Source organism: Arachis stenosperma, chromosome 6 (assembly GCF_014773155.1).
Source record: "Arachis stenosperma cultivar V10309 chromosome 6, arast.V10309.gnm1.PFL2, whole genome shotgun sequence".
In the NCBI taxonomy this organism is placed as follows: domain Eukaryota; kingdom Viridiplantae; phylum Streptophyta; class Magnoliopsida; order Fabales; family Fabaceae; genus Arachis; species Arachis stenosperma.
The window spans coordinates 87,238,100-87,310,188 of NC_080382.1; the positions used below are offsets into that span (position 1 = coordinate 87,238,100).

Genomic DNA, 72,089 nt, shown 5'->3' on the forward strand with positions numbered 1-72,089 from the left:
ACCTCAAGGGATGCACTTTCCTCCACAAAACTATTGGGAGCAAATCAACACCTCCCTAGGACAACTAAGGGTGGAGCACCAAGAACATTCCATCCTCCTCCATGAAATTAGAGAAGATCAAAAAATCATGAGAGAGGAGCAACAAAGACAAGGAAGAGACATTGAGGAGCTCAAGCACTCCATAAGATCTTCAAGAGGAAGAACAAGCCATCATCACTAAGGTGGACCCGTTCTTTAATTTCCTTGTTCTTTATTTTTCTGTTTTTCGAAAAATCATGCTTATGTTTATCTATGCTTGTGTCTTGTGATCATTAGTGTCTTAGTGTCTATGCCTTAAAGTTATGAATGTCCTATGAATCCATCACCTTTCTTAAATGAAAAATGTTCTTAATTGAAAAAAGAGAAGAATTGCATGAATTTTAAATTTTATAACAGATTAATTATTTTGATGTAGTGGCAATACTTTTGTTTTCTGAATGTATGCTTAAACAGTGCATATGTCTTTTGAATTTGTTGTTCATGAATGTTGGCTCTTGAAAGAATGATGAAAAAAGAGACATGTTACTGAGGATTTGAAAAATCATAAAAGTGATTCTTGAAGCAAGAAAAAGCAGTGAATACAAAAAAAAAAGAAGCGAAAAAAAAGAGAAAAAAAAACCGAAAAAAAAGGGAGAAAGAGAAAAAGAAAGAAAAAGAAAGAAAGAAAGTTGTGATCCAAGGCAAAAAGAGTGTGTTTAAGAACCCTGGACACCTCTAATTGGGGACTCTAGCAAAGCTGAGTCACAATCTGAAAAGGTTCACCAAATTATGTGTCTGTGGCATGTATGTATCTGGTGGTAATATTGGAAGACAGAGTGCTTTGGGCCACGGCCAAGACTCATAAAGTAGCTGTGTTCAAGAATCATCATACTTAACTAGGAGAATCAATAACACTATTTGGATTCTGAGTTCCTATAGAAGCCAATCATTCTGAATTCCAAAGGATAGAGTGAGATGCCAAAACTATTCAGAGGCAAAAAGCTAAAAGCCCCGCTCATCTGATTAATACTGATCTTTATAGATATTTTTGGAATTCATTGCATATTCTCTTCTTTTTATTCTATGTTGATTTTCAGTTGCTTGGGGACAAGCAACAATTTAAGTTTGGTGTTGTGATGAGCGGATAATTTATACGCTTTTTGGCATTGTTTTTAGTATGTTTTTAGTATATTTTAGTTATTTTTTATTATATTTTTATTAGTTTTTAGTTAAAATTCACTTTTCTGGACTTTACTATGAGTTTGTGTATTTTTCTGTGATTTCAGGTATTTTCTGGCTGAAATTGAGGGTCCTGAGCAAAAATCTGATTCAGAGACTGAAAAGGACTGCAGATGCTGTTGGATTCTAACCTCCCTGCACTCGAAGTAGATTTTCTGGAGCTAAAAAAGCCCAATTCGCGTGCTCTCAACGGCGTTGGAAAGTATACATCCTGGGCTTTCCAGCAATGTATAATAGTCCATACTTTGCTCGAGATTTGATGGCCCAAACCGGCATTCCGAATCAGCTCAAAACTGCCCGGCGTTAAACGCCAGAACTGGCACAAGAATGGGAGTTAAACGCCCAAACTGGCACAAAAGCTGGCGTTTAACTCCAAGAAGAGTCTCTACACGAAAACGCTTCAATGCTCAGCCCAAGCACACACCAAGTGGGCCCGGAAGTGGATTTTTCTGTCATTTACTCATTTCTGTAAACCTTAGGCTACTAGTTCTTTATAAATAAGACCTTTTGCTATTGTATTTTCATCTTGGGATCAGAGATCATCTTTAGATCTTTGAATCTTTTGATCCTTGATCATTTTGAGTCTGTTGATCATGTATTGGGAAGCTGGCCATTCGGCCATGCCTAGACCTTGTTCTTATGTATTTTCAACGGTGGAGTTTCTACACACCATAGATTAAGGTGTGGAGCTCTGCTGTACCTCGAGTATTAATGCAATTACTATTGTTCTTCTATTCAATTCAGCTTGTTCTTATTCCAAGATATTCATTCGTACTCAAGAACTTGATGAATGTGATGATTATGTGACGCTCATCATCATTCTCACTTATGGACGCGTGCCTGACAACCACTCCCGTTCTACAAGCAAACAAGGCTTGAATGTTTATCTCTTGGATTCTTTAATCGGAATCTTCGTGGTATAAGCTAGAATTGATGGCGGCATTCAAGAGAATCCGGAAGGTCTAAACCTTGTCTGTGGTATTTTGAGTAGGATTCAATGATTGAATGACTGTGACGAGCTTCAAACTCCTGAAGGCTGGGCGTTAGTGACAGACGCAAAAGAATCAATAGATTCTATTCCAACCTGATTGAGTACCGACAGATGATTAGCCGTGCCGTGACAGGGTGCGTTGAAAATTTTCACTGAGAGGACGGGACTGCAGCCACTGACAACGGTGATGCCCAACATACAGCTTGCCATGGAAAGGAGTAAGAAGGATTGGATGAAGACAGTAGGAAAGTAGAGAGACGGAAGGGATAAAGCATCTCCATTCGCTTATCTGAAATTCTCACCAATGAAATACATAAGTATCTCTATCCTTGTTTTATGTTTTGTTCATAAATCATTCATAACCATTTGAATCTGCCTGACTAAGATTTACAAGGTGACCATAGCTTGCTTCATACCAACAATCTCCGTGGGATCGACCCTTACTCGTGTAAGGTTTATTACTTGGACGACCCAGTGCACTTGCTGGTTAGTTGTGCGAAGTTGTGTTTATACCATGGTATTGAGCACCAAGTTTTTGGAACTATTACCGGGGACTGTTGAGTTGTGAAAAGAATGAATCACAATTTCGTGCACCAGTGACTTTGGCCTTGGAGTGTGACACTCAACTTTCAGGATGGGATTTTATGTCATTTCATTCTTCTTTGGCATTCTCCCTGTCCTTTAGCATTGATCGCAATTCTTTACAAACTCTCTTCCATCCTTGAAAAGTGTGGACCAATAAAAACCGTATTGAAGAACCTTCATTGCAGTCCTTTCTACTCCACCAAAATGCCCACCATACTCTAAACCATGACAGTGACAGAGAATCTCTTGAGTCTCTTCCAATGAAACACACCTCCGGATTATGTCATTTGAACACCTTTTAAACAAGTAAGGATCATCCTAAAGGAAGTACCTAGCATCATGATATAGCTTCTTGATTTGTTGCTTGGTAAATTCCTTTGGAACTATCCTCCCAGCTTTATAATTGATCATGTTTGTAAACCAAGGTGCCTTGTGACTTGAAAAGTGTTTCTCATCAGGGAACTCTTCATGCAGAGGAGCTGGGAGAAATTGAGTTTCCAATGGTTCAAGTCTAGAGAGGTAATTCGTTACTTGATTTCAGAACCCTTCTGATCCTGAATTTCAATGTGAAACTCTAGAAGGAAAAGCACATACCTAATCAATCTCAGTTTAGAATCCTACTTAGTCAAAAGGTACTTAAGAATAGAGTGATCAGTATAGACAATAACCTTTGAACCAATTAAATAGGATCTAAATTTGTCAAATACAAAGACTACAGCTAATAGCTCTTTCTCTGAGGTGGTATAATTCTTTTGAGCATCATTAAGAATCCTGCTTGCATAGTATATGACATGCAAAAGGTTGTCTTGTCTTTGCCTCCCCCACAAAACAGCCCCTATTGCAAAGTCACTTGCATCACATATTAGTTAAAATGGTGAGGTCCAATTTGGAGGAGTAATCATGGGTGCAAAGACAAGCTTAGCTTTGAGAGTTTCAAAGTCATGCAAGAATTCATTATCAAAGTTAAAGGGTACATCAGCAACCAAGAGGTTGCTTAATGGTTTAGCTATTTTAGAGAAATCTTTGATAAATCTTCTATAGAAGCCTGCATGACCTAGGAAACTTCTTATACTTTTCACATTCACAGGGCGTGGTAACTTTTCAATTATCTCCATCTTGGCCTTGTCAACTTCTATACCATTGCTTGAGATACAATGCCCAAGAACTATACCTTCATTTACCATGAAATGACACCTTTTTCAATTCAAAACAAGGTTAGTTTTTTGGCACCTTCTCAAGACCAAGGCTAGATGCTATAAGTAAGGCTCAAAGGAATCACCAAAATTAGAGAAGTCATCCATAAAAATCTTAATAAAATTTTTAATCATATCAGAAAAAATTGAAAGCATACCCCTTTGAAAAGTAGCCGGAGCATTGCACAATCCAAATGGCATTCAGCGGTAAGCGAATACTCCAAATGGGCAAGTGAACACTGTCTTCTCTTAGTCTTAAGGGTCCATTACAATTTGATTATAGGCAGAATAGCCATCCAAGAAGCAATAGGATGCATGTCCAGCAAATCTTTCAGGCATTTAATCAATAAAGGGAAGTGGGAAGTGATATTTTCTTATGGCAATGTTGAGCCTCCTATAGTGAATGCACATCCTCCACCCTGTTACGGTTCTTGTAGGAATAAGATCATTCTTCTCATTAGCTACCACTGTCACTCCTCCTTTTTTGGGAACAACTTGCACCGGACTTACCTAAGGGCTTGGGTAAATAATGTTCGCTTCCCATCTGGTTAAGCCGCCTTTGTGGTTGCACCATTGGTTTAGAGTCTTCTTCAAGCAAGATTTTGTGCATGCACATGGCTAGATGTACCCCTTTTAGATCACCAATGATCCAACCAAGAGCTGTTTTGTGGTCCTTCAGCACCTTGAGTAACTCCTCTTCCTCACAAGTTCTCAAAGAAGATCTTATGGTCACTGGGTAAGATTCTTTCTCTCCCAAAAAAGGCATATTTAACAGAAGGAGGTAGGGGCTTTAAAATAAGCTTCGGTAGCCCCTTCTCCTTAGTAGAAACGTGAATGGCTTCCTTGGATGGTGCACAATCATCAATCTCAGCCACACCATCCTTAACAGGGGGCTCTAGTGAATCATTGAGTACCTCCTTTTCTGGTTCTTCATTCACCAAAGGATCGATTAAATCAATTTTCATGCAATCTTGCGAATCACTCAGATGTTGCATGACTTTGAACATATTGAGTACAATTTGTTCATCATTAACTCTGAATGTCAATTTTTCTTTTTGCACATCAATCAAAGCCCTCCTAGTAACAAAGAAAGGTCTTTCAAAGATAATGGAAGCATTGACATCTTTCTCCATGTTCATGATAACAAAGTCAACGAGAAATATGAAGGTTTCCACCTTTACTAGCAAGTTCTAAACAACACCAAGTGGGAATTTAATAGAATGGTCAACAAGTTGTAGAGAAATTCTAGTGAATTTTACCTCATCAATTTGGAGCTTTTTCATCAAATAAAGTTGAATTAAGTTGATGCTGGCCCCAATATCACATATCTTTCAATGGTAACTTTTCCAATGGTACAAGGAATCAAGAAGTTCCCAGGATTTTTTAATTTTTGGGGTAAATTTTTCTGAATTATTGCACTACACTCCTTGGTAAGCACCACTATCTCATCCTCCTTCCAGTTCCTCTTCTTTGCCAATAATTCCTTCATGAACTTCGCATAAAGGGGCAATTACCCTAAAGCGTCTGCAAAAGGAATATTAATTTGTAATTTTATGAAAACCTCTATGAACTTTGAGAATTGATTGTCCTTGGCTTCCTTTTCCAACCTTTGAGGATATGGAATCCTAGGCTTGTATTATGGCACTTGAACTTTTTCTTTGGGTTGCTCTTTTGAAGCTTGAATTGGTGGTTCTAGAGGGGTTGTGGTCATGTGATCCTCTTGAGGATTGACTTCCTCTTGTTTGTTAGTGGCATCCTCCTTGACTTCTTTTTCCAATACCTTTTTACTTCTCAAACTAATAGCTTTGCACTTTTCTTTGGGATTCAAAATTATGTCATTAGGAAGGCCATTTGTGAAATTCTGAGCAACTTATTTTGCTAATTGTCCTAATTGAATTTCAAGTTTCTGATGGAGGCATGGGTTTCATGTATGAAGTTGGAGGTTTACTGGGAAAGTTTTTCTACGACAATTTCCATGGGGGGAAGGCTTTTGAGGAATTTGGGATGGTTGTGTTATCTATAATAGTTGTGCTGATTGTGAGGATTGGTAGTTGTAAGGATGGTTGTTGAGTTGATGATGAGGGTTAAAGTTATTTTGGTGGTGGTTGTTGTTGAAATTGTTTTGTCTCTATCCTTGATTACCCTATCCAAAATTAGGGTGATTTCTGCATCCGGGATTGTAAGTCTTCGAAAAATGATTATTTTGAGGTGGCCTAGAAGAATTCTCCATATAATACACTTGCTCTAGAGGACATTGGCCATACTCAAAGCAATCAAATTGAGGTATTCCACCACTCATGTCATAAGAAGCATCTTGTGTATTCACGGCTGAGACTTGAATCCCTCCTAGTTCTTGAGTAATGGCATTGATTTGTTGCACATGACCTTGTTCTGTGATAGAATGGTGTCAAGTGCATCCAACTCCATTACTCCCTTTCTCGTTGTTCTTTTAGAAGATTATAGATACTGATTATTGGCCACCATTTTAATTAATTCCAATGCTTCATCAGTGGCCTTTCCCATGTGTAAAAAACGTTCCGCTGAATTAACCAATAAGATCCTTAAAGCTAGTGTAATTCCATCATAGAAAATCTGGAGTTGCACTCGGTCAAAGAACATGTCTGGAGGGCATTTTTGCAACATCTCCTTGTACTTCTCTCAGGCTTCATAAAGAGACCCTCCTTCTCTCAACTTTGTCAACCTTTTATGTTGGAAGAATTTGGTTAAAACCTTACACACCAAATCCTTCCCAGTTACTATACTCTCCTTGGGTTATGTTTCAAGCCACTGCTTGGCTCGGTCTCTCATAGAAAATGGGAACAACAAAAGCCGGCAGACATCAGCAGGGACCCCATTAGTCTTGACCATGTCACAGATTAGGAGGAAGTTAGAGATGTGTTGGTTGGGATCCTCTTAAGTACTTCTACCAAATTGGCAATTTTGCTGAACCAAAGTGATGAGTTGAGACTCTAACTCAAAGTTATTAGCATTCACAGTAAGAGTAGCAATACTACTGCCACAATACCCAGAATTTAGAGTAGTGAAGGAGCCAATAATCCTTCTAACTGGTTGAGCATTAAGGGCATTGTGGACAACAACATTATTATTGTTCTCTACCATGTCAAATTCAATTTTTTCTTCAATTTCCACTTCACTGTCTCATTCAATCCTCTGTTCTCTACCTTGATTTCTTTGTCGCCAAAAAGTCCTTTCAATTTCAAGATTGTAGTGAAGAGGCTATTTATGTTTATTTCTCTGCACAAATAGATGAAAAACAAAGAACAGGTGGAATTCTCTACGTCAAAGAGAGGGGAATTCCAAGTGAGATAACTAACAAAAATTAAATAAATGGAAATAAAAGAGTCTAATCTAGGTAATCAATTAATGGGTAGTTGTTAATCACAATTAATACCTGGCAACGACTCCAAAAACTTGATGCAGATTTTTCAAAACCACAAAGGATCGGCAAGTGCACCAAGTCATACCAAGTAATACCATAGGAGTGGGTTATTGTTTCCACGAGAATTAATGGATTAAACAAGCAATGGTCAATTAATTCTAGTTAGACAAGCACAAACTTAGGGTTTCAATAGCAAAGATAATGAAAATAAAAAATGTAAATAAGAGCAAACTTTAGATTTTTCTCCTCATGATCCTCAATTAATGCTTGAATTCAACGGCTTATGTTGAGCCTTGAGTTAATCACTTAAGTGTTGAAGAATTGGAGAGCTATGGTGAATGAATTGAGGCCGTTGGGAGTGAACATGTCTCACATTACACGCATCATGACTCACGAATAACGTGGGCTTCAAAATTGATCCCATTTGTTCTTTTTCCATTCACGTCATACGTGAAGCATCTCACGTTATATGTGAGCATTCTTTTAGTGGATTTGGCCTTGATTGACCCTCTGTTTGCTTCCAGGCATCCCACAGCTGAATTTCCATGCCCCATGTTTAGGTGAAATCGTGCGTACGCATGCCAGATACGTACGCATGATGCTCCTTGTGGCGCTAGTCGTGCGTATGCATGCTTGATGGGTATGCATGACAACCTTTGATTGCTCCTAATTTGCTCTTTGTTTGCTCTAGGTGTTGGACGGCTGCACTCACACGTCCCACATCCAGCCTTGAAATGGAGTCATGCATATGCATGGGAGATACGCACACGTGGTAGGGCAAACTTCTCTTCACGTTGCATGGCTATGTTCCTGCATGCAACAGCTAGTGTTATTGTGCGCACGCATACTAGATGCGTACGCATGATGTGCCACATTTTACCAGTTGTGCGTACGCATATCAGATGTGTACGTATAACGCCCTTTTATCTTTTCAATGTGCTATGCCTAGGGTGCCACGTTGTTTCCAATTTGCTCCCTGTTTGATCCTAGCCATGGCATGCCTTGTCTTTCACGTCCCATGGCCCATATGTATCCTCAATTGTTTGTCTAGAAAATTCTTTGTTTGGCTTAGAGAGCTCTCTGTTCACGATGACTCCTAGTCTCTATTTCTTTTTTAATCTTTGTCAATTCTCTTTCAATTTCTCTTGTAACAAATGAATTCAATTAACTCAGAGTATTACTCATTTAACCATCAAATTATTGTTTATCTAACAAGAATTCTTAGTTTATTGAATGAAATTTTAAAGAAAAAACACTAAAGATGCAAATGCATAATAAAACTAACAATGAATTGTAAAAAGATTTTTGGAGGATACTACAAGATCAAATTTTGCGAATTTCTTGCCTAATGTGCATCCCAGCTACTCAAGACATTCAATACGATAATTCATTTGTGACATGAGATCTAATAGGGGAGTCCGCAGCCGGTTAGATCTAAACAAAGTCTTTGACAGTTGATGTTAGACTATCTTCCTATGTGCATCATACATCTTAAAATATTTAACAATAATTGGTAGATTCATATCCTAATGTAGCCTCTGAAGACCGAAATTCATAGATGCTAGAGTGATGCATTTGACAATAAGACTACTTTTCTTGTACTACTTATAAGCCTTGATTGACTCGTTATTAACACTTCCATTCTCTTTAGGAATTATGGGCATCACGAGAAGCTTATTAATTATATCAATAAGTTGTTTTCTGTATGATAATAATTCTCAAGTTGTGATAGCAGTTGTCATAATTGGCTCCAGTTAATTGGTCACTTTAAAGTATGCCACATGCTGATAGAACAAACATGTTATTCACAAGTCCAAAATACGAAGATAAAAATTGAAAGTACTCGTATTCACATATATAAATAACATTGTGTATCATAAATGTTATTATAACAAATTAAGAAATCTTTATTTCTTATATGAACAGCTAACATATTCAAAATTATGAACGAATATTTTAGTTGTCAAATCATTATTCGTGCATATTACAAAGAGATGATTAAGTTGTATCATATACAATTTTAATCTCAAATAATTACTTAGTTATCGGATCATAATACTAAATTATATTTTATATCCTTAACTTGTCTAGGTTTAAATAAAAGTCAATTCTTTATATGCATCGTATATATTCATAAACTAATATTTTATCTTTGAGTACAAATTCTTTGATTGTCACATCGTTTATTATAAATAAAATATAAAACTTATTTACTTTTTCATTTTAAACCAAATTATAATATGGTTCATAACATACCAATAATTTTAATTGTGCCTTATGAATTTTTAATCATGATACTAGCATCCCATACCATAAATAAAAAATCACATGCATTAAAAAATATGACAAATTTTAATTAATCATATCAATTCATAAATTTTAATAGTTAAGAATAAAATCTAAACATAAAATGCAAAAGTTTTTATAGCAGTGTATAATTATAATGTGTTCATAATACGTAATGAAAGTAATAAAATAATTTTAATAATTTATTTTGTTTTAAAATTTTACTAGTAATATAGATTAAATACAAATATGTGAATATGGTAGTAAAAATAATTTTCTTCTTCAATCACAAGAAGGTACCATGCGCATCCAAACTATGGCTAATCCTTCCTACTAACTCATTAACCAATAAACTTCTGATGTAAGATAAAAAAATCTCTTGTAACAACTTGCACCATAAATTTTTTTCCAAAAATTAGACTCTCGTATATTTGTATATGCAGAGCTAAAGGAACAATTGTGATTATTTATTATTAACATACATAAATATAGTATGAGGTTGTCACTAATTTTAAATTTGATTTTTATTTTAAATTTAGTATCTTATTTAAAACATGAATCTCATCTTATTTTAAATTAAAATATTATGAATCAAATCACGGTTAATTTTTTAGTTATAGAGACCCAGAATGTGTTATGCTCAATTTTATGAATATGAAAATGATTTTTTTTAAAATTAAAATTCATAAATCGGTGACTTAGATATGTTTAGAATACTAAACCAAGGGTCCGATTTGTGGTCAAGAAGAAAATGAAACCTCAGATTTGCAGGTGAAAATATAAATTTTTTTCATGTAAAGCAAATTAAATTAGAGTGTCTGATTTGCATGTTTAAACATTTTTCAACACTAAAACACAAATTTGGCCCTCGTATTTGTAAATTAAAAAGAAAATAAAAACTACAAATCTGAGGGTCAGATTCGTGGTATCTATACAAAAACGAAATACACAATTTTTTCACATTATTAAAAAATACTGTAACGACCCACATTTTTAAAAATATAAATATAAATAAGTAATGTGAGTCGTATAAATTGGAGTTCCTTATTTTTAGGGATTATTTTATTATAAATAGTTAAATTAATTTTATAACTATTTGAATTCAATCAAATTTGTATTCTTATATATACTTTTGTTATGATAAAATATTTTACATAATTAAAACTATAATTCTAGTTATTTATAAGTAATAAAAATTATATGTATATTTTAATTTGAGTAATTAATATTTTTAATTTAAAAATAAAGTTTAGTTAATAATATTATTATTAAGCTCAATATTTGTTGATATCAGTAAATATCGGTACTTTTCGATGAACTTAGCTTTGTTAACGCTTCATCGTATATCTTTTATCTTTATGTTACTAATATTATTTGTTCGGTTGTCGGGTTCCTGACAGATCGGGTGGATAAGTGAAGGGGTGAGGACGTCTTAATCTGGGTCGCACTGTAGGAGGGTTACCGGATAGCCGAGCACTTGTCTTGGAGAGATGCTGAGGGGGGTGCCACCTGCAAAGACACTCCGACGCTCAAGTCAGTAATGTGCAGGCGGGCAGAGTGATAAGTGAGAGAATGTGACGTACCTCGGGGGAAGAGCCAATCTTCCCCTTTTATACATGTCAGTAATGGGCCCCACGTGAGGTCAGGCCCAATTCTCCAAGGACGCTGCCATGCAGTCGTGTGTGAGCCGTACAGGACGCGTGTCCGGGTCGGTCGGAGTGCAGGCATCCGGGTCGGGTAGAACTCGGGCCAGGTCGACCCGTGTGGACCTTGGACCGGGCCATAACAGTGCCCCCACGCGCCAATGGTGGTCATGGGAGCTACCAATGGCGTGTAGTTTTGCATGTCGTCTGGTCGGCCGCTCGTGGGGAGGAGGCGCTCTCAACGCGCGTGTCCTTTGGTTTGCGTAGGCAACCGTTTCGTCGCTCCGTTTCTCGTGCCGAGCATTGAATGCTCATGATGGGGTGGAAAAACCCCGTTTGAAAAGACTATTCTGCCCCCAGGTGTTTTCGCGCTTTGGGGGAGCAGTTTTTAAACAGTTGGTTTTGTGCTACTTCCCATTTCTCTTCTTTTTCTTCCCTGTGGCGAGATTTCAGAGCATTATTGTGGTGCCTTCGTTCATCTATCCTGCATTTTCCCAGACTTGCAACTCCATCTCCTTTTCATCAATTCAGGTAATTTTCTGATCAACCTCCCTTTTATGCATTATTTCTGTATGCTTGTTATTTGGTTTTTTGATGTTACTGCGTAGCCTTTTAGTTGCGAGTAGATGTGTTAGGGGGGAAAGTACCATTCCAGGGTAGGCTTTTTTCTCGTTCTCTTAGCCATTCAGTCTTGTCTAGCGTTAGTCGAGAAGTCGTGAGGGTGATGTTTGTGTTCGGCCTGAGCAACCGATCTCTTAGACTAACTGGATGGTACCCCCATGTAGGTATGGCTCGCACGGTCTCCCGGGCATCCGTCAACCCTGCGGCGTACGACCAGTATGCTTGGGTCGTCTCTGATGTAAGGGATTCACCCAATCAAATGGGCGAGGAGGAGCTCACCGAGTTCCGACAAGCCGGGTATTTGTGCGGCGGGACCGACGAGGAGGCCAATTACGACGTTTTCGTCCCGGCTCCTCACGAGCGATTGTACGAAATCAACTTCCAACCCCGCCAGGTCGCCGACTGGATTTGGTTCTACAAATCCATGTTTACTCAAGTCGGAGTTCGCATTCCTTTCTCAGCCTTTCAAATGGCGCTCTTAAACCGAATTTCCGTGTCACCGTCGCAGTTGCATCCGAACAGTTGGGCTTCGATCCGCTGTTTCGAGATGGTTTGTGAATATCTCGAACTGCCGGTGTCCGTGGATGTCTTCCTCTTCTTCTTTACCCTCACAAACCCTTCCAAGGAGGGAAAACATAAAAAAGGGTTCATGTCCTTCCGTGCTGCCCAGGGTCGGAAGATCTTCGGTTTGTTTGAAGATTCCTACCATGGGTTTAAGGACAAGTATTTTAAGGTCCGCCCTGCCAAAGGTCGTCACCCCTTTTGGCTGTCTTTGGAGGGGGTACGGCTCATCCCGACTTATTGGAGCTTCGGGGCAGGGTCCAATAGTTTTATTAAGGTAAATTATAAAAGCATGTCGGCAGTAAATAAGCAGATTGCCGAGGTGCTAAACGCAGTTTTTGGGAGGAACCCGGTAAATCCCCATCTCCTCATGGGTGACAGGGAGTCCGGCCGTAATTATATTTGTGAGGAGCTTTTCACTTTGCCCTTTGTCTTTTTTCCTTTTATTGATATTGTGTGGCGACTAACCGACCTTCTTTGTTTTCCTGCAGTGGATATGTCTGCGTCGGTGACGGGCCTTGCCGACTTGTTTCAAACCTTTCTTGCCGGTGGTGATGACGAGGAGGGTGACGAGCAGCCTACCCCCGAGGGACCTGATGCTCCTCCGGAGGGCCAGGATGCTCCCGAGCAGAGGGCCGCAAACGACGGGATCGGAACCTCGGCTCAGGGCGCCACGGTAGAAGGTGGCAAGGCGGTCCACGTTTCCCCTATCCGTGAGGTGACCGGGATTGGGGGTTCGGTGCCCACTCCGGATGATGAGGAGGAGGTGGTTGAAGTCTCCAGCCTGAAGAGAAAGAGGAAGAAAGTCTCTACGGCGTCGTCAAGCCCTGAAGGGGTCCTCACCGTCATGGAGAGGAATTTTGACGCGAGCAACTTCATAGATACCCAATTGATCCCTGGCACTGAAGAGTACTTCCACGAGTCATCCCTTGCCGGGCAGGCGAGGTGGATGTACCGAACACTCCTGCGGAGCGCCGTAATAGCCCGGAAGGCCGAGTTTGAGCTGTCCGGGATGGAGTCCCTCCGCAGGAGGTTGGAGGCCAGTGGGAAGGCCAATAATGAGTTGAAGAGTGAAGTTGAAACTCTTCGGGAGCAGCTGACTCAGTCTTCAGAGAAATTAGATGCCGCTGAGAAGAAGGTTACTGCTGCCGAGCAGAAAGCCACTGCCGCCGAACAGAAGGCCACAACCGCTGAGAAAAAGCAAAAAGAATCGGACGCGACGGTTGAACGGTTGGTCGAGCGTGAGATGGCATTGGAGAAACAGGTTGGTGAGGCGCAGAAGCGTGCGGCCAAGGTCGAGAAGGAGAAGCAGGCCGTAGAGGCCGAACTGGCAACGTGGAAGGCTAAGTACAAAGACGTCGTCAAACAGGGTAAAGGCGCGATTTTGGGTACTGAGGAAGCCTTGAAGGCTCAAATTAAAATTGTTGCCCCTGAGTTCGATACGTCGGCAATTGGTGTTTTCAAAATTATTAAGGATGGCCAAGTTGTCGATGCTCCCAAGAAATGAACTCTTTGTTTCGTTGTTTCTTGTTTAGCCGTTTTGTTTTGGCTTGTAAACACTTGATTTTAGCCGTTTTGGCCTATGAACAATTTAGTCTTAGCCATTTTAATTTTGGCTCGTGAACAATGACCTTTTAGTCGCTTGCTCGTGTTGTCGCGATAAAGTTTTTCTTACTTGTCTGGTGGACGAAATTGTGATTCAAATTCTTGTATCATTTGTGATCAATGTTCTAATTATGGCTCTGGTGGAATTCACAACTCCGTTCAACTAACCAGCAAGTGTACTGGGTCGTCCAAGTAATAACCTTACGTGAGTAAGGGTCGAATCCACAGAGATTGTTGGTATGAAGCAAGCTATGGTCACCTTGCAAATCTCAGTTAGGCAGATTAAATCTGTTTATGGTGAGTTCGAATATTAATAATAAAATAAATAATAAAAGGATAGAAATACTTATGCAGATTCATTGGTAGGAATTTCAGATAAGCGGAATGGAGGTGCTGTAGAGCTCTCGGACGCCTGCCTTCCTATTGCTTCAATTCAATCCTGAGTTTACTCCTTTCCATGGCAAGCCTTGTATAGGGGTTCACTATCAGCTGTGGCTACTTTCATTCCTCTCGGGGAAATAACCTGCACGGCTGTCACTCGCACAGCTAACCAGTCTGGAGGCATCACCCATGGTTGATAGCTACATCCCATCCTCGCAGTGAAAGCTAATGCACGCACTCTGTCACAGTACGGCCAATCACCGGTTGGTTCCCGCTCCTACTGGAATAGAATCCCTCTTTTGCGTTTGTCACTAACGCCCAGCAGGTTAAAGTTTGAAGCACGTCACAGTCATTCATGAACGGAATCCTACTCGGAACACCACAGACAAGGTGAGACTTTCCGGATTCCCAGGATCCTACTCGGAACACCACAGACAAGGTTGGACTTTCCGGATCCAGATGAATGCCGCCATCTATCTAGCTTATACCACGAAGATTCTGTTGGGGAATCTAAGGGATACACATTCAAGCTTCTTTGCATGTAGAACGTAAGTGGTTGTCAATCACGCGCGTTCATGAGTGAGAATGATGATGAGAGTTATTAGCTCATCACATTCATCATGTTCTTGAGTACGAATGAATATCTTGGAATAAGAATAAGATAGAGAATTGAATAAAAGAAAATAGAACTTCATTAATCTTTGAGGTACAGCAGAGCTCCACACCCTTAATCTATGGTGTGCAGAAACTCCACCATTAAAAATACATAAGCAAGAGGTCCAGGCATGGCCGAATGGCCAGCCCCCTAAACGTGATCACAGGATAGAAAATACCATCCAGGATGTCTAATACAATAGTAAGAGGTCCTATATATACTAGACTAGCTACTAGGGTTTACATGAGTAAGTAATTGATGCATAAATCCACTTCCGGGGCCCACTTGGTGTATGCTTGGGCTGAGCTTGATCTATCCACGAGATGAGGCTTCTCTTGGAGTTGAATTTCGAGTTATGATGTGCTTTGGGCGTTCAACTCCGGATTATGACGTCTTTCTGGCGTTTAACTCCAGAAAGGAGTGTGTACTTGGCGTTCAACGCCAAGTTGCGTCGTCATTCTTCGAATAAAGCATGGACTATTATATATTGCTGGAAAGCCCTGGATGTCTACTTTCCAACGCCGTTGAGAGCGCGCCATTTAGAGTTCTGTAGCTCCAGAAAATCCATTTCGAGTGCAGGGAGGTCAGAATCCAACAGCATCAGCAGTCCTTTTGTCAGCCTTTTTCAGAGTTTTGCTCAAATCCCTCAATTTCAGTCAGAATTTACCTGAAATCACAGAAAAACACACAAACTCATAGTAAAGTCCAGAAATGTGAATTTAACATAAAAACTAATAAAAACATCCCTAAAAGTAGCTCAAACTTACTAAAAACTATATAAAAACAATGCCAAAAAGCGTATAAATTATCCGCTCATCACAACACCAAACTTAAATTGTTGCTTGTCCCCAAGCAACTGAAAATCAAATAGGATAAAAAGAAGAGAATATACTATAAAGTCCAAAATATCAATGAATATTAATTTAATTACATGAGCGGGACTTGTAGCTTTTTGCTTCTGAACAGTTTTGGCATCTCACTTTTTCCTTTGAAGTTCAGAGTGATTGGCATCTTTAGGAACTTAGAATTTCAGATAGTGTTATTGACTTTCCTAGTTAAGCATGTTGATTCTTGAACACAGCTACTTTTGAGTCTTGGCCGTGGCCCTAAGCACTTTGTCTTCCAGTATTACCACCGGATACATAAATGCCACAGACACATAACTGGGTGAACCTTTTCAGATTGTGACTCAGCTTTGCTAGAGTCCCCAGTTAGTGGTGTCCAGAGCTCTTAAGCACACTCTTTTGCCTTGGATCACGACTTTAACCACTCAGTCTCAAGCTTTTCACTTGGACCTTCATGACACAAGCACATGGTTAGGGACAGCTTGTTTTAGCCGCTTAGGCCTGGATTTAATTTCCTTGGGCCCTCCTATCCATTGATGCTCAAAGCCTTGGATCCTTTTTACCCTTGCCTTTTGGTTTTAAGGGCTATTGGCTTTTTCTATTGCTCCTTCTTTTTCTATATACTCTTTTTAGATCTCTTTTTTTTTTTTTTTTTTCACTGCTTTTTCTTGCTTCAAGAATCAATTCCATGAATTTTTCAGATCATCAATAACATCTCTCTTTGTTCATCATTCTTTCAAGAACCAACAATTTTAACACTCATAAACAACAAGATCCAAAGACATATGCACTGTTCATTCATTCATTCAGAAAACAAAAGCATTGTCACCACATCAAAATAATTAAACTAAATTCAATAATAATTTCGAAAATTATGTACTTCTTGTTCTTTTGAATTAAAACATTTTTCTTTTAAGAGAGGTGAAGGACTAATGGATTTTATTCATAGCTTTAAGGCATGGTTACATACTAATGATCATGAAATAAAGACACAAAACATAGATAAACATAATAATTAAAAACCGAAAACAGAAAGAAATAAAGAACAAGGAATGAATCCACCTCTAGTGGCGTCTTCTTCTTGAAGGACCAATGATGTTCTTCAACTCTTCTATGTCCCTTCCTTGCCTTTGTTGCTCCTCCCTCATTGCTCTTTGATCTTCTCTTATTTCTTGAAGAGTGAGGGCGTGTTCATGGTGTTCCACCCTTAGTTGTTCCACATTATGGCTCAAATCTTCCAAGGAGGTGCTAAATTGCTCCCAATAGTTGTTGGGAGGAAAGTGCATTTGAGGCATTTGTTGATGGTGAACCTCCTCTTGTTCTCCTTGAGGGCCGTGAGGAACTTCCCTTGTTTGCTCCATCCTTTTCTTGGTGATGGGCTTGTCTTCTTCTATGGAGGCATCTCCATCTATGATAACTCCGGCTGAATAACATAGATGGCATATGAGGTGAGGGAATGCTAGCCGTGCCATGTATGAAGGCTTGTCAGCTATTTTGTAGAGTTCATTGGCTATGACTTCATGAACCTCTACTTCTTCACCAATCATGATGCTATGAACCATGATGGCCCGATCCACAGTAACTTCAGATCGGTTGCTTGTGGGGATGATGGATCTTTGAATGAACTCCAACCATCCTCTAGCTACAGGCTTGAGGTCCAGTCTTCTTAGTTGGACTGGCTTGCCTTTGGAGTCAACTCTCCATTGGGCGCCTTCCACACAAATGTCCCTAAGGACTTGGTCCAACCTTTGATCAAAGTTGACCCTTCTAGTGTAGGGGTGTTCATCACCTTGCATCATAGGCAAATGAAACGCCAACCTTACATTCTCCGGACTAAAATCCAAGTATTTCCCCCTAACCATGGTGATATAGTTTTTCGGACTTGGGTTCATACCTTGGTTATGGTTTCTAGTGATCCATGCATTGGCATAGAACTCTTGAACCATTAAAATTCCAACTTGTTGTATGGGGTTGGCTATGACTTCCCAACCTCTTCTTTGAATTTCAAGTCGGATTTCCGGATACTCATTCTTCTTGAGTTTGAAAGGGACCTCATGGATCACTTTCTTCTTTGCCACAACATCATAGAAGTGGTCTTGATGGCTCTTGGAGATGAATCTCTCCTTCTCCCATGACTCGGAAGTGGAAGCTTTGCCTTCCCTTTTCCTTTTCTTGAGGAAACTCCGGCCTTGGGTGCCATTGATGGTGAATGAAAAATAAAAAGCTTAGGCTTTTTACCATACCAAACTTAAAATTTGCTTGTCCCCAAGCAAAAAGAAAAGAAGAGTAGAAGAGGAAGAAGAAAATATGGAGAGAGGGAGAAGAGAGGGTTCGGTTATGTGGGAGAATGTGGGTTTGTGTTGTGTGAAAATGGAAAAGAAAAGAAGGGTATTTATAGGGAGGGGGGAGGGTATAGGTTCGGCCATGTTGGGTGGGAAAGGGTGTTAAATTGAATTTGAAAGTAGTGGGGGTAGGTGGGGTGTATGGGGAAGAGGGTTGATGTGAATGGTGAATGGGGAAGTTGGGAAGAGGAATTGAGGTGATTGGTGAAGGGTGTTGGGAAGTGTGACATTGAGAATGAGATTTGGATTAGGAGAGTGTGAATAGGATTAAAAGAAATGTGGTAGGTGGGGATCCTGTGGGGTCCACAGATCCTGTAGTGGGGATCCTGTGGGGTCCACAGATCCTGAGGTGAAAACAAATACCATTCCTTCACCATATAGGCATGTAACATGCTTTGATGTATCATCCTGGCGTTCAAACGCCCATTGATGCTAGTTCTGGGCGTTAAACGCCCATGTTATGCACGTTTCTGGCGTTGAACGCCAGTTTCATGCTTGTTTCTGGCGTTCAGCGCCAGATTGTCCTCTGTGTGCGCATCCTGGCGTTAAACGCCAGGTTGTTGCTTGTTTTGGGCGTTCAACGCCAGAAAGATGCTCTGTTCTGGCGTTGAACGCCAGAAAGATGCTCCTTCTGGGCGTTGAACGCCAGCCTGTGCGCCTCCAGGGTGAAAAATTTTTTTCTTCTGTTTTTGACTCTGTTTTTAATTTTTTTGATTTTTTCGTGACTCCTCATGATCATGTACCTAATAAAACACAAAAATAACAAAGAAACAAAATAAAATAAAATTAGATAAATAAAATTGGGTTGCCTCCCAACAAGCGCTTCTTTAATGTCAATAGCTTGACAGTGGTTCTCATGGAACCACAAGGTGATCAGGTCAATTTAAGTGTGGTATTCCCAACACCAAACTTAGAGTTTGGATATGGGGTTTGAACACCAAACTTAGAGTTTGGTTGTGGCCTCTCAACACCAAACTTAGAGTTTGACTGTGGAGGCTTTTCTTGACTCTGAACTGAGAGGAGCTCTTCATGCTTACTCTCTTTGTCATAGAGCGATGGCCATGTGCTTGAAACACAAGGTAGTCCCCATTCAATTGAAGGACTAACTCACCTCTGTTGACATCTATCACAGCTCCTGCTGTGGCTAGGAAAGGTCTTCCTAGGATGATGCATTCATCATCTTCCTTCCTAGTATCTAGGATTATGAAATCAGTAGGGATGTAAAGGCCTTCAACCTTTACTAGCACGTCCTCTACTAATCCATAAGCTTGTCTTATGGACTTATCTGCCAATTGTAATGAGAACAAGGCAGGTTGTACCTCAATGATCCCCATCTTCTCCATTACAGAGAGTGGCATAAGATTTATCCCTGACCCCAGGTCACATAGAGCTTTTTCAAAGCTCATGGTGCCAATGGTACAAGGTATTAAGAACTTGCCAGGATCTTGTTTCTTTTGAGGTAGAGTTTTCTGAATCCAAGTATCTAGTTCACTAATGAGCAAGGGAGGTTTACTTTCCCAAGTCTCATTACCAAACAGTTTGGCATTCAGCTTCATGATAGCTCCTAAATATAGAGCAGCTTGCTCTCCAATCACGTCTTCATCCTCTTCAGAGGATGAATATTCTTCAGAGCTCATGAATGGCAGAAGGAGATTTAATGGGATCTCTATGGTCTCTAGATGAGCCTCAGATTCCTCTGGATCCTTAATAGGAAACTCCTTCATGCTTGAAGGACGTCCCAGGAGGTCTTTCTCCTTAGGATTTTCGTCCTCCTCCTCCCTAGTGCATTCGGTCACTTTGATTAAATCAATGGCCTTGCACTCTCCTTTTGGATTCTCTTCTGTATTGCTTGGGAGAATACTGGGAGGAGTTTCAATAACTTTCTTACTCAGCTGGCCCACTTGTGCTTCCAGATTTCTAATGGAAGATCTGGTTTCATTCATGAAACTGAAAGTGGCCATTGACAGATCAGAGACTATGTTGGCTAAATTAGAACTGTTTTGTTCAGAGTTCTCTGTCTGTTGCTGAGAAGATGATGGATATGGCTTACTATTATTCAGCCTTGCACGTCCACCATTGTTAAACCTTGATGGGGTTTTTGTTGATCCTTCCAGGAGAAATTTGGATGATTTCTCCATGATGAGTTATAGGTGTTTCCATAAGGTTCACCTAAGTAATTAACTTCTGCCATGGCAGGGTTTTCAGGATCATAAGCTTCTTCAGAAGCTACCTCTCTAGTACTATTGGATGCATGTTGCAATCCATTCAGATTCTGAGAGATCATGTTGACCTGTTGAGTCAACATTTTGTTCTGAGCCAATATGGCATTCAGAGCATCAATTTCAAGAACTCCTTTCTTCTGAGGTATCCCATTGTTCACGGAATTCCTCTCAGAGGTGTACATAAACTGGTTGTTTGCAACCATGTCAATGAGTTCTTGAGCCTCTTCAGGCGTTTTCTTCAGGTGAATAGATCCACCTGCAGAATGATCCAGTGACATTTTCGAAAATTCAGAGAGACCATAATAGAATATATCTAATATGGTCCATTCTGAAAACATGTCAGATGGACATCTCTTGGTCAGCTGCTTGTATCTTTCCCAAGCTTCATAGAGGGATTCACCATCTTTTTGTTTGAAGGTTTGAACATCCACTCTCAGCTTGGTCAGCTTTTGAGGAGGAAAGAACTTGTCTAAGAATGCAGTGACAAGCTTATCCCATGAGTCCAGGCTATCCTTGGGTTGTGAATCCAACCATACTCTAGCTCTGTCTCTTACAGCAAAAGGGAAAAGCAAGAGTCTGTAGACTTCAGGATTAACTCCATTTGTCTTTACAGTGTCACAGATCTGCAAGAACTCAGTTAAAAACTGATAGGGATCTTCAGATGGAAGTCCATAAAACTTGCAGTTTTGTTGCATTAATGCAACTAGTTGAGGCTTAAGCTCAAAGTTATTGGCTCCAATGGCAGGAATGGAGATGCTTCTTCCATCAAACTTGGATGTTGGCTTTGTGAAGTCACCAAGCATTCTCCTTGCATTATCATTATTATTTTCGGCCATCTCTTCCTCTTGTTCGAAATTTTCTAAAAGGTTGCTTCTGGATTGTTGTAATTTAGCTTCTTTTAATTTTCTCTTCAGAGTCCTTTCAGGTTCTGGATCAACTTCAACAAGAGTGCCTTTGCCCCTGTTCCTGCTCATATGAAAGAAAAGGGAACACAAAAAAGAAAGAAGGAATCCTCTATGTCACAGTATAGAGATTCCTTTATGTTAGTAGAAAAAGAAAGGGGTAGAAGAAGAGGAATGGAGGTTCGGTTTTTAGAAGAAGAGAGGTGAAGAGAAGTGTTAGTAATTAATTAATTAAATAGAATAAGAAAGGGGAAGGGAGAATTCGAAAATAATTTTGAAAAAGTAGTTAGTGATTTTCGAAAATTAGAAGTAAAATGTAATTAAAATTAAAACATGAAACAATTAATTAATTAAAAAGAATTTTTGAAAAAGAAAGAGATATTTTCGAAAATAGGAAAGAGAAGTAGTTAGGTGGTTTTGAAAAAGATAAGAAACAAACAAAAAGTTAGTTAGTTGATTGAAAAAGATTTGAAATCAAAATTTAAAAAGATAAGAAGATAGTAAGTTGGATAAGATATTTTAAAATCAAATTTTTTTTAAAAAAAAAAAAAAAAAAAAAAAAGATAAAACTTTTGAAAAAGATAACATAAAAGATAAAAAGATTTAATTCAAAAATTTAAAAATTATTTACTTCACTAACAAGAAACTACAAGATAAGATTCTAGAACTTAAAGATTGAACCTTTCTTAACAAGAAAGTAACAAACTTCAAATTTTTGAACCAATCACATTAATTATTAGTGAATTTTCGAAAATTACATATAAAGATAAGAAAAAGATTTTGAAAATATTTGAAAAAAAAGATTTTTGAAATTTTCGAAAATTATAAAAAAAATGAAAAAGATATGATTTTTGAAAAAGATTTTGAAAAGATAAGATTTTTAAAATTGAAATTTTGACTTGACTTGTAAGAAACAACTAATTTTAAAAATTTTTGACCAAGTCAACCCAAAATTTCGAAATTGTGGAGGGAAATAAGGAAAAGATATTTTTGATTTTTGAATTTTTAAAGAAAAACACAAAAATGACCCAAAACATGAAAATTTTGGATCAAGACACAAGATGCATGCAAGAATGCTATGAATGTCAAGATGAACACCAAGAACACTTTGAAGATCATGATGAACATCAAGAACATAATTTTGAAAAATTTTGATGCAAAGAAAACATGCAAGACACCAAACTTAGAAATTTTTAATGCATGGAAAATATGAATGCAAAAATGCACATGAAAAACAACAAACAACACAAAACAAGAAATCATCAAGATCAAACAAGAGGACTTATCAAGAACAACTTGAAGATCATGAAGAACACTATGAATGCATGAATTTTCGAAAAATATGCAAGAAAAAATTTTAAAAGCATGCAATTGACACCAAACTTAAAAATTGACTCAAGACTCAAACAAAAAACACAAAATATTTTTGATTTTTATAATTTTGTGATTTTTTGTATTTTTATTAATTTTTTTCGAAAATAATGTTTTGAAAAACGAAAAATAAAAAGAAAAATTTTGAAAAAGATTTTTGAAAAGAAAATTACCTAATCTGAGCAACAAGATGAACCGTCAGTTGTCCATACTCGAACAATCCCCGGCAACGGCGCCAAAAACTTGGTGGACGAAATTGTGATTCAAATTCTTGTATCATTTGTGATCAATGTTCTAATTATGGCTCTGGTGGAATTCACAACTCCGTTCAACTAACCAGCAAGTGTACTGGGTCGTCCAAGTAATAACCTTACGTGAGTAAGGGTCGAATCCACAGAGATTGTTGGTATGAAGCAAGCTATGGTCACCTTGCAAATCTCAGTTAGGCAGATTAAATCTGTTTATGGTGAGTTCGAATATTAATAATAAATAAATAATAAAAGGATAGAAATACTTATGCAGATTCATTGGTAGGAATTTCAGATAAGCGGAATGGAGGTGCTGTAGAGCTCTCGGACGCCTGCCTTCCTATTGCTTCAATTCAATCCTGAGTTTACTCCTTTCCATGGCAAGCCTTGTATAGGGGTTCACTATCAGCTGTGGCTACTTTCATTCCTCTCGGGGAAATAACCTGCACGGCTGTCACTCGCACAGCTAACCAGTCTGGAGGCATCACCCATGGTTGATAGCTACATCCCATCCTTGCAGTGAAAGCTAATGCACGCACTCTGTCACAGTACGGCCAATCACCGGTTGGTTCCCGCTCCTACTGGAATAGAATCCCTCTTTTGCGTTTGTCACTAACGCCCAGCAGGTTAAAGTTTGAAGCACGTCACAGTCATTCATGAACGGAATCCTACTCGGAACACCACAGACAAGGTGAGACTTTCCGGATTCCCAGGATCCTACTCGGAACACCACAGACAAGGTTGGACTTTCCGGATCCAGATGAATGCCGCCATCTATCTAGCTTATACCACGAAGATTCTATTGGGGAATCTAAGGGATACACATTCAAGCTTCTTTGCATGTAGAACGTAAGTGGTTGTCAATCACGCGCGTTCATGAGTGAGAATGATGATGAGAGTTATTAGCTCATCACATTCATCATGTTCTTGAGTACGAATGAATATCTTGGAATAAGAATAAGATAGAGAATTGAATAAAAGAAAATAGAACTTCATTAATCTTTGAGGTACAGCAGAGCTCCACACCCTTAATCTATGGTGTGCAGAAACTCCACCGTTAAAAATACATAAGCAAGAGGTCCAGGCATGGCCGAATGGCCAGCCCCTAAACGTGATCACAGGATAGAAAATACCATCCAGGATGTCTAATACAATAGTAAGAGGTCCTATATATACTAGACTAGCTACTAGGGTTTACATGAGTAAGTAATTGATGCATAAATCCACTTCCGGGGCCCACTTGGTGTATGCTTGGGCTGAGCTTGATCTATCCACGAGATGAGGCTTCTCTTGGAGTTGAATTTCGAGTTATGATGTGCTTTGGGCGTTCAACTCCGGATTATGACGTCTTTCTGGCGTTTAACTCCAGAAAGGAGTGTGTACTTGGCGTTCAACGCCAAGTTGCGTCGTCATTCTTCGAATAAAGTATGGACTATTATATATTGCTGGAAAGCCCTGGATGTCTACTTTCCAACGCCGTTGAGAGCGCGCCATTTAGAGTTCTGTAGCTCCAGAAAATCCATTTCGAGTGCAGGGAGGTCAGAATCCAACAGCATCAGCAGTCCTTTTGTCAGCCTTTTTCAGAGTTTTGCTCAAATCCCTCAATTTCAGTCAGAATTTACCTGAAATCACAGAAAAACACACAAACTCATAGTAAAGTCCAGAAATGTGAATTTAACATAAAAACTAATGAAAACATCCCTAAAAGTAGCTCAAACTTACTAAAAACTATATAAAAACAATGCCAAAAAGCGTATAAATTATCCGCTCATCATTGTCCGATTGGGTTATCGCTTCTAGTAACCGTTTTTGGTTCATAGTTGTTTATACCGGCGGCCCGTGGGCTCTCGCGTAGTTGTTCGTTATAATGGTAGTTGATGACCTCCCGGGGTGATCAGTCCCGGGTTAGGCGTTGTCGTTAGTCATGACAAGACGATTTATCTGAAAAACGGAGATAAAAGAATGGAGAATTTGCACAAGTATGTCTTATTCAGCAGTCGTATAAAGGACACATAAATCGCTATGAGAATTTCAAAAGATAAATGAGCAAAACGACTACTTAGCTAGCCTGGTCGGTGCGCCGGCCCTTCCTCTAGGAGTAGAATCTTCTTAGGTTGTCCGCATTCCAAGTTCTCGGGACTTCCTTGCCGTCGAGTCTTTCTAGTTTGAATGCTCCTTTTCCCATCACTTTCTTGAGTCTATATGGGCTTTCCCAGTTGGCCGCCAGCTTGCCTTCTCCGGGGGTCGGCAGGCCGATATCATTTCGCCTCAGGACGAGGTCGTTTGGCTCGAATTCCCTCTTGAGCACTTTGGTGTTGTAGCGGAGCGCCACTCTTTGTTTTAGCGCCGTTTCTGTCAAGTGGGCCATTTCTCGGGCTTCCTCTATCAGGTCCTTTTCTACGGCTTCCTCCACCCCTTTCAAAAGAAGTCGTGGGCTTGGTTCTCCGATTTCTACGGGTATTACCGCGTCCACCCCATACGTTAACCGGAAAGGAGTTTCCTTGGTGGAGGACTGCTCAGTTGTTCGGTAAGACCAGAGGACCGACGCTAGCTCGTCGGCCCAAGCACCCTTCTTATTGTCCAACCTCTTTTTCAACCCTGAGAGGATAACCTTGTTGGCGGACTCCACTTGTCCGTTCGTCTGAGGGTGTTCTACCGAAGAGAACCTTTGCCTTATACCCAGGCCGCTGAGAAACTCTGTGAATTTCTTGTCGGTAAACTGCGTGCCATTGTCCGAGATGACGACTTCTGGTATCCCGAATCTTGTTATCACCTGCCTCCACATGAATTTTCTGCAATTGGCCGAGGATATGCTAGCCAGTGGTTCGGCTTCTATCCATTTGGTATAGTAATCAATCGCTACTATGAGATATTTGACCTGCCCCGGGCCGACCGGGAAGGGCCCTAAGAGGTCGACTCCCCACTGAGAGAACGGCCGGGAGGTCGTTAGCAGGCTTAACTCGGAGGCCGGTGCCTTGGCAAAGTTGGCGTTCTGTTGGCACTTAATGCATTTTTTGACAAACTCTTTGGAGTCTGCCATCATCGACGGCCAGTAGTACCCAGCTCGGATTAACTTCCTTGCTAGGGCTTTGCCTCCGATGTGGTGCCCACAGCAGCCCTCATGGACTTCCCTGAGGACGTAGTCCGTTTGGTCGGGGTGCAGGCACTTCAGTAGGGGTTGGCTGAGCCCTTTTCTGAACAGCTGTCCTTGGATGACGGCGTATTTGGCCGCTTCCCTCCTTAATTTCACCGCATCCTTTTCGTCACCAGGGACTTGGCCGTGTTCTAGGTAGTTGGTGATGGGGTCTAGCCATGAAGAACTTAGGGTTGTTATGTGTAGTGCAATTGTAGGTTCCCTTGTCATGCCTTGGATGAGAGACCGGTTTCCCTCCCCTGGCTTCGTGCTGGCTAATTTTGATAGGAGGTCTGCTCGTGTGTTCCTTTCTCTGGGTACATGCTGGACCGTGACCTCGTCGAACTTTTGGCTCAAGCTTTTGACCTTTTCCAAGTACTTCTGCAACAAGGGGTCCTTGGCTTGATAGCTGCCGTTTACTTGGGAAGTGACGACTTGGGAATCGCTGCATACTTCCAGCCTTTTTGCGCCGACCTCTGTTGCTAGGGTCAAGCCTCCTATGAGGGCTTCGTATTCTGCTTGGTTGTTCGAGATGGGAAACTCGAATCTGACCGACTGTTCGTATACGACCCCGTTTGGACTTTCTAGGATGATCCCGGCTCCTCCGAAGGTCTGGTTGGAGGCTCCGTCCACATGGAGCTTCCACCGTGTACCCATGTCTTCGCCTGGGTCTCCTGTTACTTCAACCAAAAAATCCGCCATGGCCTGCGCCTTGATGGCTTGCCGGGGCTCGTACCGTATGTCATATTGAGAGAGTTCGATGGACCAAGTCATCATTCTTCCCGCCAGGTCGGGTTTTTGGAGAACTTGCCGGATCCCTTGGTCCGTTCTGAGGACCACTTAGTGACTCTGGAAATACTGTTTTAACCTTCTCGAGGAAGTTAGGAGTGCTAAGGCTAGCTTTTCCAACTTGCTATATCTTAACTCTGCTCCTTGTAGGGCCCTGCTTATGAAGTAGACTGGTTGTTGGGTCCTCCCGTCCTCCCGCACTAGTACTGCGGCCAGGGCTTCGCTTGTTATAGCGAGGTACAGGTACAGTGGTTCCCCGTCCCTTGGCTTCCCGAGAACGGGAGGTGCCGCTAGGATTTCTTTGAAGTGTTGAAAGGCTTCTTCGCACGCGGGTGTCCATTCAAACGCCATCCCTTTCTTCATGAGGTTGAAGAATGGCAGGGCCTTTGTCGCCGAGGCCCCGAGAAACCGGGAAAGTGATGTCAATCGCCCTGCCAACCTCTGGACTTCCTTGACACAGCCCGGGCTCTTCATCTGAAGTATTGCCTGGCATTTCTCCGGGTTGGCTTCTACCCCTTTCTGAGTTATCATAAATCCCAGGAACTTGCCGGCTTCCATGGCGAAGGCGCACTTGAGGGGGTTCAGCCTCATACCATGTTGACGGAGGGACGCAAACACACTTGCCAGGTCGTTTAGGAGGTCGTCAGGTCGTGTTGTTTTTGCCAGGATGTCGTCCACGTAAACTTCGACCGTTTTCCCTATGAGGTCGTGGAATATCCTGTTCATCAGCCTTTGATATGTCGCCCCTGCATTTTTCAAGCCAAACGGCATTACCTTGTAGCAGAAAGTTCCTCCTGGCGTTATGAACGCCGTTTTGTCTTCGTCTGGTCGGTGCATCGGTATCTGATTGTAACCGGAGTAGGCGTCCATGAAACTCAGATATCGGTACCCCGCCGCGGCGTCGACGAGTGCATCTATGTTGGGGAGGGGGAAGCAATCTTTGGGGCATGCTTTGTTAAGGTCAGAGTAGTCCACGCACATTCTCCATCTGCCATTGTGTTTTTTCACCAATACCACATTTGAGAGCCACGTCGAGTAGTCCACTTCTCGTATGAAGCCTGCTTCTAGGAGGCCGGCCGTTTGCTTGGCTACCTCCTCTGTTCTTTCTGCCGACATCTTTCTCCTTCGTTGAGCCACTGGGCGTGCTTCCGGCTTGACGGCTAGGTGATGTGAGATGATTTGTGGATCAATGCCCGGCATGTCGGCTGGCGTCCATGCGAACAGGTCTTTGTTGGCCCTTATCATTTCAATCAAAGGCTCTTTCAACTCATGTGGGAGGTTCTTGTTAACGAATGTGAACTTTTCCCCTTCGTCACCGATGCTAAATTTCTCCAGGTCCCCTTCTGGTTCCGGCCTCGGGTTGTCCTCTACTCTGGCATCGAGGTCGGCTAGGAATACGCCAGATGCTTCCTTGGACTTCTTTCTGAGGGAAAGGCTGGCGTTGTCACAAGCGACCGCCGTCTCGAGGTCTCCTCTTATGGTCCCTATGGATCCATCATCGGTGACAAACTTCATAACTAGTAGCATGGTGTTGATTATGGCTTCAAAATCATTGATTGTTTTTCTTCCCAAGATGATGTTGTAGGCTGTGGAGTCTCGGAGGATCACGAATTTGGCCATCGCCGATCTTCGGCCTTGCATCTGTCCTACCGAGATCGGTAGGGAAATGACTCCGTCCGGTTTGATGAAGTGGTTGCCTAACCCGATAACCCCGTGCTGGTGGGTCGTCAGGTCGGTATCCTTCAGCCCCAGTGCGTCGAACACATTGCGGAACATGATGTTTGAATCAGCCCCAGTGTCGACAAGGATCCGTTTGACGAGGCCGGTTCCCACTCTGGCCGTTATGACCATGGGAGGGTTTTCCGGGGCGTCGCTGAACCATTGATCTTCTGGGCCGAAAGAAATGGACGGAGGTTTTTTGGTACTCTGCACAGGTGGAGATGAGATCGCCAGAACCTTGGCGTCTTTCTTGTGTGCCGACCGGGATTTTGGTGCAGCGTTTTTTGCCGTTACCACGTTTATTACCGTGAGGCCATGGTCTCTATCTTCGGGCTCCGGTCGCCGTTTGGCCGAGCGTGTCTTGTCTTCCTCGTCCTGATCACGATAACGCCTTCTCGGCTCCCTGATGAGATGGGAGAACGCTGCTAGCTTTCCTTCCCTTATCACCTGTTCTAATGCATCCTTCAGGTCGAAACAGTCCTGTGTTTGATGGCCATATCCCTTATGGTAGTCACAATAAAGGTTCTTGTTTCCACCCGTGCGATCCTTTAGTGGTCGGGGCTTCGGAAGAATTCCCTTCTCAGCTATTTGTTGATAGACTTCCACAATGGGGAGGGTGAGTGGAGTGTAGTTAGTAAACTTCCCGACTCGAGGGAACGGCCTAGGAGCTTTGTTTGATGCTTCCTCCCTAACCTTTTCTTTTGCTCTCTCCCCGTCGCCACCGGACTGCCGAGCCTGGCCGTAACCGGACTGCCGCTTATTGGCAGCCACGACTCGGCTGACCTCCTCGTCGTTTATGTACTCTTTGGCCACCGTTTGGATTTCTTGCATCGTCCAAACCGGCTTCGTGGTAAGGTGTTTTCGGAAGTTCTCATTGAGGAGGCCGTTCATCAGGCAGAGACTGGCTACCGAGTCGGTTAAGCCGTCGATTTCCAAGCATTCGTCGTTGAACCGATCTAAGTACCTCCTGGTCGGCTCTCCCTGTCTCTGGGTTACCCCGAGAAGGTTGATAGGATGCTTGGCCTTTGCTATTCGCGTTGTGAATTGAGCCAGGAATGCGCGGCTGATGTCTGCGAAATTGTAGATGGAACCTTGAGGGAGGCCGTTAAACCATCTGATCGCTGGTCCTGCTAGGGTCACCGGGAAGGCGCGGCATCTTACTTCGTCGCCTACTCCCTCTAGATTCATCCTGGTCTCAAAGGCCGTGAGGTGTTCAAGAGGGTCTTGAGTTCCGTCGTACCTCATGTCCGTTGGCTTGTCGAAGTGTTTCGGCAGCCGGACCTCGAGGATAGATCGGTGGAACGGGGTGGCGCCCATTATCACAGGTTGTCGCGTTCTTCCGTCTTCGCGACCTCTTGTCGCCCGATGGGTCGGTCTGCCGCGGGAGTAGATGATCGTGTCGTTTCGTCTCCTCATTATGGGTGACTCCTCCCGTGAGCTCTCCGCTTCCGTCCGCAGGCGGCTTCGGCGAGAGTCTTCCTCCTCGCTCCAGGGAGACGGGGTGTAGCTCGGATCGGTAGATCGTCCGTCCCGCTCCCGGTCGGCAAGCTGTCGCTCCAGGTTCTGGACTCTGTGGCGTAGCTCTTGCATTATTATGGCGCTATCGCCGCCCGTTCCTCCGAATGGGCGTGTCCTCGTGTGTCGATGGGGGGACCTTCGCCGCCCCCCTTGCGAGGCGACGGAGGCTGCCCCCTCCGCTCCGGCAGCCCGGCCTTGGTCGCCGGGACCCAGTACAACTTCCATTTAGACGTCCCCACAGACGGCGCCAATGTTCGGTTGTCGGGTTCCTGACAGATCGGGTGGATAAGTGAAGGGGTGAGGACGTCTTAATCTGGGTCGCACTGTAGGAGGGTTACCGGATAGCCGAGCACTTGTCTTGGAGAGATGCTGAGGGGGGTGCCACCTGCAAAGACACTCCGACGCTCAAGTCAGTAATGTGCAGGCGGGCAGAGTGATAAGTGAGAGGATGTGACGTACCTCGGGGGAAGAGCCAATCTTCCCCTTTTATACATGTCAGTAATGGGCCCCACGTGAGGTCAGGCCCAATTCTCCAAGGACGCTGCCATGCAGCCGTGTGTGAGCCGTACAGGACGCGTGTCCGGGTCGGTCGGAGTGCAGGCATCCGGGTCGGGTAGAACTCGGGCCAGGTCGACCCGTGTGGACCTTGGGCCGGGCCATAACATTATTTATATTAGTAACTCATATTATATATATTATTACTTGTATTTTAATATATCCTATTTTCATAATTATCAGTTTAAGATATTTATAACTTGAATCGCTGACTCAACAGCTCCAAATCGTGACACATGCCACCTCCCTTGCTACCACATCATCATCACTTTATTCTTTTATTTCCATTCAGCCGAACCAAAAGGGAAAACGAAGGGAGAGACTGTGAGTGAGAGAAGAGAGATTCTATGGAAGTCATGAACCTTCGGTGTTTGATTTTTTGAGATCTGTAACTCTAATAAAATATCTAATCTGATAAGAGTGTTCGCATCCTCCTCTTCTACACATTGACATCACTTTTGTTCGGTAGAAGTTGATAGTGACATAGCTCCCCTTCCCTTTGTGTTCAGTCAATTAGAGTTCTATGAAGTACAGACGATTTCTGACGTTTGTTTCTTCAGCAGCTCGATCAAAAAATTTTTTCGGAGTTTTCGTTGTTTTAATTTCATACGGAGGTAGGTTTGATAATTTTATAATAATTAAATATGAATTTGATAAGTGAATGTTAGTTTGATTGATTATTGTTGAGTTTGATTGAGTTTTATGTTGAATTTGGTTGAATTATTGTTATTTTTTAGATTATGGTTTGGCTTTGGTGGTTTCAGATCAAAACCGAACTATTTTGAGTGAATTTTTGGACGAATTTATCTGAAAATACTGAAAAATATTAATGCGTTCTGATGGTCGAAAGATTAAATTAAAAGTTATGAAAAGTCGGTAATTATAAAGCTCAAAAATGAACTTAAAAATCAAGCAGAAAACTTGAAGAATTTTGGGAATAGGATTCGGACCTTTGGTAAAGCTATAATCATGAAAACAAAATTTATATTTGAGATTGAAATGGTAATTTAATAAAAACTTGATGTTAGTTTTATAATTATCTACGTTTTGGGGTATTTTAGTTAATAATTAACAAGTTCAGGAATAAAATAGGTATTTTATAAAGAATGCAATATTATTTTGGCAATTATATTATATGTAAGAATATTTTAATAACATATAAAATATGTTAGGGTAAAAATATAAATATTTTAGAAAGCTCAAAGATGCAAAATAATTTATAAAAGATTAATGATAAAGGTCAAGTTAATAAGTTTTGGGTAATAAAAAAAATCATTATTATCATTATTAATTTATTTAAGATTATTATCAATGTATTTTTTAAACATATTATACATTAATATTTTATTTAAAACATATTATGTTATTTATGATACACTAAAAAGATAAGTAGAAAACTGCCCTAAAAGTTTTAGAAAGACAAATCTAAATTAAGAATCTTTAATTCTCTTTCTATAAGACACTTAGGGAAAGGTGAGGGAATAATGCAAAGATAATTTATATTGTGGAATGATAAGAAAGAAAAGAAAGAAAGAATGAAAAAAAAATGTGATAAGTAGAGTTATGGTAATGAGTCCACCGAGATTTACTTTCCAGAGATATATCGGTCAATCCAGGGGATGGTCACACCTGTAAGATAGAGTTTGCTTACAGAGGTTATCAATACATACATTGGCTAGAGAGAGCCTCACCTGTAACACCAAGGATGTTTACAGAGGTTATTATGTTTACGTACATCGGCTCAAGAGAGTTGGACTTGTAAGACAGAGGTTTCTTACAGAGGTTATGGCACTGGAAGCCAACACTACAAGGAATTTGGCTATTTGTGGCAGTTTTTATGTCAATTTGTGGAGGTTTATAACCCCCACCAAATGATTTTTGGGAGTTTTCAAAATCCCCAAAATTTGAGGTGCCACGAGCTCTTTTGTGGAGGTTTTTTAAAACCCTCATAATTTATTCAGTGGAGGTTTTGTGTGTGTTTAGTGGGAGTTTTATATTGATCTTTTATGTCGGTTTTAAATCACTTTTGTGGTAGATTAAAACCCCCACAAATAAATTTCCAATTTAACAAATATTAGCTATTTTGTGGGATTTTTAAACTTCCACAAACCTTTTGATTATTTATTTATTTTTAATTTCAAAACATTCATTAATTCCATCTCATTTACACTCTACTCAAATTAAAAATTTATTTTTTAATATTACAATTTAAAAACTAAATCTTTTATAGCTCCATAATTTCTCAATAACACCAAAACAACAATAATTTCTCAATATAAGACAATATAAGTATATAACTCTATATATATAAAAGTTCTCAATGTCAATAGTTCTAAACATAATTACATATGGTATAGTTCTACATAACTATTACTGTTTTTCTTCAAAAAATTAAAACAAAACAACAACTTTAATGTTTCAATATCATCTAACTACATAAAAGTCTCAAATATTTGTTCTCTAATGTCCATTGCTAGCACCAATGATCTCCTAGCAACAAATCTTATCTGCACTAAATCTGCAACAACCTCATGATGGTTGCTCTGAATCTAAAAGCAACGAAATTATGGCTATAAAACTGCTACATGATGAGGAATGCTTTGCAGTTGTGAATATTTAGAAATAAAAGTGCCAACAAGACCCAAAAAAGCACCGCATCCGCATAGAATGTTAAGTAAGTTTTTAAGCACAAGTACATGTAACTATAGATTTGCAAAAGTTCACTTGGGAGAAAGCAATAGTGGCGTCTCTTGAGGAGGTTTATACCAAGAGAGGCTAAAGAGAGACAATTAAATAAACAAGAGAGAGTTTAATCAACGAAGGAGATTTTATTTTTTCATGACATTTAGCAGTAATACATACAAAAATTAACATGGATTCAGAAAAGCTTGAGCAGTAATGGTACATACCTTCGTTATTGTCGGGGAATTCCTCCTAGATGGGTGAATAATAAATCGCCTACTAAGTTTTTACTGTAGAAAATGTATGAAACAGATTAGCTCAAGTAGAATCTATATTGAATGTTAATATAAAAAATGTATCCTTTGGATATCAAAATAAACTCAAAGTGAAGAAAGTTTATCAATTTACATGCTAAAGACTCATTTGCTCCTACTTCTGGTGACGTGGATACTCTAGCATAGTCTTCTGCAGAAAATGGTTTCCTGTACTTCTGTTGCTCACTTGGCAATAGCAAGTGATTTCTGGTTTGATAAAACACCTGTTAAACAAAAGATTATTTGGCAAAGCAAGTCTTTGGAGAAAGCAATAGCAAAAGATGACACCTATCTATGAGACACTAATAAACCAACATAACTTAAAACTTCTTGTAACTGATTGCTTTCTCAACAGAACAATAAGCAGTTTCAAAAAAGTTGTCCTATCTGAGTACAGGTATCGGTTAACTAACTCACCGGTGCCAGGATCAGATAAAACTTTTCTCTCTCATCTACAAACTTCAATGGATTTTTTTATACGTTTGCCCCTTGGCATGACTGCATATCAACAAACACTAAACTGTTAAGCATACAAAATAATTAGTCATTATACTAATAATTAAACATAAAACTATCAAGCACATAATAAATAAAAAGCTTAAAATGTTACCTTTGATAAAGAGTTTATATAACATGACAGTGTTAGAAACATGCGTCCTATCTGAGTTTCCGCTTGCTGCTCATTTGTGCAGACACAATCCGTCAGGATATGAAGCTAGATTAAGGGAGAGAAGAAGGATTAAACACAAGCCAAACCTTTATTTTATTTTCCATTTTCTGGTGTGAGACTGATTTGTTGGTGTATTCCAGACCGAGCAGCATCCATTGTAGATAGGATGAAAGGCCTTATTACTTCTTTCACATGCTCCTCAGTAGCAACATGAGATCTGATGCAGGAGAAATTGAGTTAGACTGTCTAAGATGCAGGTACTATATCAAAAGAATAAACTGAAGGAGAAATACAAAGAATGATTAGATTTAGCTAATAAATTTAGTTTTTTATATAGCATAGCATATTGAGGAGATCAGTGGAATCATGTTATTTGGATTATCTTCCAACTCAAATACAAGAATTTAATTAAAAATTTGATAAGATTATAAAAACTAATACAGTAATTAAACACTTTATTTATTGTAGGAACATAAAACTAGCTACCTTACTATAATTGGTGTAGTAACTTCTCCAGTTTTATTGGCTTGCTACCTCATATCCTGTATTTTATTGCAAAGAGAATCAAATCAAAATTGACATAGGATGGACAAGACAATATATAAGAATTAACATTACTGTAACTACTGCTAATTGGTCATATATTCAACCTTACCTGCCTGATTTTCACATATTTTTAATTAAGAATGGTTAGATGAGAAATTTTTAATTTTTAAATTTAAAAAACTCTTTAATAAGTCTAAAAGTATACAAATTTCTCATCAAAATTTTAATTATAAATTCAGTCAATCCAAAAGTTAAACCATAGATTAAAACACAAATCACATATAAGTTCTAATAGATGCCAAAGTCTAGAATTAAAGCTTAATAATCACTAATAATATATAAGTCTAAAATTAAAGCATACTCTAAATTTATAAAAGAGAATATGTTAAATGAACATGTCTCAGTTGTTGTTGCATGAGAAAGTCCATTCAATACTATCTTTAAAAACAAAAATTACTTGAAATGAAGCCAACAAAGTGAACGCAATATTTCCCTTTTGAATTGCATCAACTCTCCACGTAGCAAAGCTCTTTCCATCTCGAAGACGATCAACTTTATATACAATTGGCACTGGAAGAAGAATGTTCATACTAAGTATGTTTGTTTACAATTATAAAGTAAAGTAAACAATCAATTTATTTTAGCAGTGCAATAATCTACATGTATGCATTGAGTTTATCTTGGTACAGAAGCATAGAGAGTTTGAAAATTGAAATTACCTACTGCTATTATTGCTTAGATAGCTTATGCTTAATGAGTTATTTACCTATTTTTATTCAAAGCTGAGTACCTACTAATTGATCTAGTCTCAGCAAAAGACATTCAGACAAAGGATAAACAGTTCAATAAATATATATATCTCATCTTAAGAGAAGTAAAATGAATCAAAAAGAGAAGTTTGTGAGTAAACGTGCTTACTTTGTAAGTCCCCTGGAAGAATAATGACAAGCTAGTAGGATTTGGTTACAAGCTCGTTCACTTTGGAAGTGGTGAGAAGCTTGAGTTAAGGATTGTAATTCTTGCATTTTCCACAATTTAGTTCACAAAATCCACAAAAGAGGTGCAGAAATAGCAATCTGGAATAATTGAAATCATAGAAGCAAGTGAGAAAGTATCCGTATGAAGCTGAACTAGGCACAAATTGGAGTTAATAGAGATCTCAAATTCAATTCACCTCTCTCACAGACACGGAGATTGTCTGAACAAATTCGGATCGGAAGTGAGTGAGAAAATTTAAGTCCCAAACTAAACAAGAGCAAATTAGGAAAAAATTCTCACCGCAATGACTTGGAACGACATAAGACTCAGTTCTACAAGATCTGATAGCTTCGAACGCAGCTTCAATCGAAGCTTCCAGAGACTCCCGCTCGCTCGGCTTCCAGATCTCCTCAGCCAGTCCCACCGAGTCCGCACTGAAACCGCTCTCTAAGTGCTTCAAGCCATCGGAGCAAAAGCAAAACTAGCGGAAGAACCCATCGTGGAAGACGACGAAGAAGCAGAAGATCTAAGGAGAGCTTCACGAATTGAGAGGCTCCACGATCACCTCGTTCTCTATTCATAACTCCACCGGTGATGCGTTGACGAAGGAGACAATGACGGCAACAACGGCAAGGAGAAGAATGGCGGTGGCGGTGGCGGTGGCGGTGGCGCTGACATTGAGATTCTAGGGTTTTAGAATCTTGAAGCCCTGTTTTGATTTTTTTTTTGTATGGGTGAGTTTTGTTTAGATTGGATTTTTTTGTAATTTGATTGGATTGGGAGTATTATAAAAATGGGAGTTTTTGTTAATTATTTAAGGAGGTTTTATAATTTGCCACAAATAAAATATATTATGGAGGTTTTTAGTAACTCCCATTAAAAAACTACCACAAACAAATAAAAGTTTTGTAGTGCAAACCTAGACAAAAATTACTGAGTTAAGTCGAAATATAATTCAATAAATAACAGAGAAAAAAGAATTAAAAGAATGTATTAACTAAAGGAATCTCTGCCACAAGAGAGCAGATGACAAAGATAAAGAAAAAGCCTTAAAAGACTGTCTACCACCGGATATGAGAATGATTGAAAAGTCACGAGAAAGTGATGGAAAGTAAATAGTTATGGTGCCGATATGAAAATGTTAAGTTGTGGGCTTTGGATGTCAATGACTGGGCGGGGATGCTCGTAAATGTGGAATGGCTTCCAGGAACATGGGTCACATGCAGAAGTCATGTTCGGCATAGTTCAGTTGGAGAATCAACGCCTGCAAGAGGTTGGAATCTTGCAGAGATTATGCCGCTGGACTGCCTTATCTGACTTGCGAGTTGGATAGCATCGGGTGTGGATCGAAACCGATAAATGAGCTCATTACCTGCAATAGGAATAGACTTGCATCATCTCTTGTATTTTGAAAATCTGGGTTTTTCGTATTTTGATCACATTTGGGGGCTGGCCATTCGGCCGTGCCTGAAACTTCATCACTTATGTATTTTCAACGGTGGAGTTTCTACACACCATAGATTAAGGGTGTGGAGCTCTGTTGTACCTCGAGTTTCAATGCAATTACTACTATTTTCTATTCAATTCCGCTTGTTCTTATTCTAAGATATTCATTTCACTTCAACATGATAAATGTGATGATCCATGACACTCATCATCATTCTCACCTATGAACGCGTGACTGACAACCACTTCCGTTCTACCTTAGACCGGGCGCATATCTCTTGGATTCCTTAATCAGAATCTTCGTGGTATAAGCTAGAATTGATGGCGGCATTCATGAGAATCCGGAAAGTCTAAACCTTGTCTGTGGTATTCTGAGTAGGATTCCGGGATTGAATGACTGTGACGAGCTTCAAACTCGCTATTGTTGGGCGTGATGACAAACGCAAAAGAATAAAGGGATTCTATTCCAACATGATCGAGAACCGACAGATGATTAGTCGTGCCGTGACAGAGCATTTGGACCTTTTTCACTGAGAGGATGGGATGTAGCCATTGACAACGGTGATGCCCTACATAAAACTTGCCATGGAAAGGAATAAGAAGGATTGAAGGAAGGCAGTAGGAAAGCAGAGATCCAACAGGGACAAGCATCTCCATACACTTATCTGAAATTCCCACCATTGAATTATATGAGTAACTCTATCTTTATTTTCTGCTTTATTTATTATTCGAAAACTCCATAACATTTACTATCTGCCTAACTGAGATTTACAAGATGACCATAGCTTGCTTCATACCAACAATCTCCGTAGGATCGACCATTACTCACGTAAGGTATTACTTGGACGACCCAGTGCACTTGCTGGTTAGTTGTGCGGAGTTGTGACTAAGTGTGATTCACGTTTGAGAGCGCTACCAAGTTTTTAGCGCCATTGTTGATGATCACAATTTCGTGCACCACTTTACGACTAGAAGTAAGGCTTAGGGTAATTAGGGTGTTACACTCCGAATTTCACCTAAATTCATAAAAACACAAGAAAAACTCAAAGTAGCATCCAAAGGTGATTTTTTTACTAAAACCAATTAAAAGTAAATAAAATCTAATTAAAAACAATATAAAAATAACTGGAAAAAGGGTATAAGATGCTCACGCATCTGGGAATGGCACCAAAGTGGCACTGATAAACTACTATTTTATGGTTTATATTGTGTTTTATTGAGTGGTCTTATCAAGCTTTTCACCCACTTATTCATATGATTTGCATGTATTTACAATTCATTCCTAAAAATATCCTATGATTAATAACCTGCTTCCTAAGGACCTTTTTGTTGTATATTTTTATCTTCCTTCGTACCATTCGATGTCGTGATCTGTATGTTAAGTGTTTCAGGCTTCATAGGGCAGGAATGGCGTAAGGAATGAAGAGGAAGCATGCAAAAATGGAAGGAACACAAGGAATTGAGGAGATGACCAGGGAGAAGTCACGCGGTCACATGGCTCACGCGACCGTGCGAAATAGAAGGAATTACCGTGACGCGCTCGCGTGCCTAACGCGACCGCGCGGATTGGAAGCTGCACGAACGACGCGAAAGCGTGGACGCACACACGTGGTACGAGAAATGCTGAATGATGTGAACGCATGGACAACGCAGACGCGTGACCAGTGCGATCTGCAGAATTACAGAAGTCGATGGCACAGATTTCGGGCCGCATTTCAACCCAGTTTTTGGCCCAGAAACACAGATTAAAGTCTGGGAACATGCAGAGACCTAGGACATCAATTCAATCATTACTCACAATTTTAGGTTTTAGATGTAGTTTTTAGAGAGAGATGTTCTTTCCTCTCTCTTAGTATTTAGGATTAGGATTAGGATTTCAACTTCTTCATCACAGGTTCAATGTTCCTTTAATTTATTTTCTACTTTTATTTATTACTTTAGTTGATTATATGATGTTGCCAATTTGGCTTATGGATTTCTATGTTCAATCTTACTTACTATTTAATATAATTTGAGGTATTTCAGATTTATGATTGCTTTCCTTTATTTATATAGATAATTTAGATTTTCTACCATTTGGCTCTGGTTGATTAATTGGTGACTCTTGAGTTATCAAACTCATTGTTGACTGAAAATTGAAATTCTTCAAGAATTAATTCGAGTTCCAATAACTCTAGCCTTTCCCAAGGAAAGACTAGGACCTGAGGAATCAAAATTAATTCATCCACTTGACTTACCTTCATAGTTAGAGGTTGACTTAGTGGGAGAAAAATCTAATTCTCATCACAATTGATAAGGATAACTGGGATAGGACTTCCAGTTCTCATACCTTGCCAGGAGCTTTATTAGTTTTTATTTTGACGACTTGTTATTTTACATTACTTGTTCAACTCTTTTGAAAACCCCAAAATATATCTTTGCATAACCAATAATAAGAACACCTCCCTGCAATTCCTTGAGAAGACGACCCGAGGTTTAAATACTCGGTTATCAATTTTAAAGGGGTTTGTTACTTATGACAACCAAAACATTTGTAAGAAAGGACTCTTGTTGGTTTAGAAGCTATACTTGCAACGGGAATTTATTCTGAATTCTAGACCATGCAAAGGTCCTCTCTTCAAAATGGCGCCATTACCGGGGAATTGCAAACGTGTGCCTTATTATTGGTTATTATAAATATTTTAAAAAAAATTCAGATTTTAAAAATTTTTATCTTATCTTATCCTTTTTCAAAAATCATATTTTTTTTCAAAATCCTATCTTATTTTTTTCAAAAATTATATCTTTTTCAAAATATTTTCTTTTTGTTAGTTTTGTTTTTATTTTCTTCTACTACTATGAACTCTCACCCCTTTGGCTATGAGTCTGGTTACAACTATGTTGCAGGAAGAGGAAGTTATAACAGGAATATGCATCAAGGTCAAAGCAATCGAAGATGGACGGAGCCAAGAGGAGCTAATCAACCCTTTAGGCGACAACACCTTCCAAGATATCATGGACAAAGACCATTCTATAATGCATACCAAGCTGATAGATATGGTTGACCCCTTTGTAGTTACCAACAAGCCCCATCATATGCCAATGAACGACCTCCTCAACATAGCTTTGAACCACCACACTCACAAACCCCTTTCCACCATTCACCTCCATATGACCCCAATCCTTATTCACCACACCAACCACCAAATGAACCATACACAGAACCACCACCTCAATATACACCATCTCCTTATCATTATCATGATGAACCACCTTCCTACCATGAACCCTTTCTCCTAACAAATGAACCCTCCTATCCACCCCAAACCTCCACGGAGAAAGCATTTGTCGATCTAAACTCTACTATACAAGCTCTCACCGCCCAAATCGGACCACCAAATACCTTCAACAATCAACCCTCAAGCTCCAATGCACTTCCATCTCAACCACACAATGATCCACCCATCCCATCACCACCATCCATGGAAGGGCACCCACATCCATCAATCCAAGAGCAACATGATCCCAATGATGCTATTGACATGGAACAAGAGAGAAGGGTTCATCTTTGCGAATCTATACTTCATAAGGAGCTAGAGGAGGCACTAAAGGTGAAGGTAGAAGAGACCCTTGAAGATGAAGGAGTAATTGAAGGGAGTTGTCATGGAAAGGTAATCATCAAGGAGGAACAAGAGTCAAAGGATCATTTCAAGGAGTATATCAATTTCATGCAACCCTTCGTCAATTGAATAAAGCGATAAATCAATTAGCTTCCAGACATTCAGACACTCAAGGAACCCCCATGGCTTCATGTGGACAATCTAATGAAGAACGTAGCATGAAGGAGACATTAGAAACTCCGGTGGACAGTAAGGAGAATGAATTTGTGCTGGAACAAGTGGAGGAAGCCAGAATTATTGAAGAAGAAGAAGTGGTTGAAGACTTAGGAGATGCTGACCCTCCATTGGAAAGTCCATTCATAAAGCCTCCTTCCAAGATGCTTGAAATTAATGTTGAGGAGGGTGTACAACCTCCAAGACATGTCATGGTTGAAGACTTGGAAGAGGTTGATCAAAAGATGGAGTTTAAAGAAGAAGAAGCACAACCTCCCATGCCCTTGGTAAACAATGAAGAAGAGGTTGAATTGGAAGAAAGCTACCAAGAGGAAGAGGTTGAAATTGAAGAAGCTTGCAAAGAAGTGAAAGTTGTCAGGGAAGAGCACAAGGGAATGGAGCTTGAAATCACCCTGCCAAAGCTGTTGGAGACCTCTCCCCCAAAGCCATTACCGTCCAACACAACAATCAAGTGGGTAAAATTCATATCCCTTAGCTTTCTAATTCCACTTGAATATGGACTACTGGAGACGGATGGTCAACTTAGAGCTCTTTGTGGCATCAAGAGTAAGAGAAAGATGGTCCGTGGTAGTAGTTATCCTACAAGGTTCAACATGGTTGTATGCTCAAAATTTAAACGCAAAGGTTGGTGTAAAGCTTAACTGAATATGTCTAGGAAGTTGTTTGGCCACTTTAGTGAGAATTCAGATTGCCTGCCACCCGGTTGGAACACTAAGGATCAACAAGAAGACGGGTGCAAAAGCAAGGTTTGGGACCCCGGAATTCATTCTGGCAATCAACACTCTTGGGGCCATGTCACTTGCTTTAACTTACTTGAAGGCTTTCTGCGCCTAGTTTGGGATCCCGGAGGCTACCGGAATTTCGAACACTGGTGGAGATTTTTGGATGAATACAAGCACAAGCCACCATGACAAGGAGCTCGCCAAATGTCCAACTTAAGGACTATAACTAAAAGTGCTGGGTGGGAGACAACCCAACATGGTATGACCGTTCCTTTTTCTATTTTAATTTTAGTCTGTTTTTGAGTTTTGATTGAACCTGGAATCATGCATAGCATTCATATTAAGCATTGCATTCTGCATACTGAATTATAAAAAAAATCACGCACGCGATGCGACACCGTTGCCGACGCGTCCGCGTCATAGGTGCATTGAGAAGACAACAAAATTGGACAGAGAGTCACGCGAGAGCGTGGCTGGAGGCGTGCCTTTGGCACAAATTGATCCACGCGACCGCGTCGCTGACGCGTCCGCGTCATGTGGGAAAAATGCCTCCCACGCGTCCGCGTCACCAACGCGAACGCGTGCCCTGTAAATCGACGTAAAAAGAGTGTATGGCCGAAAGTTGAGCTGGAATTGGGCTGGACTCGTGCTAGAAGCACAAGTCCTACCACGCGAACGCGTGGCCCACGCGAACGCGTGGCCCACGCGTCCGCGACATTTTTTAAAATAGGCCATCCACGCGATCGCGTCCCCCCCGCGACCGCGTCACCCAGATTTTTGGCAAAATGCATTTACACAGAGAGTTGTGCGAATGCGAGGCTCCGCTCGCGCCACTAGCATAAATCGAGTCACGCGTCTGCGTGCCCCATGCGTCCGCGTCACTTGAATTTATCACACTCCACGCGACCGCGTGGATGACGCGTCCGCGTCATCTCATAGATATCCGCGCGAGCGCGTCACTCACGCGTCCGCCTCACAAGCGGCGCACAGCATATCCAGAGCAGCCAAATATCTTATCTTTTCTTCCCTATGTCTAATTCTTTTCTTCCCTTCTTTTTTCTTTTCTTCTTTCTTCTTCCTTTTCTTACTTTCTTCTTCTCATCCCTCTTCACTTCCATTTACTTTATTTGCATAGTTTCATTCATTGCATTATTTTCATTGGTGTTAGAAATTTATTTATTTTGCTTGTGGATTATTCAAAGAATTATTTGACAATTATATAACTTTTTAAAAGGTTGCTTGCATGTTCAATTGAATACTTTCAATAACTTATTTACCATGCATGCTATGTGTTTGTGAAAAAGCCCGTATGGCATCATGCACTACTTTTATGTTATCCTACTACTTTAATGCCTGTTTTTCACAAAACCCTTTCCACATTTTATTATTTAATTATAATTGTCAATACAATCGTGATTGTCGGTTTGTTACGAGTAATAATACATTTTTAATCTTTGATGCTTGATCTATGCTACTCATGCCTTTGCCGGCATGCTAATAAACATCTTGCATCCAATACTCTGCCTTGCTATATTTCCATTGTTGAACTAATCATATAGAATAGCGACCATGTCTTTAATTCACTATTTTCCTTACTTGGCATAATTATCACTCATACTACCCTCTTCTTTGCTCTATCCCTTTGACTTCATGTCCCTTTCTCTTCTCCCTTTTCAGGATGGCCACCAGGACGGGTAAGGAGAAAGCCTCTACAACGAGCAACAGCTGAGGAACCATAACCTCTGCCACCTGCACATCTTTGCATGCACCGAGGATGGTGCAATCTTTAAGTGTGGGGAGGTCGATACCGATCTCCGCGGGTAAGTTAGTCCCTTCTCAACACCAATTTTAAATTTTCATTGTTGCATTTGCATATTTGATTGCATATTTTCTTGATTTTATGCATATTTTACCACTTGGTTGGAGTAATATTTTCTTTTTCAAAGAAACCTTTTATAGTATTTCACTAATTTGAATAAAACTTTTTGAAAAACTTGTGTGAAGAAATATTATTTTGGAACATGATTTAGAGCTAAGAACACACAAAACCAGTGAAATTTTGAGCCTATTTTATTGGTTGCATTCTATCAACCAATATTTTATTTTTGGTGTGTGTTTTTTCTCTATAAAATTGTGATCTTTGTCTTGCTTAATTCTATATTTCCACTGTTTGATGTATGCATGCACTTATATGATTGAGGCCTTGTTTCACTAAGCTTACATACCGATATGGCCTTACCCTTCTATTATCCTTTGCAAACCAATTTGAGCCTATTTTACCCATTTGTTCTTTACTTTAGCTCATTACTAACTCTAAACGGAAAAAAATAATGTCCTTAATTTGAATCCTTGATTAGCTTAGACTAGTAAAAGTGCTCACAATTTAAGTGTGAGGAAGTTGGATTTGAAAATAATTGGTTTGAATAATTGGGTGTTGTATATTTTAGTGAAAATGTGCAAAATAATAGTTGAGCACATATTATTGCATTCAATACTTTAATCATATGCATTGAGAAAAATAAAAAAAAATAATAAAAAAAGAAGAGAAAAATAAAAAGAAAAAAATAAATAATAAAAGGGGACAAAATGCCCCAAAGTAAGTGTTGGTATCAATGCATATGTACTGAACTCAAATTTAGGATGCATGAATATGTGGAAAACACAGTTAATGGGAAGTTAGATCTTGTATTATGATTATATGGATTGTCCTAAGTTAGGTGGAAAGTTTAAGTTAATTAAGGATTCAGATTTTAGTCCACTTGGCCAAATACAATCCTACCTTGACCCTAACCCCATTACGACCCTTAAAAGACCTCTTGATTTGTGTATTGGTGCATTAAATTTTTGTTGATTGTTAGATGAAGAGCAAGCTATAGAAAGAAAGATTAGTAGAGAATTGAGAGAATTGACCCTAGACACTTGAGAGTTAAAATGATATACATTAAGGGTTCAGGGCTTAATTCTATGTTCCCTGCTTTCATGAGCTATCTTCTTCTTGCAAGTTATTTGTATTGTATTTTGTGAATTAAATTATTGAAATTCAGTTCATATTTATTCTTGAAGGATTTATTTACTTTTTCACCAAGTATGTAGAATCATTTTAGCATGTAGTTGCATTCACATTCATAGGTTGCATTGCATGAGTCCTGCCTTTCCCTACTCATTTATTTAGTTTCCTTGAGTTTAGCATGAGGACATGCTAATGTTTAAATGTGGGGAGGTTGATAAACCACTATTTTATGGTTTATATTGTGTTTTATTGATTGGTTTTATCAAGCTTTTCACCCACTTATTCATATGATTTGCATGTATTTACAATTCCTTCCTAAAAATATCCTATGATTAATAACCTGCTTCCTAAGGACCTTTTTGTTGTATATTTTTATCTTCATTCGTACCATTCGATGCCGTGATCTGTATGTTAAGTGTTTCAGGCTTCATAGAGCAGGAATGGCATAAGGAATGAAGAGGAAGCATGCAAAAATAAAAGGAACACAAGGAATTGAGGAGATGACTAGCGAGAAGTCACGCGGTCGCATGGCTCATGCGACTGCGCGAAATAGAAGGAATTACCATGACGCGCTCACGTGCCTGACGCGACCGCGCAGATTGGAAGCTGCACGAACGACGCGAAAGCATGGACGACGCACACGCGTGGTACGAGAAATACTGAGTTACGCGAACGCGTGGACGACGCGGACGCATGACGAGGAAGTCGCTGGCACAGATTTTGGGCCGCATTTCAACCCAGTTTTCGGCCCAGAAACACAGATTAAAGTCCAGGAACATGCAGAGACCCAAGACATCAATTCAATCATTACTCACAATTTTAGGTTTTAGATGTAGTTTTTAGAGAGAGAGGTTCTTTCCTCTCTCTTAGGATTTAGGATTAGGATTAGGATTAGGATTTCAACTTCTTCATCACATGTTCGATGTTCTTTTAATTTATTTTCTACTTTTATTTATTACTTTAGTTGATTATTTGATGTTGCCAATTTGGCTTATGGATTTCTATGTTCAATCTAACTTTCTATTGAATATAATTCGAGGTATTTCAGATTTATGATTGCTTTCCTTTATTTATATAGATAATTTAGATTTTCTACCTTTTGGCTCTGGTTGATTAATTGGTTACTCTTGAGTTATCAAACTCATTGTTGACTGAAAATTGAAATTCTTCAAGAATTAATTCGAGTTCCAATAACTCTAGCCTTTCCCAAGGAAAGACTAGGACCTGAGGAATCAAAATTAATTCATCCACTTGACTTACCTTCATAGTTAGAGGTTGACTTAGTGGGAGAAAAATCCAATTCTCATCACAATTGATAAGGATAACTGGGATAAGACTTCCAGTTCTCATACCTTGCCAGGAGCTTTATTAGTTTTTATTTTGACGACTTGTTATTTTACATTACTTGTTCAACTCTTTTGAAAATTCCAAAATATATCTTTGCATAACCAATAATAAGAACACCTCTCTGCAATTCCTTGAGAAGATGACCCGAGGTTTAAATACTCGGTTATCAATTTTAAAGGGGTTTGTTACTTGTGACAACCAAAACGTTTGTAAGAAAGGACTCTTGTTGGTTTAGAAGCTATACTTGCAATGGGAATTTATTCTGAATTCTAGACCACGCAAAGGTCCTTTCTTCAGGCACGCTGGGCCAGTGTCATAGGGTCTTCAATTTGGGGGTGCCACCAAAGTGGCACTTACATGGCACGCCACTCAACATCATTTCAATTGACAATTTTGGGCACAGTATCCTTGAAGAAATAGACCCAATTGCAAGCTTGAGGATGAAGAGTTTATTAGAATTAATTTGTGTTTTTTAAATTGAATCTGGGTTGCCATTTTGGGAGTTGAGAGTTACATATAACCCTAGAGAGAACACTTCAGCAAGGGACTTTTCTTTTGCACTTTCCCACTTTTTCTCCTCCATTTTCCTCTTTTCTTTTTGTACTTCGTTTAGCTATGAAACACTAATCTCTCTCTTCATTAGGAAGAGGAGCTCTGTTGAATTGTAAGGAATTGAAGTTCATTTTCTTCTCTTGTCAATGCAAGCTTTATTTATCTAAGAGATAATTTCTGCACTTCACGGATTCAATTCTATCGCAAGAGGGATTGAATCTATCAGAATTCTATGAGAGTCTTGGAAAAGAAATCATAACTATTCTGTTTGAAATTCTACTCTCATAATTCTTTTAATTTTGATTCAACACCTAATATGTTACATGTAATCAATCTGAATTGGGATCTTAAAAGATTCTGTGGTTTAGGATCAGGTTTATGCTTCACCTCTTTTCATGAGCATTAGATAAAGGAATTGGCATTTAATCATGTTTAGAGAAATTGAATTTTCAAGGAATTGGAATTCAGTTATTTATGATCTACCAGAGTTCTAACATTGCATGAATAAGAGGGAAGTGAGGATCATTGATTTAGCATGACTCAACGTCCCTAATCCCTAATGTCTTTATTTCATAGCATATCACTAATTGTTTTCTGCTTTCTTATCTTGCAAGTTATTAATATATTTACCTTCAGTTTCTTAATTTTAACTTTGCTTTAATTTCTAATTAATTGATTATTATAAATTCCTTGCTCTTTACTTTCCAGTCTTTAATTTCATACAATTTACGATTCATCCACCTTACATTTTTAGCACTCTATTATTCTTGCCATTTACGTTCTTATTATTTACTTCTTTTATTCTATTTTCCTTTAAGTCATTTTGAACCATCTGACTAGAACATTAAATCAATTATTGCTTGCTTAATTTCTTAATCCTCGTGAGATCGACACTCAGTCTCCATGGATTTACTACTTGATACAACCCGGTGCACTTGCCGGTAGCTCTATGAAATACTGAATTATGAAATATGTATCATGTATTTATTCCAAATTATATGTTTTTGTATCCTACACTGTTTATCTTTAATGTTTCAGGTGCGAACGATTAGTATTTTGTTATTCTTCCTCACAGACTCCTAGTTAAATTATCTTTCAAATATATGTACATATTTTTATTTTTAGGTATCGTAATGCCTCGCCACCTTTGATTTACGACTTAAGCGTAAAGCTCTGTGTAGTAGGGTATTACAGGGGATGGCAGCATGACAATAGGGTGGGTAACTGGAGTGTTTGTGAAATTAGGGTTAGTGTCGTGTATTTGGGAATTAGGGTTTTGGGTAGTTTAGTAATTTTAATGAAATTAGGGAACAGAGTAATAATTTAAAAACAAATTAAATACAAAATAATTATCTTTGACATATCATTTAATTATCAACTTGTAAATAATTTTCAAATAAATACTAATTCAATGAAAAATACTAGTAGTGGTTGATGACTATACTAGATTCAGATGGGTTCATTTCCTAACTCACAAAAATGATGCTTTCATTGTTTTTTCGACTTGTTGTAAAAACATCCAAAATGAAAAAATATTTGAAAATTGTTTCCTTGAGAAGTGATCATGGAAAAGAGTTCGAAAATCAAGATTTTGAAAAATTTTGTAATGAATTTGGAATTTCACATAATTTTTCATGCGCTAGAACTCCCTAGCAAAGTGGAGTTGTTGAAGGAACAAAAATAGAAGTCTCCAAGAAATGGCTAGGGCTATGCTATGTGAAAATGAAGTCCCAAAATTTCTTTGCACAGAGGCCGTTAACACGGCTTGCTATATTTTGAATAGGACTATCATAAGAAAAGCGCTAAAGAAAACTCCTTATGAGTTTTAGAAAGGGGTTTCACCTAATCTTAAATACTTTCATATTTTTGGATGTAAATTCTGTGTTAAACACCAAAAATAACCTTGAAAATTTTGATCCAAAATTTTATGAGGGTGTTTTTGTAGGATATTCAACCACTGGTAAAGCATATAAGGTTTAGCTCAAAGAACATAGAATCATAAAAGAGTCTATACATGTCTCATTTGTGATATTAACATTATTCCACGTTCTGTTGAAGATGACACAGGAATTGAAGCTGATTCAAGATCACAGAAGGATTAAGGAAAGGATAACTTGGTCCCCACAGTGGAAAATACTGGTTCTAACTCTACTGATCAAAATACAGGAGACAACTCTATTTTGTCTCAAAATAAAGCAGGAGATTCTAGAACTGAGAAAGATGCAGAACCGGATCAAGGCCAAAATAAAATCACATCTCAAAGGCCTAGGAAATAGAAATTCTTGAAGAACTATCCACATGAATTCATCATAGGAGATCTGTCTCATGGAGTCACCACTAGATCCTCTAGTAAGAAGAAAGCCAAAATCAACAACTTTACTCTCTTATCCCAATTGCAGCCCCAAAATGTGAAGGAAGCACTTGAAGATCCATCGTGGGTTAAGGCAATGGAAGAAGAGTTAGTTCAATTTGAAAAGAATGAGGTTTCGACTCTTGTGCCTTACCCAAATGGTAAGAAGGTAACCGACAGCAAATAGGTCTTTAGAAACAAATTGGGTGAGGATGGTAGTGTGGTTCAAAATAAGGCTAGATTAGTAGCCCAAGGGTACGATCAAGAAGAGGACATTGACTTTGATGAGTCATTTGCTTCGGTGGCTAGAATGGAAGCAATAAGATTATTGCTTCCCTATGCTGCCTACAAAGGCTTTAAACTCTTTCAAATGGATGTCAAGTGTGCCTTTTCAAATGGCTTTATTGATAGAGAAGTGTACATAGCCCAATCCCCCAGCTTTGAAAATAATGGGTTTTCAAACAATGTTTATAAACTTTCAAAAGCTTTATATGGTTTGAGACAAGCTCCAAGAGCTTGGTATGAAAGACTTAGTTCTTTCTTGTTACAAAATGGTTTTCAAAAGGGCATTACAGATACTACTCTCTTTATTAAAGATTCTAATGATCATTTCATACTTGTTCAAGTGTATATGGATGACATTGTGTTTGGTTTGGAAAATAAAACCTTGTGTGAAGAATTTGGAAAACTAATGACTAGTGAGTTTGATATGAGTATGATGGGAGAACTCATATTCTTCTTTGGATTACAAATCAAACAAACTCCTTGTGGTATTTTTGTATACCAAGGTAAATATGCAAAAGAATTAGTAAGAAAATTCGGTTTTGAAAATTATAAACCTATGAGTACTCTAATGCATCCTAATACAAAACTTGACAAAGATGAACATAGGAAAGATGTTGATGAGACTCGGTATAGAAAAATGATCAGATCACTTATGTTTCTAACATCCTCTAGACCGGACATTGTTCATAGTGTGGGTGTGTGTTCTAGATTTCAATCTCACCCTAAAGATTCATATCTTTTTGCTGTAAAATGGATCATTAGATATATCAAAGGCACATCTAATCTTGGTTTGTGGTATCCGAAAATTGATGAATTCTGTATAGTTGGATATTGTGATACAGATTTTGTGGTGGACCGCGTGGATAGAATAAGCACTTCAGGAATTTGCTCCTTTCTTGGACAATCCTTAAACTTTTGGTCAAGCAAAAAGCAAGCCACTGTTGCTTTGTCAACAGCTAAAGCCAAATATATCTTGGCATCCTCTTGTTGTTCTCAATTAATTTGACTCAAAACTCAGCTTGCTGATTACAAACTAAAAGTCAATAGTATCCCTTTCTTTTGTAACAACTTGAGTGCCTTTAATGTTAAACCATCTTTTTTTACCAAGACCATTATAGTTGTCAACTATTTTGAAAACTTTATCACCTACTTGTCTTTTAGTAATGAAGCATTGAATAGGATAATATCCATCCCGATTACATAAACGACAAAATTTTCTTGCTTGCTATTTTTTAAGAAGATTTGGGTTTTGAAATCTTGTGTCTTTAGAAGTGGAAGCAACATTTTCAAATTGTGAACTTTTGAAAACAATTTCTGATTTTTCAAGATAACCCAAACCTGCTTTTTCATAAAGAGGTCTTTGACTAGCCAATAGTTTATTTAAATTTTCATAACTTGTGCAAACTTTGCTAGATCCTATTTTAGACTTTTAACCTCTTTATGCAACCTATCATTTTCTTCAAAACAGTTTAAATATGCAATCATTGAATGCTGTTTCTCACATCCTTTAAGTTCAGCCTTGAGCCGCTTGTTTTCTTCAACAAGATCAACAATGGTTTCGGCTTTTCTTAATTTTTCTTTGAGAAATGCATTTTCAGCTTTTAAGATGTCATTTTCAGATTCAAGTTCATGATACTGATTTAGAAAACATATTAATTTTTTAGTGAGATGATCAATCATAGGATGAAGGTCTTCATTAGACGGTTCAATAAAAATTACCTCAACAGGTTAGCATTGGTTGGCCATGAGGTAGGCTTGAGAGCCATTGTCAAAGTCTTCATCTTCATTTGAATCATTCTCCAGGTCTTCCCAAAAGGCCATAAGCCGTTTCTTCTTAACCTTTCAGGACTTGTCTTCTTTCTTTAATTTTTGACAATGGTATTTGTAGTGTCCCGCTTCCTTGCAGTTGTGGCAAATGATCTTGCTTAGGTCCTTCTTTGGTCCTCTTAAATAGCATTCCTTGCTTCTTCCTCTCAGTTTCATCATTCTTCTGAGTTTTCTGGCAAACAACACAAACTCGTCATCTGATAAATCATCACTGGATTCATCCTCCGCTGAAGCAGAGTTCATGAGTCTAGTTGATTGTGGAGCTAAAATTGTTTGTTCAGAAACTTGCTAGCTGAGCTTTAAATTGGGTTAGCAACATCTCCAACAGTGTTCTATGATAATCTCAGTACTATGCTTCTTGCTGCAAATCTAGTTCTTTCATGGACAAACTAAGTACTTCCAAATTGATATACAGTTTGTTCGAGATTTGATTAAGCAAAAGTTGCTGCACAGTGTTCATATCTCAGGAAATGAACAGATTATGAATGTCTTGACAAAACCTCTGTCTGCAGTGTCTTTTACCAAGTTCAGGTGCAAACTGAGAGTTATTCAAAAATTAACCATCAATTTGAGTTAGTACAGACAGTTAGTTAGTATTCTGACCAGTTTTCTATTTGTAGATCAAAATCTGTTATTTCTATTTTAGTTGAACTTTCTTTTTTTTTTTTGCTTTCTATAGTGTAGCTATATATATATATATATATATATATATATATATATATATATATATATATATATATATATATTGCGGGTCAGTATATTTATTGACAAAAAACCAGTGCTTCTGTAAACTCTTTACATAATCGACACATATATGATCAACTATGATGAGTTTGAAAAACTCTTATTTAATTTTGATGATGAACAAACATTATTAAAATATTTAATTACAAAATTATTAATCTAATCTTAATTCATATTTGCTTAATTAATAATTTTGTTGTGCAGATTCTATGTTGGGCCGAAAAATGAGTTTCTGGTTTAAGCCTAATAATCAGCCTTGCTGCATGTTATATATTAAGTGGCTGAATTTTTATATTGATGGGCCAAGCTCAATGATGTTACAACCAAGTCCATGGTTAATTTTGATGAAAGTTTCCTATGCTTAATCCGAAATCAAATTCATCAGGAAAGCAAATGTTACTAAATGGGTCTGATTTAATTATTGTTGCAACTAAGCCCAATTCCATTTGAGATGAAAATTCCTCATGCTTTGACCGAATCCATGAGGCAAAGAAAAACAAAGCCTTATTTGCTTCCAACGGATTCCACTACAAGGATTTCAAAATTAATTTAAGCATTGGGAACATAAGCACGTGAGAGAAGATTTATTTGACTAAAGGCATCATTGCTACACGCCACTCTAAGGGAAGCAAAAGCAAGCTACTTTCAATTAATTAGTTTAACCACTTTGAATTGCTTTTCTTCAGATTCTTTTTTCTCTCTCATCTCTCTCTTGTTTCTTCTTCGGTCCTTGTCCAGGAAAGCTATGGCGAAGATTAAAGCAGATGAAGTCATCATCATCATGAAGCATCAAGGGCCAGAAATCCATCTTGGAGAGGAAGCCGAGGATGGAGTGCCCGGATTGATGAAGAGTGATGATCAAGGAAGGACTAGAGGTAATTGCATGTTAGGTTTTGCATGGTTATCTCTTCTCTCTCTATGTGGCCAAACTGGTTCTGTTTGTTAAAGGAGGAAGAAGTTGGTTCGGTTTTGGCTTCAATAAGTGGAGGCTCCCCTCTTCTATAATAAGGGTGGACAACCACTGTTTGAAGCAAGGAGAAAAATTTGAGAGTGCAAGGCACAGAGTTCTCAGAGCTACCTGAGCTAACAGTTTTCTCTTCTCCTTCAATGTATTCAATTTTGTATTTTTCTGTTTAATTTTGTCATGTCTTGAGTCTCATGGAAAAAGGCAAACAAGTGAGGTTTGTATGAAAAAGCCATAGAGCGGAAAAAGGCAGAGAGTGCAAAATTAAAAGAAAAAGCCATAGATGTCTTAGAGGTCCTTTGTTCATCTATGTTGTGTTTCATGATTCTGTGGGAATCTCCTTGTAAGTTGGGTTAGCACTTTACAAGTTGTAATCAGATTGATTATAGTGAAATTCCATCATGTTTGTGATGGAGACTGGATGTAGGCTGCACTGCACTTAGCAGCTTAACTAGGATATGTCTGGGTGTGATCTTCCTTCTCTCTCTACTCCATTTCTGTTTTCTACTACATAGGAGCAAAAACCAGAATTATCTCGTGCCAAGTGACGAGACAAAAAGAAAAGTCTCGTGGCTAGGGATGAGACAAAACAAAAAGTCTCGTGTGCAGTGAAGAGATAAAAAGAGTAAAAGTTTCCAGAATTAGTCTGACAAGTCAGCAAGTGTTATCAAGCGAAAAAGGGGCCTAAGATTCAACCCCCCCTTCTCTTAGCCACTGAAACCATCAATTGGTATCAGAGCTTGGTCTCAAAGAGATCAAGCTTTGCAGCTTGGAGTAAAGATCCTCATGGCAGAAAATAGTGGCGCAAATATGGTGTCCTATAATCTGACTGAAGGTCAATCAAGCAACAGACCTCCTCTTTTCAATGGGAAAAATTATACCTATTGGAAGGAGAGGATGAAGATATTTGTACAAGCAGTGGATTACAGACTATGGAAAATCATCCTAGAAGGTCCTCAATTCCCATCTACCACAAGTGCTGAAGGAGTAGTCACTCTTAAACCAGAAGCAAGCTGGACAGAGGAAGATAGGAAGAAGGTAGAGTTAAATGCCAAGGCAATAAATCTGCTCAACTGTGCTATCAGCTTTGAGGAGTACCGACGAGTATCACGATGCACAACGGCAAAGGAAATCTGGGACAAGTTGCAAATCACTCATGAAGGAACCACCATTGTAAAGAAGACTCAGACAGACATGTTAAACAGGGAATATGAAATGTTTGCAATGAAGGAAGGAGAGTCCATTGATGAACTGTTCGAACGGTTCAATGCCATCATTGTTGGCTTAGATGCTCTTGGAATTACTCATTCAGAATCTGTGCTAGTGAGAAGAGTATTGAGATGTCTTACAAAAGAGTGGGAAACAAAAGCTTTAATTATTTCTGAGAGTAGTAGCTTAGATTCCATGACACTTGATGATTTGAGAGGAAATCTTCTTGTCTTTGAAAACACCTATTTAAAAAAGGATTCAAAAAAGAAAGGAGTTGCTTTTTCTTCTGTGACTAACCCTCTGGATGATGAATCCAGTGATAACTCTTTTGAAAATGAGATTGTTTTATTTGCAAAAAAATTCAGGAAAATGGCAAAGCTCAAAGGCAAAGGCAGCAGTTCAAGGAGGATGAAGAAAGACCATAGCAAAATAATCTGTTACAATTGCAAGGAAATGGGGCATTTCAAATCTGATTGTCCCAAGTTGAAGAAGGAAGAAAAGCCGAGAAAAGGAAAGAAGAAGGGACTGATGGCTTCATGGGAAGATTTGGAAAATGACTCAGATGATGATGATGAAGAATCAGAGACCAAATCACAACAGTGCCTTATGGTAGATCATGTAAATCAGGTGTGCCTAGCATCCAAAAGGAAGGAGAGCATGTGGTATATGGACAGCGGATGCTCTAGGCATATGACCGAAAAGACAACCTTCTTCATAAAGCTTGATGAATATGATGGAGGGCTTGTCACTTTTGGAGATGATGCAAAAGGAAAAATAGTGGTTGTTGGGAAAGTTGGTAAAAATTTTTCATCTTGTATAAATGATGTGCTTCTTGTAAATGGTTTGAAACATAACATACTCAGTGTTAGTCAATTGTGTGATTTAGGTTTTGATGTTATTTTTAAGAAGTTTGTTTGTTTGGTTGTTTGTGAGAAAACTGGGGATATTTTATTTGAAGCCAAGAGATGCAACAATGTGTATGGATTAACTCTTGAGGATTTAAAGGAACAAAATGTAACATGTTTTACATCTTTTGAATCTGAAAAATGGCTTTGGCATAGAAAGTTGGGACATGCTAGCATGTACCAAATTTCTAAGCTAGTTAAAAAGAATTTGGTTAGAGGAATTCCAAACATCAAGTTTAATAAGGATCTTACTTGTGATGCATGTCAATTGGGCAAGCAAGTAAAATCCTCTTTTAAATCAAAAGGTGGAATCTCAACCAAAAGGCCATTAGAAATGTTGCATATTGATCTTTTTGGTCCTACTAGAACTCAAAGTTTAGGAGGTAAACACTATGGTCTTGTAGTGGTAGATGATTACTCTAGATTTGGTTGGGTACTTTTCCTTGCTCATAAGAATGATGCCTTTCATGCCTTCTCCACTCTTTGCAAGAAAATTCAAAATGAAAAGGATTTAAAAATTGCCCATTTGAGAAGTGATCATGGAAAGGAATTTGAAAATCAAGATTTTGAAAAATTTTGTGATGATTTAGGAATTTCTCATAACTTTTTATGTCCTAGAACTCCCCAACAAAATGGTGTGGTTGAGAGAAGGAATAGAAGCCTTCAAGAGATGACTAGGGCTATGCTATGTGAGAATGAGATTCCTAAATATTTGTGGGCTGAAGCTGTGAACACAGCATGTTATATTTTGAATAGAACAATCATTAGAAAAGGGTTAAAGAAAACCCCTTATGAGCTATGGAAAGGAACCCCTCCAAATCTTAAGTACTTTCATGTTTTTAGATGCAAATGTTTTGTGCTTAATAATAAAGAAAATCTTGGAAAGTTTGATCCAAAATCCTATGAAGGAATGTTTGTTGGATATTCCACCACAAGCAAGGCTTATAGAATTTATCTCAAGAGCATAGGACTATAGAGGAATCCATACATGTTACTTTTTGTGATTCTAACTTAATCCCCGGTACTATGATAGATAATGATTCAGATGGAGAAGGAGCTGGAACAAGCAAAGAAAATCCCAAATTTGTCCAAAATGAAGAATCTGCCAGTCCAGTTTTGTCTCGTCAGATTGAAGGAGACTTTTCCAATTTGTCTCCTGAGTAGGCACGAGCAACTGAAACAGTGAGACCACCAGAAGCTCATCAAAGCTCTACACCTGTCCGAAAGCCTAGAGAATGGAAGTCCATGAGGGGTTATCCTCATGACTTCATTATTGGTGATCCCTCTCAAGGAGTAACAACAAGATCCTCCACCAAAATGCAAACCGAACCTAGCAACTTTGCTCTCTTGTCACAAATGGAGCCCAACAATGTCAAACAAGCTCTTGAAGATCCATCATGGGTCAAGGCCATGCAAGAGGAGCTTGCTCAATTTGACAAAAATGAGGTTTGGACACTAGTACCTCATCCGGATGGTAAGAAGGTAACTGGTACTAAGTGGGTGTTTAAAAATAAACTTGGTGAGGATGGACAAGTTGTTCATAACAAGGCTAGATTAGTGGCCCAAGGTTACGATCAAGAAGAGGGTATTGATTTTGATGAGTCTTTTGCTCTGGTAGCTAGAATGGAAGCAATTAGGTTGCTTCTTGCCTATGCTGCCCATAAGGGTTTCAAAATGTTTCAAATGGATGTTAAGTGTGCCTTCCTTAATGGCTTTATTGATAGAGAAGTGTATGTGGCTCAACCCCCCGGTTTTGAACATAAAGAGTTTCCAAATCATGTTTTTAAATTAACTAAGGCTCTTTATGGTCTTAGACAAGCTCCAAGAGCTTGGTATGAAAGGCTTAGTGCCTTCTTGTTGGAAAATAAATTTCAAAGGGGTACCACCGACACAACTTTATTTATTAAAGCATCTAATGATGATATGCTCCTTGTTCAAGTTTATGTTGATGACATTGTATTTGGATCGGCCAACATTTCCTTGTGTGAAGAGTTTGGAAAACTCATGACTAGTGAGTTTGAAATGAGTTTAATGGGAGAGCTTACTTTCTTTCTTGGCCTCCTAATTAAACAAACTCCTAGTGGCACTTTTATTTACCAAGGAAAGTATGCCAAAGAGCTTATCAAAAAGTTTGGCCTAGAAAACTCCAAATCAATGGGCACTCCTATGCATCCTAATACTAAACTTGAAAAGGATGATGATGGCCAAGATGTGGATGAAACAAGGTATAGAGGAATGATAGGTTCGCTTATGTACCTTACCTCCTCTAGACCGAATATAGTCCAAAGTGTGGGTGTATGTTCAAGGTTTCAATCTCATTCGAAAGAATCCCACCTTACGGCTGTTAAGCGCATCATTAGATACATTAAGGGAACTTGTAATTATGGATTATGGTATCCTAAATCTGATGACTTTTGTGCAGTAGGTTTTTGTGATGCAGATTATGTGGGAGATCGAGTGGATAGGAGGAGCATCTCCGGCATGTGTTGCTTCCTTGAAAGCTCACTCAACATATGGTCAAGCAAGAAACAAGCCACAGTGGCTCTATCCACAGCTGAAGCCGAATATGTTTCCGCATCTGCATGTTGCTCTCAATTAATTTGGTTAAAAACACAATTGGAAGATTACAAATTAAAAATCAATAGTATACCCTTATTTTGTGATAATATGAGTGCTATAAACATTTCAAAAAATCTTGTTCTGCACTCAAGAACTAAGCACATTGAGATAAAATATCATTTCATTAGAGAACATGTGCAAAAAGGTACTATTGATATTCAATTTGTAAAATCTGAAGACCAAATTGCTGATATTTTTACAAAACCCCTCTGCGAAGACAGATTCTGTACCTTGAGAAAAAGTTTGGGAATGTTTGATTTAAGTTTCATTAAAAATTTGTGAATATGTGACTCTGTTCAGTTTTGCTCGTAGGTTTGGACGAGATAAAAATAATGCTTGATGGAGGAGCTATGATTAAGGGGGAGGCTGCGCAGAAATAAACTCCTATGGGCCCCACAAAATCTGTTGACCCCACTTTGACCGTTTTGTTAGTTCCTCACTTTTTTTGAAAATCAAATCCCAAAGTTGTCCTATCATATCTAGTTGAAAGAGAGATAATGTCAAATCAAATCTTTCTTTTTCAAACTAATCCCTTGATTCAAGGAACCACTTTTTCAAATCCTTGGAAACCACCCTAGTCACTAACTACCTACCTTGTGCATTAACTCCCTCATAGTCTCTTTTCACTCAACATTTATTTCATTCATCTTCTATCACTCACTTTGGTTCCATTCACTCCTTTCATCTCCTACCCTTCCATTCTCATTATCATGAACAAAAAGGGCACACCCGAGAAGAGCACTCAGAAGCTTAAAGGCATTGTCTTAAATGACACCAAGGAGCCAGCAAGTTTGGAGTCATGGGATTTCAAGAAAAAGTTTCATACGTCACACTCTCACTATGATCCATCTAGGTTCGACTCATGTGTTTCCCATGCATTCCACAATGAAGTTCTGAAAGAACGCGATCTCTGTGCTACTTATCTAGTCAGCCTAGACTCACTCTCCAACAAAGGGATCAATGTCTCCTCTCTGTTTGATAATATTCAATGGACTCCTCTGCTTTACATCCGGAAGCCAGTCTACCCAGGTTTAGTCCGTGAGTTCTACGCCAACATGAGACTTATTGATGGCACAATCCACTCATATGTGAAGAAGATTCATATCACTCTTGATGCTGGAATCATCGGGATGGCTCTAGGCTACAAAGAAGAAGGACCAAGAGCATACATGTCTAAGAAATGGGATTTAAGGGTTGGGATCACATACCAGATGGCTTTACATCACACCTGCGAAGGTCTCTCCAAAATGGATGGTACGGCACCAACTCTCAAAAAACTTGGTCCAGATAAGACAATTCTTCTTTACAATATCATATCTCATGTTCTCATGCCACAAAGTGGACCACGATATCGGGTAACAGTGTCTGACTTTCTTGTCCTTTTTGCTCTCGTTACTTCATCTCAAATATCATTTGCATACCTTATGATAAGGCACATGTGAAAATCTGTCAAAAGTTCAAAAAGGCCTAATCTTCCATATGGAATGTTTCTCACCTGCATCTTTGAATATTTTAAAGTTGATCTAACAAATGAAGATGTTGAGAATAAGGTTTCACTCATAAAGGGAGAAGGAGCTGGTGACAAGAATGCCGATTCTGAATCAGGAGGACAATCTATCTGATGTCTTATGTGAATTCTGGTGTTATTTGGCTCCTGTTTAAACTTTTGATTGATTATATGGATACTTTTGTCTTGTGATACTCTGTCAAACACTTGATTATTTTGGATATTGGTTATATTTTGCATATTTTGTTTCATAAAATAAATTCTATTTGTAGGTACCCCTTTGATGACAAAAGGGGGAGAAAATTTAGTTTCCAAAATTGAAATTGGAACAAATAAAAACAGGGGATGAGAACAGGGGATGAAATTTTCAAATTGAAAATTCATGATCACCCTTGTTCAAAGAATGCATGTTGTTATTGCATTTGTTTTACTATGGTCACTGCTGTTTGAACTGCATTTGGCATTTGGTTTATCATGATTAGTTTATTTGGCATTTGGTTTATAATGATGTTTGATTTATTTTGATGCCTGACTGTTGATTCATCATTGATAAACTTGTTGGATTGAAAACTTATTTTTGGCAGTTCCTTTAAATTGTGTAAAGTATAAAAACTACCTTGTTTTGTTCTTCAAATATTTTCCATCATGTTGTTTTGCTCTGATATCCTAAACAGGAAAATGTTTAAAAAATATTTGGATATTTTTTAGATGTATGAAAAAGTTTGAGCAGGAAATCAGATTATTGATAACAAAAGAGTTTTGATTATCATCCAACTCTGCTCATAAATCAAGCATTTAGCATCATGTATAAATATGCTAAATAACATTGTTACTTTAAGCTTGATTCAAATGTTACAGGTTAGTGCTTCCCTTGGTAAAATAGCATACACTAAGGGGGAGCCATGTGACATTTAGAAAGGGGGAGAAATTCAAATTCAAAGGGAGTATTCTTTACTCAATCTCTAAATTTCTTTCCATTTCAATTTAATAATGTTTGTCATCAAGGGGGAGATTGATGAGTTTGGAAAACTCTTATTTAATTTTAATGATGAACAAACATTATTAAAATATTTAATTACAAAATTATTAATTTGATCTTAATTCATATTTGCTTAATTAATAATTTTGTTGTGCAGATTCTATGTTGGGCCGAAAAATGAGTTTATGGTTTAAGCCCAATAATCAGCCTTGCTGCATGTTATATATTAAGTGGCTGAATTTTATATTGATGGGCCAAGCTCAATGATGTTACAACCAAGTCCATGGTTAATTTTAATGAAAGTTTCCTATGCTTAATCCGAAATCAAATTCATCAGGAAAGCAAATGTTACTAAATGGGCCTGATTTAATTATTGTTGCAACTAAGCCCAATTCCATTTGAGATGAAAATTCCTCATGCTTTGACCGAATCCATGAGGCAAAGAAAAACAAAGCCTTATTTGCTTCCAACGGATTCCACTACAAGGATTTCAAAATTAATTTAAGCATTGGGAACATAAGCAAGTGAGAGAAGATTGATTTGACTAAAGGCATTATTGCTACACGCCACTTTAAGGGAAGCAAAAGCAAGCTACTTTCAATTAATTAGTTTAACCACTTTGAATTGTTTTTCTTCAGATTCTTTTTTCTCTCTCATCTCTCTCTTGTTTCTTCTTCGGTCCTTGTCCAGGAAAGCTATGGACGCTATGTTCATCTACAAAGAAAAAGAAGAAGTTGCATGCATAAACACCATCAAGCTAATGATGGCAAGAAAAACACAAAAATATAGTGGCTGAGATTCTTATCACATATGGTAAGATATGGTGATGATATCTTAGCCTCTCCATACCAAAAATGGAGGATGAAGATTCGGCCAGCAAGGTGAGATTCTTGAAGCATGGCTTGTCTTTGATTCTGCTCAACCACCACAGCGAGTAGCTAGAGTGGCGAAGTGATGGTTGAGGCAGAGATTGAAGCAGATGAAGTCATCATCATCATGAAGCATCAAGGGCCAGAAATCCATCTTGGAGAGGAAGCCAAGGATGGAGTGCCCAGATTGATGAAGAGTGATGATCAAGGAAGGACTAGAGGTAATTGCATGTTGGGTTTTGCATGGTTATCTCTTCTCTCTCTATGTGGCCGAACCGGTTCTGTTTGTTGAAGGAGGAAGAAGTTGGTTCGGTTTTTGCTTCAATAAGTGGAGGCTCCCCTCTTCTATAATAAGGGTGGACAACTACTGTTTGAAGCAAGGAGAAAAATTTGAGAGTGCAAGGCACAGAGTTCTCAGAGCTACCTGAACTAACAGTTTTCTCTTCTCCTTCAATGTATTCAGTTTTGTATTTTTCTGTTTAATTTTGTCATGTCTTGAGTCTCATGGAAAAAGGCAAACAAGTGAGGTTTGTATGAAAAAGCCATAGAGCGGAAAAAGGCAGAGAGTGCAAAATTAAAAGAAAAAGCCATAGATGTCTTAGAGGTCCTTTGTTCATCTATGTTGTGTTTCATGATTCTGTGGGAATCCCCTTGTAAGTTGGGTTAGCACTTTACAAGTTGTAATCAGATTGATTATATTGAAATTCCATCATGATTGTGATGGAGACTGGATGTAGGCTGCACTGCACTTAGCAGCTGAACCAAGATATGTCTGGGTGTGATCTTCCTTCTCTCTTTACTCCATTTCAGTTTTCTACTACACAGTAGCAAAAACCAGAATTATCTCGTGCCAAGTGACGAGACAAAAAGAAAAGTCTCGTGGCTAGGGACGAGACAAAACAAAAAGTCTTGTGTGCAATGAAGAGATAAAAAGAGTAAAAGTTTCCAGAATTAGTTTGACAAGTCAGCAAGTGTTATCAAGCAAAAAAAGGGGCTAAGATTCAACCCCCTTCTCTTAGCCACTGAAACCATCAAATTATAATCATATCAGTTATTTGATAAGAAATATACATATACGACTTATATATGGTGATTTTTTTTATTATTTTAGATATTAAATAAATAAATTATTTTTTTATTGAATTTAAAAGATTAAACTAAATATTTTTTATATGGTGTTTTAAAATTTTATAGAACGACATCCAAATATAAATAATCATTGTATGATTTCGGTGTTCAATATATTAAAATTGTCTTTGTAACTTTGTGTATCGAAAGATTACCAAATTCATCAACTTCATGTTCATAAATTTTGGTATATGTCCTCTTTACTGTTTGTTTTTTCAGTGATTTAACATTGATAATTTAAATTTAAAAAAAAATCAAACGATAATTTCTAAAAGAAACTCCGATAGGATATCACACAAGAGAACACAGGTGTACAAATTTTCTGTTTGTATATTAGCCAAATTTGTAATGGATTACAAATAAACGGGTTAAACTTATTGGAGCAAGTTTTTCCAGTATATTTGAATAAGAAAACATATACTCGGACCGCATTGAATAACATGTTCATCGTGCTGATAAAACACTTGTCTACATATGTTCGTAATGAAATCTTGCCAAATTTATTATTTATTAGGATAAGTATAAAGAATCAATGTATGTTTTATAAATGTGTACAATGGAATTAAATTGAAATTAGAATTAAACTAGAGACAATTAATTTATTTGGAGTAGTTTTTAATTTAAAATTTGAATTAAATTATAATTCCCGTTAGTTATGACAATTAATTAATTTTGAATAGTTTTGGCAATTAATTAATTTTGAGTAGTTTCTCATTTAAAATTTGAATCAAATCATAATTTCCGTCATAATCAAATTAAGATTTTCTCCCTCTTTCAATACGGTATAAACTCTTCTCTTACTCTCTCCTCGAAGCAAAAGTCAGTACAGTGCCGCTATGGTTACCAGTCATCGTCGGACATCGTGCTGACACTCTTCTGACAGACACCGTCGTCCACACAGGCCACCGTACGTAGGGAGGATGCGTATATTGTGTGAGTCGAGCTCGCAGTACCGCAGCAACCGGGACGTCAAGCGCCTCTATCATAGCCGGTTTATGCCTTAGCTTCTTCCTGTCGCTAGTTGTAGACAATGATTGCTGGTTATGACTTATACACGTTCACATTGGATGTTTGTTTTTTTATGATTTTGAATGTTCACTTTCTCATTTTTCGTGGATGTTTATTCTTCGAATAATTCAACAAGACCCAGGCAACAGCGCTGGAATGATGCGAGCGCGCGGTTCGGGGCCGCAACTCACGTCGACAATGCTGACAGTTGCAGGTCACTGATGTTCGGCCGCGTGAGGAGTGTCGGAGGTTCTTCCGGCGAGGGCATTGACGCGAGGAGGCAGAGCGCCACAGTTCCGGTCGGCAGGAACGGAGGCTACACGTCGCGCAGAAACAAAACAGTAGAACGCAGGTTGCTGTGCACATGGCGGGGCGACAAAGAAAGAGGAATTTTTCTGCAGAACAAACAATGGGATTTTTTGGACGATAGGTAATGATAGGTGATGAAAGGTTAATGTAAAAGAATATGGAATAAATTGGGGGTAAATATCAAAAAAAAACAACTAAAAATTATGAATAATGATGTTTAATTTATATTATTAATACATATTGGGTCAAATAGATAACCCATTATACATATTGTATAGATACTTCATTATCTATCTAGCGGGACTCTATCTATTATGCTCCGTAATATTGTGTTAATAATTAATTAGTGCCGATTGATAGGGTAATGTTGCAAATGTTGCCTACACAATTTTGAATAACAATCCCAAATGGTTAAAGATCAGATTATTAGTAAATTATACTAGCTTTCAATAAGTTCAGCAAGATGAGTAGCTTGCATTCATTCCTTGCTAACCCCCTCACAGTGGGTGGAGTGGAGTTATACACAGGTGATGGAAAGGATCATTAAGAGGTGTAATTAATTGACACGAGGAAGCAAGCGTGGCAATAATTGTTAAGTAAGAAAATTAATTAAGAATAATGAGAAGCCTTAAAGAAGAGAGAATTGATCACAAGTGAAGAGACGTGTCAGGATTGTTTATCTTGTTTTGGAGTGAGTATGTAGTGAGAGTACAGAATACAGTGTGGCAACAGATGAGACCCCATCTGTGATCTGTGAGCAGCAAGAGGACCCCCTTCCTCTTCGTCTGCTAGCTAGCTCACACGCCCTCAATAATAAGTCATAACCTGTGCTGTTATGTACAGTGAATTTTATCGTGGTTATAATTATGGTAGTTAGGAGAATTATAACGAGAAAGGCTCGAAAGTCATAATAATTTATTATTTTTATTCATTATTTAGTTATTAATTCAATTCTTTTAATTTAATAATTTAATAATATATTTTATTTTATATTTTTAAATATTAATAATTAAAAATAATAAATTTTAATAATTTTTTTAATAATTTTTAATTATAAAATTTTGATACTATTATTGTGTGAATAAATTTTCATGATATAATTCATCTTGTGTGATGTGATGCATCTTTTTTTATAGAAAAAATATAACTTAAATTATTAAATATACAGAAAATAAATGTGTAAAAGATATTTCAACACTCAAATCAATATTAAATTTTTATGTAATATTATTTCGAAAACTGTAAATTAAACATACCTTCCACTTGTTCTTCGAATGCTTTTTATAGATGAATAAAACAAAGTTATTGTTATTTCAAATGATCGGTTGTTGTCTTCTCAGTAAAGAATTATAATAATGAATATGATCGATGTACTTGTAATTAAATTATAACGTTATAGAATTTTATGATCAGTTTTGGTCGAATCATAACATATAGATCAGATATTATTTAAAATTATAATTAAAATTTATATATTTTGTTTTTTATGTTTTAAAACATATGTATCAGATCAGATACTATTTAAAGTTATAATTAATATTTAGATTTTTTTTTATTTTGTAATTTGTTTAAGTGTTATCAAAATTTTATAGAAAATAAAAATGATGAAAAATAATTTGAAGTGTAAGGACCATGTGACAGGAAGCAGCTGATGGCGATGTTTGGTGTGGAGACGGGAAGCAGTGCCACCTCTGCTCAAATATGTATTGCTTTCCCTCCTTTGCCCATCCAATAAATACCACCGCAGTAGGGTTTTTTTTTTTAATAAATAAAAATATTTTATTTATCGAAATATATAATTTATAATTTTTTTTACCAAATTTATCATATCTCTATTTGTATATAGTGTAAACGAAATAAGACACAAGAGAATGGATGCGTGTATTTCGTTTATAGTATAAATGAAATGCGTGTAATTTTATTTCAGTTACATTGTAAACGAGATACATTCTGACAAATTTTCAGCACTTATAAAAAGATGTGCAACCCTTTGTATTCTCCACCAATATTTCACTTCTTCTCTTCTATTTTTCTATGGAAAAAAGCCAAAATGTCTAGTAGTAGTGGATATGTAATTGTAAGTGTGTATCCCAATTGCCATATGAGAAACAGTGATACTGACGTGATATTTGAGTGTGAGAATCCCATTCTGTTATGTACCCAGCGAGTAAGTTCTTTGTCGGAGCTGAAGAGTATGATATTGAGTAGCATTGGTGGTACCAGGAGAAAGAGATGAGAAAGGTAGGGTATTCGTTGCTAGCACCGATGAAAAATGGAGTTTTTCAATTTTGTCTATTTTGCCTCCATGGCGACGAGTATGTTCGCCTCATATTTGACATCCATGGGAGAATCATGACGGAACAAGTGATGGAGCTTTCTACAGAGATAGGTGATATCGGTGGCGGTGGATCTAGCAGTCAGATGTTGTGCAGGACAACCCCCCTCCTGCACCACTACCTCTACACGTTGCTAGTCCAGTGGAAGATAGGGATGTTGATGGTAAGGACTCTAACGAAGAGTATGTTGCGGATAGCAACGACAATGGTTCTTCTGAAGATGATGAGGAGGAGGAGTTTGTACCTCAGACGCCAGCCGAGCCATCAGTTTGGTATCTTCTGCCCACCCCGCACCCAATTCTAGCCTTATCAGTTGTACCCAATCACTATCATATGTTAGATATGGACGCGACGCACAAGAAAACTTCATTTTCCAACACAGGTGAAGACGATTACAACTTAGAGGGTGATGTGGAGTTTCATGTTGGCCACAAGTTCAAAAGCAGAGATGTAGTAATGCAGGGTGTGAAGAATTATAACATTCGCAAAACTGTTGAGTACCGAGTTGTAGAGTCGGATCGGTTAAAGTACCACGCGGATTGCCGATAATATGCAGCATGCTGCCCTTGGAGTCTCCCTGTTGCCCTCTGACAGAATCTCGGATATTGGTGAGTTCAAGCTTAACCGTGGTGTATTTTCTCACTTATGATTATTATATTTGTATTAAATGCCAACCATATAAGTGTTCTTTCGTTAGGGAGGTGCGTAGGGTTGGAGGAGCGCACACGTAGTTAGCACCCACCATGTTCGAGGACCATCGAAAGTTGGACGACAGTCTCATCTGCTGTGTCATCCTGTCATTGATACAATCCAACCCATCCGTCAACATCCCTATTCTAGAAGTTGCAGTTAGGCAAATCTATCACTTCAAACTCTCCTACAGAAAGGTCTAGATGACGAAGCAAAAGACTATTGGGCAGATATATGGTGATCGGGAGGAGTCATACAATAAGGTGCTGAGATTGTTGTAAGCACTGCAAAGTTGTTGACCTGAAACGATATGTGAGTTCAAGGCTGTACCATACAATGATGGGCACCTTATGGTGGGTGACTATAACATGTTTGATAAAGTATTTTGGACCTTCCCTGCCTGTGTGGAGGATTTCAATCATTGCAAGCCATTCGTCTCTATCGATGGCACGCATCTGTATGGCAAATATGGTGGAGTTTTGCTTATTGTAGGGGCACAAGACGATAACAGCAATATCCTTACTATAGCCTTTGCAATTGTTGAGTCTAAGACCACGGAGTCCTGGTCTTTCTTCCTTACCAATCTTAGACGACATATGACCCCACAGGATGGCCTGTTGATTATTTCTGATAGACCCCGCATTATCAAGGCTAAACTAAGAGCCGATAATAGTGGTTGGCAACCTCCTAAAGTGTTTCATGCTTATTATGTGAGGCAAATGGCAACAAACTTTAAGTCTCATTTCAAGCCTACTGAGAAAAAGTGATATCTCATAAAAGCCACTTATAGTCCAAGCAATGTTGGGTACGAGTGGTACATGGATGCCTTAAGAGGTTTGTCGCGAGAGACGGCAGACTAGAATGGTAGGTTCAACAAAGATATCTTACTACAACATCGTGACGGCAGTCACCGATTTGGGCACATGAGAACAAACTTCTCCGAGTAGATGAATGCAGTACTTAAAGGTACATGTTATTTACCGATTTTAGCTATTGTGCGATGCACCTACGAGAGGTTGCAGCAGTTGTTCGTCAGGAAGGGAAGGGAGGCACAGGGACTACTGGGGGCTAGGAATCAATTTTTCCAATGGCTGAATGCTACTATTGAGAAGAATAGAGAAGGGATCTCAAAGATTCGCACTACTCATTGCGACAGATGGGCTTTAGTGTTTGTGGTTGAGGAGTCAGAGCCTTTCAAGGGTTGGTGATAAGGTTTGTTCCGTGTTCGGTTGACGACAAGCACGTGTGACTGTGGCCTTTTTCAGCCACTCCATTTCTCATGTTATCATGCGCTTGCCATCTATGCCGCTGCAAATGTCAAATGGGGTCCTTACATGCATCCGATATACAGGCAAGCGGCTGTGTTCACTGAGCCCTAAAACGATCATTCCATGCCCGAAGCTTGGTAGGCCACCACACATCCTTGTCCTATCCCTTGGTGGTGAGGAACCCATCGACGTTGACTGGGGTCCCTGGCACTGGGTGCTCACCCCGAAAATGGCGTTTCACCCGGTCAACATGGTGAAACTCAACTATGTTGAAATAGATGAGGGAAACTACAGACATCCATGTCCCCATTCTGCCTCATCCTTCAGCCACAGCGGACAGAAGTCCTACAGTGCAAGGTCCTCGTACGGCGTCCACAAGAACTACAGCGTAATATGTAAGATAATCATCAATAATAGGTGGTAAAACATGATAAGTAATTCTTATTCTGGTAACTGAATAAAAGAAGCATGCTTACCTCGTCTAAGTGTGACTGATCCAACGTCCGACTCCATCGGAGGACTCTCTGCTCGTGCTGGTCCCTAGTCTGCTGTGCCATACCCATCAACCTATGGACATTTGCAAGAATAACAAAGACTTAATTTATCGCACAACATATCGAATTACATGAATGAAAAAGAATAAAACCATAAATAATAGTTACCTTGTAACCATGGAATGCATATAAACCCGTTGCTCGACTGGACACCATTGAAAAAATCTCTAATATATCCAAGAGACTAGCAGTGGAGTGCATCCTGCAATATCTGTGGTGGCTCAATGGGTTGCAGAGCATATGGAGTGGTACGTCCATGCAAGCACTGTGGAACCCCAAGACAAAGATCGACACCTCTGAAAGTCATCAAGCAGTGGCAACCACTGGAGATGGACCTGATTGTTTGACTTGTTAGTCATCAGGTGACTCCCAATCATTAAAAGTATGTAACACCTCGTGTACTGTCAAAAAGTGTCTGGATCATCGATATCGAGCATCTGCTTGAGTCGCTCCCGAAGCCATGATAGCTTGAGAGGGAAAGACTCCTTCCTATGTGCACCATGCTACTAAACTGCAGGAGGTCTTGCACCAAGTAGCCGCTTTAATAACTGCCAAGTCTCAGTCCCATACCATGTGTAAAAATCATGGAAACACCCACCTACTAGCTCTCCATGCACGTGTAACCTGAGGTGGTACGCAACGTCCTAAAGGGTGATGGTGTACTCACCCCATGATAGGTGGAAAATGTGAATTCTAGGACACCAGCGCTCAACGAATACCGTGATCAGGAAGTTGTCAAACACGAAGTCCCTGAGTGGCACCCTGTCATCGAAGACAGCCTCCTTCAAGTATGGAACAATGGCATCCAGTGGGGCAAGTGTGACTCACTCGCCTGAGGAAAAGATGGCAAGGCCTCTAATAAAAGAATAAAAAATTGAATAAAAAATGTAAAAAAATATAAAGCTATCAAAGTTAACACAAAAAAACTCCCATTAAACATTCACATAATGATGCCAGGGCATCCTGGCTAGTTTTACTAGCCATTTTTTGTATGCTTTAGGTTGGTTTCATGCATTTTTTAGGCAATAAGCAAGTATTTGGATGAGAATTATATGCATGCCTTGATTCAATCAAACATTGTTAAATATGTACATTTTCATGAGATTTATGCAAGAATTGTTTGATGTTATGAATGATGCAAAATCTTGTGATTTAGCAAGGCTTTGATGCATGTGTTTGGTTGATGATAGGTGAAGCAAAGAGCCTTGGAGCAAGAAGGAAGTCACATTTGGGCGTTGCCAACTTGGAGAAAGGGTGAGTGTTTGAAGGCAACGCCAAGCAGCCTTGGAGAGTGAACAAAGAGGAGTTGCACGTTGCCAACTTGCACTTCAACTAGAGTGTTCATCAACAACGCCCAACAATGTAAGGCAGCCCTGGAGAAGCACATTTGGGCGTTGCCAACTTGGAGAAAGGGGTGAGTGTTTGATGGCAACGCAAGGCAGCCCTGGAGAGCACATTTGGGCGTTGCCAACGCCAGGAAAATAGGCGTGTTCAATGACAACGCCAAGCAACAAGCATGGAGCAAGGAGGCTAGCACGTTGCCAACGCTGGATTCTAAAGGCGTGTGCAATGGTAACGTAGCAAGCAAAGCTTGGAGCAAGAAGGCAGCCACAAGCGCGTTGCCAACTTGAAGGTTCATTGGTGTGTAGTGGCAACGCCAGGAAGCAAGCATGGAGCAAGGGGGCAGGGGCTGGCACGTTGCCAACGTGCTGAGAAGAAGGAGTGTTTGCCAAAAACGCTGGCAACCCTGGCAGCCAGACCTTACTCTCTTCCATGGAGTATATCTTGAGTTCCAGAGCTTCAAATGATGCACTCTCAACGGCATTGGAAAGTAGACATCCGGAGCTTTCCAACCATATATCATAGTATGGGATTGGCATTCATTTGAAGCTTCAAAAGCTGGCTTCATTTAGAGCTTCAGAATCTGAGCACGTTGGCAACGCTGGAAACAAGGGCGTTTTCACCAAAAACGTGTGCGATTTTGGCAGCCTGACCCTGTCTTCTTCAAACGCGCATAACTTGAGCTACAGAGATCCAAATTGAGTGCTTCCAGTTGCGTTGGAAAGCTGACATTCAGAGCTTTCCAACCATATATAATAGTCTATAGTGGAGCATGAAATGGAAGCTAGAATCAGAGTCATCTTTAGGCCCCAAAAACAAGGAAATGAGGTTGAAATTCAAGGAAGCATGAATGGCCCAAGGAAGGGTGGTCGAGCACGTTGCCAAGGCTAAAATGGCCTGGCGTGTTCCTTGGCAACTTGGGCAACAACGCCCAGGCCAAGAAATCTGGGCTAGAGGCGTTGTCATGGGCGTTATTGGTGGCGTGTTTGGCAAAAACGCCCAACAAGGGCAGCCTGACCTTGCCTTCTTCAATGGAGCATAACTTGAGCTAGGAAAGTCCAAATGAGGTGATTCCAGTGGCATTGGAAAGTAGACATCATGAGCTTTCCAATGATATATCATAGTTATATTTAGGCAAAGGATTGAAGCTCAAATTCTGGGCAACATTAAGCATGAAAGTAGAGTCAAGAAGAAGAAGAGCAAGTTGTTAGCAACAACTTGGGCCAACAACGCCCAAGTCTCAAAGCTCACTTCCAGGAAAGCCACTTGCACGTTGCCAACGTGCATTATGCTTGGAGTTATTGGCAACAACGCCAAGTCATTGGGCCAAAGCAGTGAAAATGAACCCTGTTTGACAAGAATTCCTTCATGAAGCTAATCCAACCTCAAGCAAGCAAAGCCCACAAATCTCAACCAATCAAGGCCACAAAAATCATCTAGAATAGTTGATTTTCATTTAATTGTAATTTGCTTTTAATTTCATTTCAATTTGTAATTTAGAAAAGCCTATATAAAGGCCATAGTCTCATAGCATTGGGAGGTTGGATTGAAGGGATACGGAGGAGACCAATTTGAAATTCTGTGAATTGGCACACTCCATTGAGAGTGGGTCTTCGGACCCCTCCCCTTCATACACTCTTCTTCACTTCCCCTTCTCTTCTTCCTTAGTAGTAGTGTAGTTTAATTTGTAGTTTTCATCTATGAATTCTTGAATTCTCAATTTCTATTTTGAAGTCTCACTCTTTATTTTCATGCACTTTAGTTTCATGCAATTTAGTTTTCAATTGGAGCTATGATTCACTAAACCCCACTTTCATTAGGGGGAAGAGCTCTGCTTGTTTGAATGCATTGATGAACTCCTCTTTTCCTCCTCAATTCAAGTGGTTAATCCAAAGAGGAAACTCTTGTTCTTCAAAGATTCAACCACCATCGAGAGAGGGGTTAATCTATGTGAATTGTGTGGTGAATTTGAGGAATGAGCCACATAATTCAGTTTAGAGTTCATCCTTTCATGATTTCCTTAATCAATACACCTTGGTTGGTATGTGAGATGTAACTTTCCTTGGTTGAGATTATGGGAGTTGTGTGGCTGGATTAGAATTGAGCTTCATCTCTTCTCATGAACAACTAGATCACGAGAGTGGCAATTGGTTATGTTGAGAGAAATTGAATCACCAAGAGATTGGGATTCAATTACCCACTTGCCATTGATCTATACCCATGATTGAGAAGGATTTGATTAACATCAATTCATGAAAACTTGCATCTCTGATCC

At 39.0% G+C, this 72,089-nt stretch overlaps 1 protein-coding gene across 1 annotated transcript; it reads right to left on the bottom strand.

Moving 5' to 3' along the window:
• Nucleotides 1-27,905: 27,905 nt before the first annotated feature.
• On the bottom strand, nt 27,906-30,492 carry LOC130934260 (uncharacterized). The gene is made up of 2 exons (XM_057863846.1): nt 28,045-30,492; nt 27,906-27,944 (listed from the first exon to the last, which is right to left on the bottom strand). The coding sequence occupies exons 1-2, from the start codon at nt 30,490-30,492 to the stop codon at nt 27,906-27,908; spliced, it is 2,487 nt and encodes an 828-aa protein (XP_057719829.1).
• Nucleotides 30,493-72,089: the final 41,597 nt, after the last annotated feature.

What these genes read in the sequence shown, in the direction of transcription:
- LOC130934260 (XM_057863846.1), bottom strand. Translation starts at nt 30,492, where the DNA reads ATGGAAGTTGTACTGGGTCCCGGCGACCAAGGCCGGGCTGCCGGAGCG. An exon ending in CGACGTGGCTCTCAAATGTG is followed by an intron (nt 27,945 to 28,044) that starts GTATTGGTGAAA and finishes TCCCCAACATAG; the next exon opens with ATGCACTCGTCGACGCCGCG.